The sequence below is a fragment of the Symphalangus syndactylus genome, chromosome 21 (assembly GCF_028878055.3).
Source record: "Symphalangus syndactylus isolate Jambi chromosome 21, NHGRI_mSymSyn1-v2.1_pri, whole genome shotgun sequence".
NCBI lineage: Eukaryota > Metazoa > Chordata > Mammalia > Primates > Hylobatidae > Symphalangus > Symphalangus syndactylus.
In genome coordinates this window covers 4168770-4240858 of record NC_072443.2, presented here as the reverse complement: position 1 = coordinate 4240858, position 72089 = coordinate 4168770, and the positions used below count along the sequence as shown (strand labels likewise).

At 36.4% G+C, this 72089-nt stretch overlaps 1 protein-coding gene across 1 annotated transcript; it reads right to left on the bottom strand.

Moving 5' to 3' along the window:
- Positions 1-39109: 39109 nt before the first annotated feature.
- Positions 39110-39893, bottom strand: LOC129471374 (ATP synthase subunit a-like). The gene is given in 1 exon segment (XM_055259888.2): positions 39110-39893. A coding segment is annotated over 1 exon segment (681 nt). The 3' UTR covers positions 39110-39212.
- Positions 39894-72089: the final 32196 nt, after the last annotated feature.

Below are 72089 nucleotides of genomic sequence, written 5' to 3'. Positions count from 1 at the left end.
AAACAGTGACTCTGCACACAGCTACTTACTCAGCTTCTGTAGGCACATTCTCTTCTGTGAGCTGTGAAGTCAGGAACAGCCCTGGAATAGGTGAGAGATCCATGAGACAAATGATGGGAAAGAGGGAAGCAGAGGCAAGAGACATGAATTGGCCATTGTTACAAATTATCATCATTGTCCTTCTCATACTCAATCAGGTGGGCTTAGAGCTGCTGCTTCTTGCTCCTGTGCCCTGTGCATTGTGCCTCCTGAATGCCTAAGGGTTGTGCAAGAAAAATCAAAGTTTATGCAATCAATATTTTAGAAACCTTATTGCACATCAGAGCCAATTGGAAAGCCTTCCTAACTAAAGATTCAAGTATATCACCCTTCTATTTGTATTTATTAGATACAGATGTCACGTAAGATTCTGAATGATTCGAGTGCCCCAGAAAAATTCATCTGTATAGGTCTGAACTAAAGCATCATTTCTCAGAAGTATGACCTCTGGACCAATTTAATTGAAATGATCTTTTTTACTTGTTTAAATATCTAATTTCTAAGCCTGAGCCCAGACCATTGAATCAGAGTCTCTGAATGGTGGGTCCTGGAGTCTATAATTTAACAGCTAACCCAAGGGCTTGTAACTCGTACTTAATTTTGGCAACTAAGACTAGTGGGCAAGGTCACCGCAAGGCCAAGTTCTGCACCTGCTCTCTCACCCCCTGCAACAGTCTCATTCACTTTGGATCTAATTTTATTGCATCCAAAAATAAACGTTAACCTTGCTTTAAACTAAAATTAAAGACAACTAAGTTTAAAGTGAAAATCCACTAATAAGTAAACAATGGCGTTGGCTTTTCTAAGCTTTACCTATCTCTTTCCTGATTTCCTCCATAGCCACTTCTGAGGTTGGCATTGTCCTTCCATATTTCAGGGTTCATTTCACTTGAAATAGGTTTGGGGCTCATGCAGTTTCCATAACTTAGAATGTTCCATCGACTCATTTATCTTGTTAACTCCTAGTCATTATTCCAAGTTCATCTTATTGCCATCCCTAAGGAATATTTTCTAGTCTCTGAAGTACAGGTTATTCACTGCCTTGTATATGGAATTCAGAACTCTTTCTATTACATATGTCACATACTATTATAAATGTCTATTTATTTGTCTTAGTCTCCGTAAGTCTCCTAGACCAGGTTCAGCAAACTTTTTCTGTGAGGTGCAGATAGTACTTATTCTTGGCTTGCAGATGATCGGGTTTCTTTCATAATTATTCACTCTGTCCTTGCAGCATATAAGCAGCAACAGACAATAAGCATAATAATTTTGTGATAAATTTTTATTTACAAAAATAGTCAGTGGAAGATGGGTCTTAGTTTGGCCCATGGGTCTTAGTTTGCTGACCTCTGCACTAGACTGTTAGCTAAACATGACCATTCTTATTTACTGTTGTGACCTCAAATAGTACAGTTCCTGGCCAACGAGAAGCACACAGTACAGATTCATTGCATGTAATGTGTAATTTGTATAGAATTTAGTTCAGCTGCTAATAAACAAACGAACAAAGTGGTTTAAATAAGGTAGAAGTTTGTTTCTCTATCACATGAAAGAATTTTGGAGGTACGCCAGGCAGGGTTGATAAAAAGGCTTCAGTGTTCTCAGGGTTTTCAGTCATGGGTTCCTGTTGGTGTACATACTCTACCATTTTTATCATGTGGCTTTCATTCTCAAAAGGACTTCATTCATGCAGAAAGGGGGAATGGAGGAAGTACATTTAAGATGACTTCCTGGAAGTCTGACATATGTCTATGTACATGAAATTGTCCAGGACTTAGTCCTGTGGCCATATTTAGCTTTAAGAGAGGATAGGAAAAGTGGATGTTTAGCAAGAACTACTGCGATCAGCTAAAAATTGAGGCCCAATCACAAAGGGAAAAAGAGAATATAGATGTTGGTGTTCAACATGCATGCTAATGCCTGATTTTGGTTGTTGCCTGGTACTTTGTTCCAATATTATGTCTATGTATCAGTAAACAAACCCCAAATGTCATCTACCCCAAATGGCTGAAATGTGGCAGAGGCAAAGAGCAAATCCACTTCCTAGTGTTCCTTTCCACCTTCTGATTACGCTACTTCATAAACAGAGGAGAGACTCAAGCAGTTTCCATTTCCATTTTGTTTCTGAGTGGCACCAGAAGTTCATAAGTGAGTGACCTTCCTAAAAATTGTATTTCATGATTAATGCACTCATACTTAATCTCTTGTTCTACACTTCAGGAAAACTAAAGCAACTGTTCTTGTGCATGAGAGACAGCCTGAAACATGCATAATTACAAGTGTTTACATCTGTTTCCAATCTCTAAACCAGAACACAGAATTACTTTTGTACTGGGGCTTGCACAGTGGTCCCATTTGTTTATTTACTTTTTGGCTCTTGAATTATATGTAAACATGCACAATGACAACAATGTTATAATATCTGACATCTGTCACATGGTGAGGTTAGCACACAGGAAGAGATTTTGGTTTTCTTTATGAAGAGTGGATATTTGATCTTCACCAGAATAATTTTGGGATTGTAGACTTAAAAAATAGAAACTTGTTAAACTTACTAGTTTTCTATTAACCAGTCCCTTTTTCTTCTCCCATTCACACTGTACTTGAACAAATGGAACAATATGCTTTTCTCTGTCTCTGAATTTCTGTCCTTTCTTTGACTCTATGTGTGTCTTGTCTTCCCTTTCCGTCTCTATTTACCTATCTACCTACCTACCTGTTTTTAGACACAGACATTAGTAAATAAGCGAATAATTATAAATTTGATTTGCTTCAGATATTATTTCAATACTCAAGTTTTTATTTTTACTTTTTTATTATTATACTTTAAGTTCTAGGGTACATGTGCACAACGTGCAGGTTTGTTATATATGTATACATGTGCCATGTTGGTGTGCTGCACCCATTAACTCATCATTTACATTAGGTATATCTCCTAATGCTATCCCTCCCCCCTCCCACCACCCCAGGACAGGCCCCAGTGGGTGATGCTCCCCTTCCTGTGTCCAAGTGTTCTCATTGTTCAATTCCCACCTATGAGTGAGAACATGCAGTGTTTGGTTTTCCATCCTTGCGATAGTTTGCTGAGAATGATGGTTTCCAGCTTCATCCATGTCCCTACAAAGGACATGAACTCATCATTTTTTATGGCTGCATAGTATTCCATGGTGTATATGCACCACATTTTCTTTTTTTTTCTTTTTTTTTTTTGAGATGAAGTCTCGCTCTGTCTCCCAGGCTGGAGTGCAGTGGTGCAACCTCGGCTCACCGCAAGCTCCACCTCCTGGGTTCACGCCATTCTCCTGCCTCAGCCTCCCGAGTAGCTGGGAATACAGGCGCCCACCACTACGCCCAGCTAATTTTTTGTATTTTTAGTAGAGATGGGGTTTCACCATGTTAGCCAGGATGGTCTTGATTTCCTGACCTCATGATCCGCCTGCCTCGGCCTCCCAAAGTGCTGAGATTACAGGTGTGAGCCACTGCGCCCGGCATGTGCCACATTTTCTTAATCCAGTCTATCATTGATGGACTTTTGGGTTGGTTCCAAGAATTTGCTATTGTGAATAGTGCCGCAATAAACATACATGTGCATGTGTCTTTATAGCAGCATGATTTATAGTCCTTTGGGTATATACCCAGTAATGGGATGGCTGGGTCAAATGGTATTTCTAGTTCTAGATCCTTGAGGAGTCGCCACATTGTCTTCCACAATGGTTGAACTAGTTTACAGTCCCACCAACAGTGTAAAAGCTTTCCTATTTCTCCACATCCTCTCCAGCACCTGTTGTTTCCTATTCAAGTTTTACAGGACATTAATAATTCCTTGATTTGATAATAGAAGAATTTAAGCTTTCTACTTCTTAGCTCACCAATTTTATTAATGTGGCCATGCGTAATTTGAGGGAGTGAAGACCGTAGACTATTGTTCTTATCATTAGGTTACTAGTGCTTTTTTTAAAATAATATATTCAAATGGAAGTACCCATTCTATAATCCTTATTATTGTGTTTATTTTTATTCCTCTTCCATTCCCTTACATTTAATATCTATATTAATAAATAAAGCATTGATGTTTATTATGGGAAGAGATTTCAGAACTATCAGTGGTCCTCTAACTTTAGGGTACAGAGTAATCACATGTGCAACTTGTGAAAATACAGATCCCAGGTGTTTGTTTCTAGTGATTCTGATCAAGTACATGGGAAACGTGACTAACAAATCTGTACTTTAAAATATGCAGGGGTCGCGGTTCATGACTTTATAATAATGTGGGAGGTATGTTTTAGGTATGTTTGCCTGCTTCTGTTTATATCATTTTCCTAATGTGAAGCATAATTTGGGGATATGTGTGTGAATGTGTACATGTTTCTGTTACAGTGGGTTTTGGAGGTATTTTCTTTCCTGTCTTCTAGATTAGCAACTTTCTTTTATTGGGCTACTGCTCTGAAGTGTCTCCTCCCCACCCACCTTCCTCCCCAACTCCCAGTTTACTTCATTTATACGTGGCACTATCAATGCTAAAGTTCTTTCAGCAGGGCCACTTCACGTCTGCCACCTAGAAGTACATGGTAAAATTCGGATAATGGCAGAATGTAGTGATGCTGGCTTGCTTTTCACTCGGTTACGGTTTTGTTATCTTCCATTTCATTCCACTGTATTTCTACTTCTTCCTGCATAGCATGCTTATGTGTTCTTGTCTACCTTGAAATTTAATACCTATGAAAGACTAAATGTTGTTAGATTCTAGTAGATTTTGAGCCCGGTGTTTTTTTGTTTGTTTGAGACAGGGTCTTGCTCTGTCCCCCAAGCTGGAGTGCAGTGGTGTGAGCTCAGCTCACTGCAACCTCCGCCTCCCGAGTTCAAGTGATTCTCCTGCCTCAGCCTCTCTAGTAGCTAAGATTGTATGCACCCGCCACCACACCCAGCTAAATTTTATATTTTTAGTAGAGACGGGCTTTCACCATGTTGGCCAGGCTGATCTTGAACTCCTGACCTCAGGTGATCCACCCGCCTCCACCTCCCAAAGTGCTAGGATTACAGGCTTGAGCCACGGCACCCAGCCCAGTTTTGTATAAAAATAAATCTAAAGTGTTTTCTTAATTGTAGTCTATTTTATTTTTTTCTCCTTGAAAATTACATGGATTCTTTTAAGAATTAAAGTTTGAGGAGTAAGGTTTTTGGGGGATTAGTTAGCATTACAGAATTATTGGCAGTTGGGGAATATTGAAGATTGCCTCTAACATGCAATTAAATCTGGATAAATGTTAGTAGATGGTTCTACCTAATTGTATATCTTTTTTAGCCTTGGTAGTGGCAGAGGGTTGTAAGAAATGGCACTTTTTAACTTTAAGAATCTTTTTAAGAAAATGGTACAACATACGGTAATGAGCTTTCTTGATGTGGGCTAAGAATAGTGACACAAGTTGCCATTGTCTTCTCTGTAAGTGTCAGATACAGGAGTGGGCTATGCTCCAATTTTTGCAGGAGATGAAATATCTAGAACCAATTCCACACTGGAATATTAGACCAACGACCTGGAATGAGAACAAATCAATAATTTTTTCTATTGACAAAGGCAGACAGACTCTGAAACTTCTTAACTCAATTACTGGGCCACTGTTTCTAGGACTGGACTGTAAAATAGGGTTCAACTTCAACAAAAGCAGTAAGCATATAAGATAAAAATGTTTCTGTGTTTATATGCTTGTGTGCATATAATCAATATGAGAAACGTATTGATGGCTAGCCATTAGTTTGCATGATATTTAAAATAACATTCGGTAGAGCCCCCATTTTAATAAATTATGTCTTTATTTGAAGTAAGGCAAAGGTTAATTAAAAATAGATATTTATATATTATTTTTTACCAAATGTGTGTTAATCTATATCATTTGTCATTCACACATTTCTTCCTTTATTATTATTTTTTAGTATATGCATTTGTAAAAAGAATGGAGACAAGGTAATTATTCAGTTTTCATGAGTTTGAGGAAAAAGTCCGCTTATCAAGAGTTACTAGTTATTCAAGGGAAATGGCATGCTGTATAAATTAATATCTTCATCATAAAGTAAATACAAGGGAAAATATTGTTCCAAAGGGCTAAATTTCAGCACGGAATCACCTCTTAAAGAGAGGTATACCACAATCAGCCAAATCAAAGTGTTCAAAACAATTTTGTAGTATTCTGAAGAATATTACTTCTGTAGATACGAGAAAAGCAGGCTCCATGCTTTACAGTTAAACCTAAAGGTCGCAAAACCTCTAAAACTGAATGCTGATGATGACATAAGTGCAAACCATTTTAAAACAAACTATCAGGCAAGATATGTTCTATCAAGCCTCATTCCCTCCTGTGGAAAAATAAAATTAAAAAAAGAGGCCTCCATTATTTTCCGCCAAGGAAATAATTCCACTTTTGACTCTTACCCACTCCTTCATGCCTATTTTTTCATAATTATTTACTCTTTTGTCTTGCTGCTTTTACTTTTATTTGCCATTTATCTTTCTTATTCAGGGACAAAAGTTAACCTTTACACAAATAGCTTATTTTCTGTGTAGCTTGTTTATTACTTTAAAGGTGACATAAAATAATTAGTTCTTTTCTATGTGTTAAATTTGTTGAATGAATAGTCTACACTTAGAGTTTCTATTTTTTAATATTTATTATTTGACTTGTCACCTGTGTGTAGTCTTCAACAGTTTGACAAAACTTCTTTTAAAAAGTCAGTGTCACCCGATTTCCAAATGCAGTAACTGTCTTTGAATCCTTTATACCTGGATTTTTGTGTCATCCCAGTATTGATGCAACTCCATCCTCTTTAAAGATTTATTTTCTTGGGTTTCACTGGGTAGAGTTCTCCACTAGGTCTGTCTCTATATAACTTCTCAGGTAACAAATTTCTTCCTTCATTTTTCAAATGATCTCTATCTTACCTGGCCCTCATGTCATCTGCTTTCCAAATTCATGACAACGACTAACACTTATTTTTGGTTCAACCACAAATCTGTCTATGCAGTTCCAATCAAAGTGAGTCATATTCTCATATTTTCATCTGCATGGTGTCATCCCTCAGCTTCTGTGTACGGATAGCAAATTCAATATGTCCCATATGGAACTAGCTACACGTGCTTCTTTTTTTATTTTTTATTTTTACTTTTATTTATTTATTTTTTTTTTTTTGAGACAGATTCCTGCTGTGTCACCCAGGCTGGAGTGCAATGGCGTGATCTCAGCTCACTGCAACCTCTGCCTCCCGGGTTCAAGCGATTCTCCTGCCTCAGCCTCCCTAGTAGCTGGGATTACAGGCGTCAACCACAATGCCCAACTACTTTTTTGTATTTTTAGTAGAGAATGGGTTTCACCATGTTGACCGGGCTGGTCTCAGACTCCACGTGCTTCTTATAATCACCTACATTACCATATTACAAACTCAAAAATTCCTATTAAACAAAAAACTTCAGTTTCCCAATGTATATAAATATAATGTGTATGAAATTGGATTCCCACTTTTTCTATCTACAGAATACATTTTATCAACATTAGGATTCTACTGATTCCTCTGTTGAAATTTAACTTTAAAATTTTGCCACATTTATGATACTGTCATCTATTGCTGTCACATTCCCTATATCTACATACATGTCTTTTCCCCTTTCAAAATTGAAAAATCATGAAAGACCAATCAATTTCTCTTCCTTCTAATACTCCTAGCCCAGTTCCTGACACACAAATATTTACCACTATTATGGCTTAAATTTTAAGTATTTTTCTGAAGCTGTTAGATATTTAGGTAGTAAGTAAATGGTTCTTTTAACACAAAATTTATATAATAGAACATATAGGGTATTTAAAACATAAACCACCTCCTTTTTCTCCCTGAAACTTAACACTAAAGTTTCTAATTATTTATTAGAATGAATACAATCACCCCAAAACTCCTCTTTCTATAACCACAATACTGGCCTTGAAGGAATGTATAGCTGTCTTCTTATGCCTGACTGAGTCAGTGGAGCAGCATGAAAAAGGGTGGAGGCACAGCACAGCACACCAGATAGACAGAAACAAATATTTTATTTTTATTGTGGGTTTAGATGGTTATAACCCATTGGAAAGAAAGTAAATAGGCATAGCATGCTTTAAAGCTCAGCAACAAGCATATGAAAAAACACTCAATATCACTAATCATTAGAGAAAGGCAAATCAAAACTACAGTGAGAAACCACCTCACACCAGTCAGAATGGCTGTTATTACAAGCTCAAAAAATAACAGATGCTGGCAAGGTTGCAGAGAAAAGGGAACTCCTTTTTTATTTTTTATTTTTGAGACAGAATCTCGCTCTGTCACCCAGGCTGGAGTGCAGTGGCGTGATCTTGGCTCACTGCAATCTCCACTGGGACTACAGGCACCCGCCACCACCCCTGGCTAATTTTTTGTATTTTTTTTAGTAGAGACAGGGTTTCACTGTGTTAGCCAGGATGGTCTCGATCTCCTGACCTCATGATCTGTTGGCCTCAGCCTCCCAAAGTGCTGGTATTACAGGCACTCACCACCAAGCCCAGCTAATTTTTGTATTTTTTTAGTGAAGACAGGGTTTCACCATCTTGGCCAGGCTGGTCTTGAACTCCTGACCTCAAGTGATCTGCCCACGTTGGCCTCCCAAAGTGCTGGGATTAAAGGTGTGAGCCACCGCGCCCAGCCAGAAAAGGGAACTCATATACTCACTGCTAGTGGGAGCGTAAAGTAGTTTAGCCATTGTGGAATGCAGTGTGGCAATTCCTCAAAGAACTAAAAACAGAACTACCGTTTGACACAGAAATCCCAGTGCAGGGTATATATCCAAAGGAATATAAATAATTCTGCCATAATGACTTCTGTTCTCATATGTTCACTGCAGCACTATTCACAATAGCAAAAACGTAGAATCAACCTAAATGCCCATCAACGGTAGACTGGTTAAAGAAATGTGGTAGATATACACCATGGAATACTATACGGCCATAAAATAGAACAAGATTATATCATTTGTAGCAACAAGGATGGAACTGGAGAGCATTATCCTTAGAAAATAACACAGGAACAAAAAACCAAATGTTTCATGTTCTCACTTGTATTTGGGAGCTAAATAATGAAAACACATGGACAGAAAAAGGGAAAAACGGACACTGGGGCCTACTTGAGGGTGAAGGCTGGGGGGAGGAAGAGGTTGAAGGTTAAAAAAAAAAAACTATTGGATTCTAAGCCTAGTACCTGGGTGACAAAATAATTTGTACACCAAACCACTGAGTCATAAGCTTACCTATATAGCAAAGCTGCACATGCACCTCTGAACCTAACATAAAAGTTAAAATATTTTTTTAAAGAAGCTCACCCTTGTGTGTATATAGCACTAGACACATGATTAGTCTTGAACCTCATAAGTTGCTCTCCCTAAACCATTCTAAAGGAATCATGTCAGTAACCACTACTAATTATAATGCTGAGCTCTTTCTGGATGTTATTTGAGACTAAATGACTTAATTTTGGGGAAGTGTTCACAAGACATAAATGCAAGCAAAAAAAAAAAAAACAAATGGTCAGGTTAGAAATTAGAAATGTGCCCATGAGGAGATCTCTAATGGAAGATTTAATTTTGTATATGCTTTCCTCTCCTCAGAAGGAGAAATGCAGTGTAACTGATGTGAATATTTCCCTTTAAACTTCTTTATTTTCTTTATACTCAAATCTCATTTTTATCTACATCAATTCTGATCTAAGGAGTAGCAAACAGATTATGCCCCTCAGAAATGTATTTGGTTCACATTTCTCGAACCTGAAAGCTCATCTGCTTCTAGTCATAGCTATAGTAACAACTGAGAACTAGACCAGTCATAATAGCAGACAAATGTTCTAGCTGTCTCTGCATGTTTGGATGCTGCACCAAGCTGATTTTCACTTTGAGAACATGGATTTGGTCTGATCTTTAATGGATTTGGTCTGATTTGGGCATATCTTGGCCTCAGTGGTCATTATGGTAAAACTTGAGAGGTTTTTATTAGCCAATATACACACTGTTTTTCCCTAGTAGAAACAGCTCTTCCATAAAAAGTCTCTAATTTTAAAAATATTATCTTCTTCATGGTAGGTAGAGTGCCTTCCTTTATTTTTCCCAGCCTTGCAGCCCATTTCACAGTCCTCATGCCCTTGGGATATTCTACCTGGGAACCTGGAGAGCTAAACTATCATCTCTTTCTTCTCCAGGAAGAGTTTCAGTATTTTTAGATAAAGAGGATTGAGATAGAGTTCTTAAAAACAATTTATACCTCCTTCAGCCATCATTTATTTAGATACTTCAGAAAAAGTAATATATTTAGCTCTCTGCTGACCTTGCTGTATGCTTAGGATTTTGTAGCATTCTATTGAAAACTTAAAAACTTAATATTATTTCTGTATAATGATATTTACAAGCCAGTGTTGACTGTGGAAAGTCCATGCTCATCTGCAAACGTCAGATTACTAAGAGTGTCATGGCCATTGTCTCAAAATCACTTCATTCCACCTTCAAAAGTTATAATATATTTACTATTCATATGCAGTATATGGGTCCTTAAATCATAACTTCATGAGAATACTCACTGGTTTGGAAAATTTTCAAAAATTACCAGTATAAATTGTTCCATAACATTGGCATATAAGAAATATGACTTAAAATAAGGAAAGTGTTTAAATCAAAGGAAATATTTCTAATCTTCCACTTCTTGGCTAAAAGAACATAAAATGCTAGTTATTTGGGGGATTCCTTTCCCTTACTTTGTTTAAGAGAAGTTGTGTGGATTTAAAGGTGCCCCTTCTCGTAAAGGCCACACTGCTCTTTCTCCCTTCCATGAACTAAAGGAAAAGGTGATCGCCTATTGAGAAGCTGGGTTTAGGATTTCAAAGTGATACCTGCCTAGTGGCAAAGGCAGCTATGGCCCAAGGCAGAGTTAAGAGTGAAGGGGAAGATTACTTGGTGTTGGGAGTAGATACTGTAACTTAGGGAAGCAAAAATAGAGAGAGTTTCTATGCCTATAATTGTGGAAAATACCTGGAAGAAATTGAGTCCTGGGGCTTTGCTATAGCCATTTCTGTGACAGAATCAGCAAAATATAATCTAAAACTGCTTAAACAAATAGCATAAAAAAAAACAGATTATCTTGAAGGGTATCACTCTTCACCCAAACTGCCAGCTAGAAACTTGGAAAAATCTCATCTCAATACCACCCAACAGGTTAAACTGATTTCCACATTGTCAGCACTTTATGTATGATGCTATAAAAGAGTAACAGTTTTTAAAAAAATAAATATTTACCCTCAAGTAAGCAAATATTTGAAAATGTAAGTGATATTGTTCAAGGACACAATCACTACTGAGAGATAAAAGTTTTATATTCCCTTTTGGGCTGGTATGAACTCTTTAGCTAAGACCCCTAACTCCTGTTTATTAGAATCCTATCTTGTAGAACTGCCAGGAGACGTCTGCAGTATCACCCTCAGTCTTTTGGGAACCTCATCAGTGAGGCACATACAAACAAACTTACACGGGTGTACCAGAACTCTCTGTCTCAAGTATACTTTATATTTTGGCATTATATGTTTCCAGGCATCTTATTTGAGGAGTGAAGATCCAGGCCAAAATTCCATATGTTCTTACCAGCCTGACCATAGGCAATTATAAGACTTTGCCTGCCAGGCCTCAGGGTGCAGCAAAGCTGATCTCTTTACACCAGACTTGTACATGGTCAGTACATTGCAGTTTTCTGAAGGTAACTGCAGTTAAGGTCTCATGTCCCCATTAGCCAGCCATGCTCAGATGCATATCCTGCATTCCTGCATTCCACAGGTGACTCTGTTTAGAGGCCTTTTATCAGGAGGTGTGATGGTTTATAATGAGTGTCAACTTGATTGGATTGAAGGATGCAAAGTATTGTTCCTGGGCGTGTCTGTGAAGATGTTGCCAAGGGAGATTAACATATGAGTCAGCGGACTGGGAAAGGCAGACCTACCCTCAACTGGGTGGGCACAATCTAATTAGCTGCCAATGGGGCCAGAATAAAATCTGGCAGAAGAAAGTGAAAAGACTAGACTGGTGTGGTCTTCCAACCTACATCGTTCTCCCATGCTGGATGCTTCCTGCCCTCGAAAACCGACTCCAACTTCTTTGGCTTTTGGACTCTTGGACCTTCAATCCTGGACTGAAAGCTGCACTGTTGGCTTCCCTACTTTTGAGGTTTTGGGACTCAGACTGGCTTCCTTGTTCCTCAGCTTGCAGATGGTCCATTGTGAGACTTCACCTTGTGATTGTGTCAGTCAATACTCCTTAACAAACTCCCCTTATATATACATCTATCCTATTAGTTCTGTCCCTCTAGAGAACCCTAATACAGGAGGCCTTAACTAAGACTTTTTTTCCACCTAGTACTTCTCCACTCCTAACATTTTCCCCTCTTCTTTCTCCTAACCTTTGAGTCCATAGAACAATCAAAGTCTTTTGTTCAGAGATCCTCAATATTGACAAGGTCTCCCACCTATGCTGATCCACCCAACCTTTACCTGTGCCATTCTGTAAAAACAAAATAGAGCATTAAAAAGCTTGTGCCTATTTTTGCCTCCTGCTTATACTATCTCAGTAAGTGAAAAAAGTCCTGATTATCACATTTAGTTTGATTTGTCCTACGTCATTGACCACCTAGAAAGCTGGAAGCTGGACAGTATGGTGAAGCGCACAGGTCTTCTTCCCAGATACTGCTGAGGATTAACAAAGTAGCTGGGGAAAATTAATTGGGGGGCAGGGTGTGGCAGAAGGGAATGTTCTCTCTCTTTATCCAGCTTGTGGTTAACATATCCAATCAAGTTTTAATCTATACTAAGTTTGGCCAACTGCCCACAAGATAATTATTATAGAATGTATGAATTACACTTAGAAGATAAAAGATATAAGTAGCATGTGTCTATACAAATACAAACTGCATATTCTTTTGGTGTATATTGTCTTTCTTGAGAATTATCAGGCCGCTCTCATTGAATATCTCTGTTGAAACTCAGCCAGTTCTTTGTATTGTGGTTTACAAGGTATGAGCAGCTGAGTGAGCTAGAGCAATTTTTCCTTCAGTGTTGTGGATGACACTCTTAAGCTGAAGTTGACAGATGGAACCCAGACAAAGGTATTGGGAAAGAAACAGGAGAGATAAGCACATTCTTCAGAGTTCCTGTGTATTAGATAAAAAAACAGCATATGGTTGGCTACCTAGAGGCCCTGATGCAATTCTGCAAGTCATCGTATTCGTCTGCAGAAGACCTTTTAACAACCTGGATTCTCAAAGATGACTCATATTGTCAGGAAAGGTGTGCACTTTCCAACTCCAGGGCATTATTCAAATAGACATTTCCCAAATTTAGTAAGCATACATAAACAAATCACCTGAGACCTTATTCAAATGCAGATTCTGATTAGAGTAGATAGGATACGACACTTTGTATTTCTAGGAAGCTTTCAGAAGTGACATCACTGCTGCTGGTTTGTGGACCATACTTTGAGTAAGAAGTTAATAGACTATAATGAAAAGGCACCCTGTGGACTTGTGCGCTGTACAACCTGCAAAAATATTTACAGTGGCCCAGCCATCTGTACTCGAGAAACTGGAAAGCATATGACTTCTTATATTTTTTATAAGTTTCTTTTAATCATTAAAGGAAACAAACAAAAACCTCAAAATCAAAATTTCTCTCACTCACCCAACACATTCTTCCGGCCGCTCTCCCCTTTCCAGAAAACAGCTCTTTGCTAGCCTAAATTACTAATTTTACTCAATGGAGAAATAAAGAGAGTTTTTTTTTTCCTTAATTGTATGTGATAGTGAAACCACTTTCTCTTTGCACTGGAGTTCGGTTCTACCATTTACTTAATTGATGTAGTTCATCAAAAGGATTAGTTACTCACCATCACTGAAATAGGGACAGATAACTTTGCTCTGAATAAACATTCTATTATTTTGAAGATTAGTCAGTGTTTTTCACTCTGTTCTCTATGGACAATAGGAATCAGACATATTTCCTTGAGCTGAAAAGATTCCAGGGTCCAATTCTAACTGCTTCATATGAAGTAAAGCCTCTCATCAGTATACATGTCCAGAGGATTATAGCTCGCATTCTCAATAGGAGACCAAGTAACTTGTTGTCTTGCTTAGTCTGTTTTGTGCTGCTGTAACAAAATACCATAAACTGGGTAGCTTGTAAAAAAAAATAATTTTTTTTTCTCACAGTTCTGAAGGCTGGGCAGTCCAAAATCAAGGCAGACTTTGTGTCTGGTGAAAGAATACTTTCTGACTCATAGACAGTGCCATTCTGCTGTCTTGTCACACAGTAGAAAGAGTAAGGGGTCTCTCTCAGGCCTCATTTATAAGAGCACTCATAAATCCCATTTATGAAGGTATCTACCCTCAACCCAATTTCCTCCCAAAGGCCCCACCTTTTAATACCATCATCTTGGGGGTGAGTATTTCAATATATGAATTTTGAAGGAATACAAACTTTCTGACTATAAGGATTCACTTTATGACATGGCACTACACATATAATATTAAGGCTTGCTTCAAGTCTTCTGGTGGCTACCTACACAGCTCTTCATTCTTGCCTGGCATAAAGCATAGTTTTTAGTGTTCAGCTCTAATTATCCACAACTGACAGTCATGGAAAGTGCAAGACATAAAATAGCTCCAAAGCTAGAGAGAATCTAATTTACATGAGTCATAGAGCGGAGATGCTCTCAGCTATAATGGAGTAAGAAGAAACCATATGTACTCTCTAGCATTACACAATTAAAAACATGGACTATATATGTAAAAATGATTTGCATATAGTAGACAACAGGAGGCACAGGTCAGTCATCCTGGAAGGAAGAAAAACAAGGAACATGAGCCCTGGGATTGCCCAGTAGTAGCAATAGAGCTGAGCATCTGAAGAAGCCAAACATAAAAAATTTAAAAAGTAAAGAAGAGAAGAGAAGATAGATGCACAGAGAGAACTCTGCACAGAGAGAACTCTGGAGATGTGGAACAGATTCTCCTTATATTACCAGTTGAGTACTGATCAGCCTGATATGGAGAAAAAAGGAGGCAGAATAACTACCAAGACTCATATCGTATTGGCAATAGATGACATTTCCTAGAGCAAAAGAGACAGCAAGAAGCCTCAGGTGAAGTATTCAGCAAGTTATTGCCTCTGTAGTTGGGCCAAATTAGTCTAAAGGTAACCTTAGTCCTGCCTAAAACAGCTTCTAAATGAACCTCAGAAGAATCAAACTATATTCAAGTAATTTGACTCTCTCTTACAACAAAGATGAAAAATATTTAAAGGAGTAAAAAGAAAAATCTATCACAAAAATTAATAATTTTCAAATAATTATCATTCATTTAAAGAATCAGGAGTGTTTAACTCATGACAAATTCAATCAATAGAAACGTGCTAAGAAATGATGTATATGATAAAATTACTGGACAAAGACATTAAAATGGCTACTGTAAACATAGAGCTTGTATCCAAAAAGTTAAAAGAAAGGCATGAATATATTAATGGGAGATGTGGAAGATAGAAAAAAGAGGCAAATCAAATTTGTAGAGATGGAAAATACGAAATATCAGATGACAAATACAAAGTCTCAAATGACAAATACACTGGATGGTATCAAGACCAGAAGAACTACTATTGTACAAAATGTTAATGACCTTTAAGACACAGAAATAAAATATCTTTAATAGAACACAGAGAAAAAAAGTCTGAAAAATAATGAAAAATATATCAGTGAGTTATGGGACAAATTCAGTCAGTCCAATACATTTGATTTAAAGTACACTAAGGAGGGGAAAAGAGAAAGAAATTATTGTATTGAAAAAAAGATTTAAACATTTACAAATTTTATAAAATGTTAAACTTACCTTTCCAATAATCTTATAAAACTTAAACAGAAAAAAAACATTAAAAAACGACTCTAAGACATTTAATAATCAAATCCTTTAAACCAGTGTGGAAGACAAAAATCTGAAAAGCAGCTGGAGCAAACCAATCAACAACAACAACAAAAAAAAACAAAAGCCACATTCTATACAAAAGAAAAAGAAATAGATCATTATGTTAGCAGACTTCTTATTGAAAACAATGTCAGAAATAAAAATAGAGAAACATTAAAATAAAAAAATTACTGGATGAACAATTCAAAGCTTATGGAATAAGAAAAAACTTCAAATTTTCCATACAGAAAAACTATCTTTCAAAAATAAAAGTTAAGTAAGGACCCAGTCCTGGCAGCATTCATCACCTGCTAACTGAAGGGCCCTTGGACCCAGAATAACAAGCAGTGATACCTAGGTACTACATTGAGGGCCTTTGGTGAGCCTCTGAGACTTGCTGGCTTTAGGTGAGACTCAGCACATTGTCAGTTGTGGTGGATACGGGGCAAAACTCCTTCTGCTTAAGAAAAACAGAGGGAAAAGTAAAAGGGGACTTTATCTTGCACTTAAGATACCAGCAGGGTTACATGGCAGTAGAGCACCAAATGGGCTGTTGGGGTCCCCAGTTATAGAGCTGTACTCTTAGACAGCATTTCTGAACCTGCCTGGGTGAGAAGGGAGCCCACTGCCCTGAAGGGTGAATCCCAGGTCAGACAGCCTTCACCACAGCTGACTTAAGAGCCACTGGGCCTTAAGGAAACATTGGCAGGAGTCTGGCAGTATTTCGTGTGGCCAGAAGTGGTGGCAGCTATGGGGTGAGGCTCCTTTGTCTTTTGGAAAGGGGAGGGAAGAGTGTGAAGGACTGTATCTTGTGGTTTTAGTGCCAGCTCAGCCATAGTACAATAAAACACCAGGTAGGCCTATAAGGTTTTTGACTCTAGTCCCTGACTCCCTGACAGCACCTGTGGACCCATCTGGCACGTGGGGGACCTTGCTGCCCTGAAGTGAAGGATGCAGACCTAGCTGGTTTTGCCACTTGTTGATTAGAGAGCCCAAAGGCCTTGAGATAACATAGGCAGTATCCAGGGAGTGGTTAAAGCAGGCCTCGGGTAGGATCCAGTGCTATGCTAGCTTCAGGTCTGACCCAGCACAGTTGTAATGGTTAATACTGAGTGCCACCTTGATTGGATTGAAGAATGCAAAGTATTGTTCCTTGGTGGGTCTGTGAGGATGTTGCCAGAGGAGATTAACATTAGAGGCAATGGAGTGGGAGAGGAAGCCCATCTAATCAGCAGCCAGCACAACCAGCATAAAGCAGGCAGAAGTTGGAAGGACTTGGCTCATTGAGTCTTCTAGCCTTCATCTTTTTTCTGTGCTGGATGCTTCCTGCCCTGGAACATTAAACTCCAAGTTCTTCAGCTTTTGGACTCTTGGAATTACACCAGTGATTTGCCAGGGGGTTGGGCCTTTGGCCACAGACTGTTGGCTTCCCTACTTTCAAGGTTTGGGGACTCAAACTGGCTTCTTGGCTCCTCAGCTTGCAGATAGCCTTCACCTAGTGATTGGGTGAGTCAATACTCCTTAATAAATTCCCTTCATATATACATCTATCCTACTAGTTCTGTCCCTTCAGGGAACCCTGACTAATACAACAGTCATAGTAGTTTTGGCCACAGGGGTGCTTGTGGGCACACACAACTTTAAGTGGCTCAGCACAGACAGAGACAGAGAGAGACTCTGTTTGTTTGGAAGAAACAAACAGAGAAGGGAAGGGAATAAGAGTCTCTATCTGACAGTCCAGATAATTCTTCTGGATTTTATTCAAGACAATCAAGGCAGTACCTCTATGAGTTTGCAAGAACCATAGCATTACTGGATTTGGGATGGTCACTGAAAGCAGACAGAACTTAGATCACAAGGACCAAAGTCATTTCAAATATCAGGAAAGCCTTCCTAAGAAGGATGGGTACAAATAAGCCCAGATAGTGAAGACTACAATAAATAACAATCTTTTCAATGCCCAGATGCTGAAGAACATGTACTGGTATCAGCATCATCCACAACAACATGACCTCACTAAATGAAAAGCATCAAGAACCAATTCTGGAGAAACAGGGATATATAGCCTTACCGACAAAGAGTTCAAAATAGCCGTACTGAGGAAACTCCAAGAAATTCAAAATAATACGAGAAGAAATTCAGAATTCTATCATATAAATTTAACAAAGAGATAAAAATAAAAAGAATCAAGCAGAAATTCTGGAGCTGAAAAATGCAATTGACACACTGAAGAATACATCAGAGTCCTTTAATGGCAGAATTGATCAAGCAGAAGAAAAAAATAGCTTGAGGACAGGCTATTTAAAAATACACAGAAGAGACAAAGAAAAGGAGTAAAAAACCGTGAAGCACACCTGCAGCATGTAGAAAATAGCCCTAAAAAGGCAAATCCAAGGGTTATTGGCCTTAAAGAGGTGTAGAGAAAGAAATAGGGGTAGGAAATTTATTCAAAAGGATAATATCAGTGAGCTTTCCAAACCTAAAGAAAGATATCAATATCCAAATATAAGAAGGTTATCAAACACTAGGCAGATTTAACCCAAAGAAGATTACCTCAAGGCATTTAGTAACCAAATTCCTAAAGGGCAGGGATAAAGAAAGAATCCTAAAAACAGCAAGAGAAAAGAAACAAATAACATATAATGAAGCTTCAATACATCTGGCAGCACATTTCAATGGAAATTTTACAGCCCAGGAGAGAGTGACATGACATATTTAAAGTGCTGAAGGGAAAAAAAATAAATAAACTTTACCCTAAAATAGTATATCCAGCAACAATATTTTTCAAACATGAAGGAGAAATAAAGACTCCCAGACAAACAAAAGCTGTGGGATTGCATTAACACCAGACCTGTTCTACAAGAAACACTAAAGGGAGTATTTTAATCAGAAAGAAAAGGACATTAATGAGCCATAAGTAGTTACCTGAAGGTACAAAACTCACTGGTAATAGTAAGTACACAGAGAAACACAGACTATTATAACACTGTGGCTGTGGTGTGTAAACTACTCTTATCCTAATTAGAAAGATTAAACAATAAATACATCAAAAATAATACCTGTAAGAACTTTTACAGACACAGTCAGTACAATAAGATATAAATAGAAACCACAAAACATTAAAAAGAAAGGGGATGAAGTTAAGGCATAGAGTTTGTATTAATTTTCGTTTTGCTTGTTTGTTTATGCAAATAGTGTTAAGCTGTTATCATGTTAAAATAATGGATTATATGACCGTATTTGCAAGACTCATGTCAACCACAAGCCAAAAAACATACCACGGAGACACAAAAAATAAAAAGCAAGAAACTAAATCATATCGCCATAGAAAATCATCTTTGCCAAAGGAAGACAGAAAGGAAAGGAGACCAAAAAAAAAAAAAAAAAGTCCCAGAAAAGAAATTAACAAAATGACAAGAGTAAGTCCTTACTTATCAATAATTACACTGAATGTAAATCGACTAAATAACAATCAAAAGACATAGACTGGCTGAACAGATGAAAAAATGACTTGTTTATCTGCTGCCTAAAAGAAATACACTTCACCTATAAATATACACATAGACCAAGAATAAAAGATTGAAAAAAGATATTCAATGTCAATGAGAAACAAAAAAGAATGAGTAGCTATAATTATATCAGACAATATAGATTTCAAGACTGAAATTATAAGAACAGACAACAGAAAAAGAAGGTTACTATATAATGATAAATGGGTTGGTTCTGCAAGAGGATATAGCTATTATAAATATATATGCACTCAACACTGAGCACTCAGATATATAAAGCAAATATTACTAGAGCTGAAGAGAGAGACAGGTCCCAATGCAACAATAGCTGGAAACTTCAACACTCCACTTTCAGCACGGTACAGATATTCCAGACAGAAAATCAACAAATGAACATTAGACTTAATCTGCTCTATAGACCAAATGGATCTAATAGATATTTGCAGGACATTTCATCCAAGAGCTGCAGAATACACATTCTTTTCCTTCGCATATGGTTCATTCTGAAGTATAGGCTATATGTTAGGTCACAAAACATATCTTAAAGCAATCGAAAAAATTGAAATAATATCAAGTATCTTCTCTGACCACAATGGAATAAAACTAAAAATTAATAACAGGAGGAATATTGGCAAATATGCAAATACATGGAAATTAAACAATATGCTCCTAATGACCAGTGGGTCAATGAGAAAATTAAGAAGGAAATTAAAAAATTTCTGGAAACCAATGATCATGGAAACACAGCATGGGATACATGCTGTAAAACTTATGGGATACAGTAAAGGGAGTACAAAGAGAGAGGTTTATAGTGATAAGTGCATACATCAAAAAAAAGGAAAATCTTCAAATAAACAATCTAACAATGCATCTTAAGAAACTAGAAAAGCAAGAGAAAATCAAATCCAAAATTAGTAGAAGAAAAGAAATAATAAAGATCACAGCAGAAATAAATTTCAGTGAAAAAAATACAAAAGACCAATGAAACAAAAACTTGGTTTTCTGAAAAGTTAAACAAAGTTGACAAATCTTAGTCCAGACTAAGAAAAATAAGTGAAGATACAAATAAATAAAATCAGAAATAAAAAAAGGTGACTTACAACTGATACTGCAGAAATTAAAAGGATTATTAGTAGGTACTATAAGCAACTATAGGCCAATAAATTGGAAAATCTAGAAGAAAGGGACAAATTCCCAGACACATACAACCTGCCATGATTAAACAAGGAGAAATCCAAAACCTGAGCAGAACAATAACAAGTAATGAGATTGAAACCGTAATAAAAAGTCTCCCAGTAAAGAAAAACGCAGGTCCCAATGGCTTCACTGTTGACATCTACCAAGTATTTAAAGAACTAATACCAATCCCACTCAAACTATTTTAAAAAACCAGGGAATAGGGAATACTTTCCACTTCATCCAATGAGGCCAGTATTACCTGATACCAAAACCAGACAAAGATACTAGCAAACTGAAATCAACAATACATTAGAAATATTATCCATCATGAGCAAGTGAGATTTATCCCTAGGATGCAAGGATGGTTCAACATAGGCAAATCAATGTGACACATCATATCAACAGAATGAAAGACAAAATTCAATGTTCATTTCAACTGATGCTGAAAAAGCATTTGATAAAATTCAACATTCCCACGTGATAAAGACCCTCAAAAACTGGGGATAAAATGAACAGACTTCAGATAATAAAAGCCATATACAACAGACCCACAGCTAGTATCATACTGAATGGAGAAAAACTGAAAGCCTTTCCTCTAAGATCTGGAACATGGCAAGGATGGTCATTGTCACCACTGTTATTCAACATAGCATTGGAAGTCCTAGCTAGAGCAATCAGATAAAAGAAAGATATAAAGGGCACCCAAATTGGAAAGGAAAAGGTCAAATTATCCTTGTTTGCAGATGATATGATCTTACACCTGGAAAAACCTGGAGACTCCAAAAGAAAACTATTATGATTGATAAACAAATAAAGTTTCAAGATACAAAAATCAACATACAAAAATCAGTAGCATTTCTATATGCCAACAGTGAACAATGTGAAAAAGAAATTTAAAAAGAAATCCTATTTACAATGTCCACACATAAAATTAAACACCTAGGAGTTAGCTAAAGAAGTGAAAGATCTCTGTAATGAGAACTATAAAATACTGATAAAAGAAATTGAGAAGAACACAAAAGAAGGAAAAATATTCCATGTTCATGGGAATCAGTATTGTTAAATGTTTATATTACCAAAAGCAACCTACAGATTCAATTCTATCCCTATCAAAATACCAATGACATTCCTTGCAAAAATAGAAAAAACAATTCTAAAATTTATATGGAACCACACACCCCCAACACACACACAGAATAGCCAAAGTTAACTTGAGAAAAAAGAATGAAACTGGAGGAACCACATTACCTGACTTCAAATTATGCTATAATTCTATAGTAATCAAAGCAGCATGATACTGGCATTAAAAAAAAAAAAAGATACATAGACAAATGGAACAGAATAGGGAACCCAGAAACAAATCCAAACACATACAGTGAACTCATTTTTGACAAAGAGGCCAAAGACATACACTGGGGAAAATGGCATCTCTGCAAGAAACAGTGGTGGGAAACTGGATATCCATACGCAGAAAAATGAAACTAGACCCCTATCTCTCATCATATGCAAAATCAAATCAATACGGATTAGAGACTTTAATCTAAGGCCTCAAACTATAAAATTACTACAAGAAAACATTGGGGAAAATCTCCAGGACATAGGTCTGTGCAAAAATTTCTTGAGCAATACCTGTGGGCTATTAAATAGAAAACTCGTTTTTGATTAAAAAACTCTCAGGAAACTAGTAAAAAAAAAAAAAAAGAGAGAGAGAGAGAGATAACTTCCTTAACCTGCTATAAAACAACCAGAACAAGCCTACAGCTAACTTTATACTCAATGGGAGATGCTGATACTTTTCTTTGACATAAAAATCAAGGCAAGTATATATAATTTCTGACTTCTGTTAAACATGTGCAGGTGTTCTCCAGTGCACTAAACCAGGAAAAAGAAATAAAGCACATTCAGATTGAAAAGAAGGAAAACTGTCTTTAGTGGCAGATAACATGGTAGTGTCTTGGGATGCTTAAGGTGTTGCTTTTCTAGCCAGAAACCTCTGTGGCCGTTGGCATCTTTGCCCGAGTTTTGCTCAGGCCTGCTGGGCTTGTTCCATCTACTTGGCCTGGCAGGCTGCACTTGGCTTGTGTTATGGTCCCAAATTCGACACCTGCCAAGGGCAAACCAGGAATGGAATGGTGAGGGGTGCATGTGCAAATGAGCGCAGGGTCCAGCCACTGTGCACAGCCAGGCATGCCGGCTGCTGTGGCGGGTCAGTAGCTCCAGGCACTGGCACAGGTGCCGGCTCCATGCATCCATGTGGCTGGATCTGATGCACTGCAAGCAGCTTCTGCTGTGGGCACTCATGTCTAGACAAGGGGAATGCAGTGACATCCAGAAGCTTGGAGATGCCAGAAACTGCAGAGCCCCAAAGAGGGTGTCAGAGTCCTGGCTTGGGGACCCCCTAGATCTGGGCCCCCTAAACGGCAGCAGCCCTCTTCTTCTCATTGCCTGCAATGTGGCAACCAGTCACGGAGAGGTGGGTGGGGGGGCGGTTTCAGCCCTGTTTGTGTTACAGCTCTTTCAGTCCCACCATTCAGTGGGTCCCAAGTTTTTGTTCCATGTGCAGAAAGAATGACATATGCAGACAGCTGGAGAGTAAGCAAGGGAGACAGTGAGTGATAGAATAGCCCTTGAGAGACCCAAAGTGGGTAGTTCCTTTCCACAGGCAGTTCCTTCTGATGAGCACAGCCCTTGGTGGAGAAGAGACCCAGGACGGGCATCTGCAGGCAGGTCATCCTGACCTATCTTTACGCAGGTCGTCCCAGTGAGTGTCCAGCTCTCAGCAGAGAGGAGACCCAGAGTGGGTGGAGCTCCTTTCTGCAGGCAGGTTGTCGTGAGGAGTGCAGCCCTCAGCAAACAGGAGACTCGGAGAGGCTAGAGCTCTTTCTTCTGCAAACACGTAGTCGGATGGGTAAGGAGACTCAAATTGGGTATCTCCCTCTCACAGCTGGTAGTCAGATGTCTCTGTGAGTCTGGCTGTGTGTGGGATTTTTATGGGCTCAGAAGGGAGGAAGTGCGTGCTGATTGGTCCATGGGCAGCCGTGGGCAGGACTGGGAAAAAGCACCGTAAGTTCTCACTGAGGGCCGTGGACTCTAACTGGATTTGACAGCCTGGCCCTCAGGCTTCAGGGATGACAGCCAGCTCCCATACTTCAGGGCTTGAGGTGGGGGAGTGGGCTTCACTGGGGACCCACTCCTTTATGCTCAGGAGCCTGTCTCCTGCTGCCATCAATCAGGTTGTCCAAGCCACCCAGAGTGTTGTGCTGAGGAGTGCCTGCAGGCCCACTCTGAGCTGCCCTCAGCACCTCATTGGCCTTCCTTCCATGCTTGTTAGTGCCCGAAGCCCAGAAGGGGCCGTGGCGGCGGGGTTCTCTCGTGTCAGCACTGCCCTGAGCATACAGACACCAGCTGGGTTGCAACGAATGTCCGGGCTTGGCTTCAGCTTTGCTCTGAAATTGGAGTGGGCGCTGGCAGCGGGGGGAGGGCAGGCAGCAGGAGTAGGCAATTGTGAGCCTGTCAGCGGAGGCTTCCCAGGCTCCCGAGAGCATAGGGATGCCAGGGTACCCAGCTGTGGCTGGGAGCCTGCAGCTGTGCCCAGGAACATAGGGCTCCTACCCCACCAACTTGGAAGAGGGTTCCCACCTGATCCCTGGCTCCCGCTGGCTCCATAGAACGTGCAGCCCCAGTCATGCCCTCCCTGTTGCAGCTGGCATCTTCACAGTGGCCACTCCAGATGGGTCACCACTGCCATCAATAGTTTATGTAGAAATTTCTAAGGATTTTCCTACAGATCTACCAAAAGGTAGAGGAAATAATAGGTGAGTTTAGCAAGGTTGCAGAATAAAAGTCAATACACAAAAATTGATTTTACTTCTATATGCTAACAAAAAATAATTCTAAATTCAAATAAAAATACCATTTACAATAGAATAAGGATATGAAATACTTAGTAATAAATCTGGCAAAATATGTGCAAGACGTGTACACTGCATATTGCACAATGTCTCCAAGATAAATTAAGAAACCTAAGTGAATGGTAATACCACATTCATGGTTTGGAAAATTCCATATTTTTGAGATTTCTGCTTTTCCAAAATTGATATGTTAATTGAATTCAATCACATTCAAAACTAGTCATTTATCTTTTCTTTTAGAAACTGACACGCTGATTTTAACATTCATTTGAAAAGGCAAACCAACTAGAATGGCCCAAACTTTGCAAAAGGAGAATAAAGTTGGAGAATGCATTAATTATAAACTATATTTATTTTAAAATGAAAATAAATATAACAATTCTAAAACTAGAGTTATTATCAAATAAACTTATTTTAGCTCATTGTAAAATTACAGTAGTCAAGACAACATGACTCTGATGTGAAGACAAACATATAAATTGGTGAAATAGAAGAGGAAATCTGAAAACAGTCCCACACATGTCTGTTCAATTGATTTTTAGAAAAATTGCCAAAGAACTCCAGTGGAGAAAGTTTAATGTTTTCCACAAATGCTGTAACAATAGGATATTTACAGACAATAAAATTAAGCTTAATCCTTAACTCACTATGTTAAAACATTTACTCAAAGTAGAACATTGCCCTAAATGTAAAAGCTAAAATAATACACTTTCTAGAAAAGGAAACTAAAATGAAAATCCTAGTGACCTTGGTTTGGGCAAATATTTTATAAATAGGAAACAAATACCAAAAACAATAAATAAAATATTGATAAACTGGACCTTATAAAAATGTAAGGCTTTTGCTGTTTAAAAGACACTTGAGAAAATATAAGAAAAGTCACAGGCTGGGACAAAATATTTTCAAGACTTTTATCTAGAATATATAAATAACTTTTGCAACTCAATCACAATACAAACAACCTTTCAAAAAACATGGTCAAAAGTTTTGAATAGACAATTTACTAAAAAATATATAAAAATGTCCTGCAAGCACATGCACACAGACAATTCTGTATATGAATTGTTATTAGATAAATACAAATTAAAACTGGGATGAGATACCAGTACATGGCTTTTAGAAAGTTGAAAATTAAAAATCCTGACCAAACCAAGTACTGGTAAAGATGTGGAATAATTGAACCTATTGATATTAAATCCTTGGAAAGCAAACTAATCTATAGTTATAGGTAACAGACCAGAAATTGTCTGGGATTGGCTGAAGGGTAGAGGATAGGGCAGGGAGATCAGGAAGGAGGGATTATAAAAGAGCATGAGAAACCTTTTGGGGTGGTTAATATTTTCATTAACTTGATTACAATGATACTTCTCTAGGTATATTCACATGTCAAAAGTCATCAAGTTAAATTCTGTAAATATTTGCCGTTTATTATGCCAATTATTCTTAAATAAAGGCCTTTATTTTTTTCCCCCTGAGGTAGAGTCTCATTTTGTTGCCCAGGCTGGAGTGCAGTGGCATGATCTTGGCTCACTGCAACCTCTGCCATCTGGGTTCAAGCAATTCTCCTGCCTCAGCCTCCTGTGTAGCTGGGATTACAGGCACCCACCACCACGCCCGGGCCTGGCTAATTTTTGTATATTTTAGTAGAAACAGGGTTTCACCATGTTGATCAGGCTGGTCTCGAACTCCTGACCTTGTGATCCGCCCGCCTCAGCCTCCCAAAGTGCTGGGATTACAGACGTGAGTTCTAAAAAAGAAAGAAAGAAAAGGAAAGGATCCTGTTGGTAGGAGGTATGTCTGTGCAGTTTCCAAGCCAACTTTGAGACAGTAGCGCCATTATATCTTAAGTCAGTAATAAAGTCACTTTATTATGTTTTAATTGTCCAAATCATTACGGGGGATAAACTTTATAAATTTACTTTTGAAATGTTTTAGCTTTCTAAGTTTATTTATTTCTTGTATCTTCCATCCTCCCACTGAATTTCTGAAGACTCCTTCTTACCCTTAAATGTTTTGGATGAAAAAGTGATGTGTTTTGTGATTAAAATCAAGAACATCCTTCCAACACATTATACATTTTATACACACTGGAAATTTATGTCATAATGTAATTTCTCTTGTAGCTTCAAATAATATTTTTTTCTGCAAATTATCATCAGGAAATCTTGTATAAGAAAAATTATCTGTACTTCCTAAACTGACAAAAAGTAACACTGAACTCTTAACTAGCAGCTAATATAAAATAGCAATTGCTTTTAATAAATCATCCCAAGAAGCTATTGCTGGCCTTAATGGAGAGCTCATTGAAAAGCAGTGGACATGATATAATGACAATTGAGTTGTTTCCTTTATTCGGTATATTGGCTAAGCTTTGGTTTTACTACTATTTAGCTCAGATAATATCAATGATCTTTAATCTTAAATTATAAAAATAAAATTACACTATCATTTTCTCAAATGTATATAGTATATAGATAAAACGCAAGGTTAGGTACAGTTGATGAAGTAAAGGCTTTGAAACTCTTCAGTGAATATAAGAGAAATAAACTCTCAGTTGTAAAAGAGCCACAGGTGCTTTGCATTTGTTTTACTCCCTCCTCCATATCCCATTTCTATTCCACGTCATTTCTCCCTTCTCATGGAGACATTTTATCCTCAATGTTCTGGAGTTTCCACATTTTTTTCTTTATTTTTTAATCCAAACCTTTTCTCAAAACTTGATCATGTTATAAAATCTTCACAAATTGCTTCTTCAAGAGATAACGATATTTATGTCAAAAGTCTGAATTTGTATTTATTATTTTGATAGGAAATATTTATATCAAAAAGTGAGTTATATAAATATTTTACCTTTAGTGAAAGATGAGGAGAGTCTTTTATTTACTGTTAATTTATTATGTGGCTAGAGTATCATGATGTGGGGTGAGAGAAGTTTGGATATATCAAATAGGCGGCTGGACTTTGCTACTATAAATGAAGTCACACAATATAGTTGGGCCTGCACTCTGGCTGAGTGGATGGATAAGAAATATACAGATGTTCATTCCTGAGACCTCAAAATTAGGTATCTTCTGATCCAGAAGTTGACCTAAAGTGTAATTGTTTGTAAAATGAAAGAGTTTAAGCTGACCTCCTAATTCGCATTTATTTTCTACAGGTTTTGTGAAGGGAAAAGATGATATGATTCTATTGCACTATATTAATTTTGTAGTACCTTTTATTTATTTATGTTTACTAGAAAAAAAAACCCCGGTGACTTCTGAGGTCTTCAGAATCACTGCTCTGAGTTCAACTGACAGACCTCTAGATTACATTTGTATTTTCAAATTAGCCAGCTTTCTATAATGGTTATCTAAAAATAGAAGAAAGAAAATGAAAACAAAGTTTTTTAAAACTCCCTTGTGATATCAGGTAATAATTTAAAAAGTTTTATCCTCACTCTTTCTGGAGTACATTCTAATATGGAATTTGATACCACTTAAAATTGAATTTTTTATGGGAGGGAGAAATAAGATTTCCACATTTCCTTTGATATTTGCATATTTTATTTTCTGTTAGATTTGATTATGTTTTTCCTTCCTGTTTCATGAATATTGATTTTCTGTCTCTGTATGGAACAACAAACACTGAATGTGCACAAAAGAACACTGCTCTAGGTTCTTGAGAAACATTAATAAATGAAACAAAAATATTCCTCTGCAATGTACATTCTAGACTTTTTTCTTGAGTATTTTTAGCAAGCAGATCTAACATTTATTTTTGTAGGAATGCTATTTTCAGAGAACACTGAAATAATTTAGATTTTATTTTAATTGAAAGAGCTCTTTTTATCTGCCTCACGTCTGTTAAAATATAATTTTCCGGCAGGTAAAATTGTGACTCTCATACTAATATGAAATGAACAGTTGTCAAAGATTTTATTTAACCCACTAATTAATGAGGAATAGAGTAAGATGTTAGAACTAATTCAAATGTGAATTATCAAGATTGATCTTCTGTACAAGATTCATTTGCATTGCCATGAGTGGGAATCATTTCCAGGAAATATTTGCATTATTTCAGGTTCTCCAGGTTAACTTCTGTCTATCACAGATGGATACCTCTGTAGAATTAGACAATCCCAGAGGGGCAGTTATACAATGCTCAGCATTCCATTCAAAGGACACCCAGTGATCTCTTTTTCTCATTTCAAACTCTTGCACAAATTTTCCTGACTTAGCATATTTGCCATTATACTGGTGTTGTGTTGTTACAATTTTGCTAAGCCTTATTAAAGTATCACACTTGCTAATTAGAAAAAAATATTTTATTATGACTTTTAAAAATTGGTTCATCATGAAATTGAATTTAACTGAAAGATAAAACAAGTGAATTCTAGAGACAAAGGCTTTGAGAATTACTTACTTTAGATTGCAATTCATCTGTTTAAATTATAGCATCCAAATTCTCAACCAGTTAGTGGAGTGAGACTTCATCTGAAGTAAATGTTGATGCCTGGGAGGTAAAGTTGTTAACTACTCCCCTAAATTATCATAACTTTAGCCAATTTGAAAAAATACAAGGAAAAAATTTCTTTACTAAATTTTAATCACTCTAAATTTCAAGGTATTATATCAAAAAGTAACCATAACCACTTATCTCTTATTTTGCCTCACTGATTTTTCCCTATTTATTTTCACAGGTCAATAACTAGAGCATACAAAATAATTCTTCAATTTCCTGTGTGTGCTTTTCTCATGAAAACCAAGTAGTTTAAGTACTATGAAAGTAGCTATATTTTGAATTTTATATTTACTGCTTAAAAGAGTAGATGTAAATACTTTTTAAAAACAGATTTCTTTCTAACAGCTGCTTTTGTTTTTCTTGGTAACTCTTGAATATTGTCAATCCTATGTCAACATTTAAGTTTAAAGAAAGCTCTTCTTAGATTTTAGTTTTCTGTTACAATTTTTTTATTCCTATTTTAGACATGACTATAATACGTAGTTTTGCACAATTTCACGACCTATTTTTGTTTATATTTTTCTATATTATCCGGTGAATACATCAATTTGAAGAGATAAACTTTCATCCTGTCATGAGTAATACCTACTCAAAGAACATAGTAGTATCACCTTACCCGTATCTCCCCACATCAAGTTCAGTGCAGACCCAGTAATTTCTTTTTCCCTACAACAAAATGGAGTTAATCCATCTTGTCCACTAACACAAAGTACATGAAATATTTCACAGGCAATTAAAGTGACAGAAAAATATATAACTCTTGCCGGAACCAATTTGGGATGCACCTTGTGAGCTGCTTTCTCAGGCACCTCTGCACCAACTTTGTTTCTCTGCTCTGCCACTATACAGTAGTTTCATTTCAAGTCACGGACTCTGGATACCAACCAAGCTGGCAAATGAAAAATAACACAGCCAGGGCCATTTCACCCACCAGTGATCTCTGTCTGTGAGATAATTCCTCCCTGAGGTTTCTTTCTCTCCACTACTGTGTTCTTAAAGGCCTAACACAGGGCAGCGGGCTGATGCTACTGTCTAAGGTTTCAATTAAGACATGTGGAGATATCAAAGAAGTAACAAACAGGCCTCTGCAACAATGCCTCATGGTTTGCTCTCAGTTCTGGTTCAGAGATGGCAAGATACTTGAAAAATGTAGTTCATTAATCCTCACAACAGACCCCGGAGGTTGAGAGGACAGAAACGGAGCCAGCAACAGGATCGAGTTTGAATAGTTTCTCTGTTGGTTGTGTACATTTGGAACTGACTGTGAAATCTATGTGGACATACTGAACCCTATGGTTAACCTCACGGTGCAAATGTGTTGATCAAAGGCACTCTGTCAGTATCTGATTAAGAGCCATGTAAGAACACTGAAGACATTTCCTTCTGCTTAACAACTCTGATTACAGGGGGCTCCTGGAGTGAGTTTTCCTGTAAGCAGTCAAGCAGGTCCCTGGGCTCCAGCTGTAGCTATAGGGTTTCCCAATGGCAGAGCTTCCTGTTGCTGAAGGCTTCAATTCATTCACAGCTTGTAAATCAGTAGCCTGTAAATCAACAGATTGAGCTACTACTGTTTAAAACACAGTTTCCTCAACAAGCTTCCTTCTGGTTTTGTTTTCATATATCAAGGGTATGAAAAAAAAAGAGTCCAAATTTTAACACCTGGACCGATGGGGTCTCAGCAGGAGGGTATGTGGCACTAAGCTCTGCAGTTTTGTTTTTGTTTCAGCAGAGCAAGGACTTAGTGACTAAAATCAAGTCAGCATTTCCTTAGAGAAATGACAGGGGACTATTTTAGAAAACTGAAAATTTCTTATGCTGCATGCACCGCAGCAATTTTTAATGTCCGATAAGTAGTACAACAAAAAGCTAAAACTGGAATGAGAATCACGACATAAATTGTTTTACTCTCCAGTATTAAACATGTATAGATACGACTTTGAAATTGATCTGAAGTGTTTAATCAAACTATTTTGAACATTTCATATGGTTTAAAGACTGCTAAAACTGAATCAACAGCAAAAGGATTGATTAATTGCAGAAAATCTTCTATTATTAATGATTAATTGCACAGAAAGCTATACATCAAGAAAGCTAGCTGAAAATGTGTCAAACAACTAAATTATGGCTTCATCTATTATTATAGAGTATGTTAGATGGCAATAACAGGTACCATATAGTCTATACAATATTATAATAAGCTTTTATTCATTATGGTCATGGTTATCTGAAAGAGCAGAATTATGTGAAAAGTAATTTGTAAATCATAATATTATGTTCAAAGTTAATATTAAGTGTTGATAATGAGTAGCCAAGAAAATTAATAATTGCATTTTATCCTGGCTCCTATATGAAATGCAACAAACTCACATGGAAACAATTTATTTTCGTTGTCGGAAATCTGGAACTATCAATATATTGATTCTATTCATATGATTGTCTCTAGGTTCTATGAGAATGGTAGGGAAGAGAATTTGGGAACTAATCCTTTGAATAACATTATTATTATCCTTTAAGCAGACTTGGATTTGAGGGCTGATCCAGGTTCTGGGAAATGAGTCTTTATAAGCCAGAAATCTCCCTCTGAGATAGGATAGAGATGATGTCTTGCTCCATTTTGGTGAGAAAGGCTAAGAGCGACACAAATGTACAGACACTACTAGCTCCCAGCATTGCCCCTGGGGGACTTGGTAGAACTTTTTAGACACGGAAGTATTATTTCCTAGGAAAACACTACATAGTGAAGGTCAAAATAGGTAAGTTAGGAGGCAAATATTACTTGGAGGTACAAAGGTTTTCTTTTAGCACAAAGGAGATGAAACTCAAGAGTCAGAGGAGCTTAGTGGCAACATTTGGAGGCAAGTGGCAAATAAACTATTCCCAACCTTTGGGGAAAGGAAAGCACAAGACATAAAAATATCCCTCCCTAGTGAACAAAAGTGAGAATTACAATTAACATCCAGAAATTACAATCCTAAAGAAAGGGAAGTGGAATAAAATTTCAGGAATAAGTTTAGATGGTATTGGAACTCAGGTCACCCCTCATGAAAGCTGAACACTAGCTATTATGTCTTATGGTTGATATTGCCTGACAAACAACTATATATTCCTATGTAATTCAGTTTGAAAATGAAAACAGTCCTATATTTTTCCACCTTATCGGTTTCCCATGCTAATCTTTATCAAATTGTTTCCCTCTGTCCTCAAACCCTCTCTACATTTCTACCCATCACATTAGCCACACAATTTTTTTTTTTTTCGGAACTCCCATTCTTCCCCAAGGGGACCACAAATACATACCTAAGAAGTATAGACTTAGGAAAAGAGAGAAGCATTTTGCAGATGCCTGCAGGAGAGAGGCTGGATTTGATATAGACAGCTTGAGGACCTAGAACTAGGACCAATAATTAGTAGATACAGGAAAGCAAAGTCTTCTCAGAACAAAGCTATATTTGAGTTATTAAATTTGGAAATAACTAATTTACAATTAGTTACTTCCTATCACTGGAAGCATGTTATAAAAGTGGAGTGGCTAATTACTGTCAGCATGTTGTAGAATAAAGTCCCTTCCTGAAATGAAAGTCGGCAATGCAATTTTTAAAATTCACTTTTAATAGGTAAACATTATTAGAGTAACAAATCAAATCAGTTTCAAAACATAATTTGTGTATACTCACACACTTGTAGTCATTGCTGTCAGCTACTGTCACATTAAACAATTATCCAAAAATCATGAAAATTTCTTGCTGCAACACTTAGTATTATTGTACCCTCATAAGTCCTCAATTAATTGTAAATAAATTTGTTATCAGCAGCCTTATTTGTATTTGATTTGGGCTCAGAATACTTTTCAGACAATGGAAAGGTTGTTGATAGCTTATGAGCATAGAAAAAAATCATCTTAGGAAGCATGGCTAGGTATTCAAATTACCAGTACCACGATTCCAGATCTTAATAATTTTATTGTGAATCCACTTACCTAAGCCTTCTAGTTTATGAATTTTACTTTTTAGTTTCATGACTGAAGTAGGTAACCTGACAAAATTTAAGGACATTTAGAAATACGTACTTTGCTGGGACCAGTTGTGATATATCTTCACTTGGGAAGAAGTGGCTTTTGCCAGCTGTGAAGAGCTCAAGGTTCTCCTGCCTCTGCTTCAGAGGCCCCTGGTGGTTTGAGGACTGATTCATGTTCAGTTCCCTGGAGAATATAGTTAAATCGAGAAAAAAACAATAATCATAAATCATATATCAAGACGTAACATTTTTCACAGAACTCAGAGGCTACTCCAGTCATGACACTTGAATGACATACAATAATAAGGCACAGGGACCTCCAATTATCAGATCAAGGTGGTCTCAGAAAATGGTAGTTTTTTTTTTTTAATTGCAATACGTGATTAAACACATTTTTTAATTGCAATTGTGATTAAACACTAGGTCAGGTTAGCAGAGAAACCATCTCATCTTAATCCCTATACAACTCATTAAATTGAGATTTCAGCAAAATGTAACAGAATTATAGGAAGAATCACATAAAGTGACTCAGAAATGGGAAATACTTGCTGCATCGGATCTCTGTCTTAAGGGTTTTTAAAAATCTATTATATACAACTTTATTATAGAGATAAAACATTATAGAGGACTGGGTAGTACATTCAAAAGTAATAGCTCAAATTTCCACACATTTTCTTCAGTTGTTTAGATCTCGTAAACTAAATATTTTCTTTAATTGTCAAAGATTTGTACATGTTAAAACTATACACATATATACATTACAAAAATATTCTTAGGTCTTGGTAAAATTCTCACTATTAGATTTAAGTGAAACAGTTCCTTTAAAAATTCAAAACATTCACTGTATTAAAACTAAGAGAGAGTCTATTGATAAATATTATTTTTGTGGCCATTACCTGGTAATTCATGGAGAAAACTGAACTCAAAAATCAGAGATTAAATCTCCAATGCCTCCCTTTTACCTACTCCCACCCACCATTTGTGGGTCTTCCAAAGCTTTCCTTAACCTGATTTCCAAATTTATCTCCCACTGTTCATGTATAGTATCATTTTTTGCTAATATCACCGTTATTTGTCATTATTTCCCGCACATACCTTATACTTTCTTACCTTTTACCTATTTCCAGCAATTTGTAAAACCAGAATGCTTACGAAAACCATATTCATATTTTAGGATCTCTTTAAAATATCTTCTTGTTTACGTAGTTTCACAAATCTACTCCGAACCATAGTGGATCCCTCTTTTTCTAAACTTCTTACACTTAGTATACAATTCTTCCCAAACTTTTCATTTCATGACATGTGCAGAAAACCAGTAGAACTGTATAGCACACTGAAGTAAGCTAGGACGTCTTTTTACAAGATCGGAGACAACCTAAATAGAGGATCCAAAGGCTGCAGATGCAACAAGCCCATTGGTGATGAGTACTTTAGCACGGCTGTAGCCAGGTATGCCTGCAGAAGAGAAATAAATTCTATATCAATTATTTGACAGTTTTTCAGGTGCTGTCTTATATCATTACCTCTATCATTCCTCATTATTGGACTTTTCTTGTCCTATATCCTGAACAGATCACCTACTGTTTGAAAATAGGATTGATGTCTTATAATTGTATTTATTTATTTAAAATTGTGGTAAAATATACATACCATAAAATTTGTTATTTTAACCATTTTAAGGGTCTAGTTAGTGACATTAAGTATATTCACATTGCTGTGCAACTATTACCACTGTCTACCTCCAGAACGTTTTTCATCTCTTCAAACTGAAGCTTTAACCATTATGCAGTAATTCTGCATTGGCCTCTTCCCTTAGTCAACCACGCATTCTACATTCAGTTTCAATGAATCTGACTACTCTAAGTACCTTTCATAAGTGGAATTATACATTATTTGTCCTTTTGTGACTGGCTTATTTCACTTAGCATAATGTTTTTCAAAGTTCATTTATAATTGTTTTAGACATGATTGTAATATGTTGCACACCACCACCTAGAAGTTTCTCAATATATATTATTTGTTTATTTTTCGATGCTCTTCTCTGAGCACCTTACATTTAATAGCAACAATTTAAGTATGAGATGATTTCGTTTCTGACTACATTAGAAATTGTGAATCATCTCTAAGTGCTATTGCACTTGATATCTTTGATTTTCTGTTAAACTCTTGTAATAAGAATCAATGTGGCCATTTGTTTGAAGGGAGTTATTACTGTCTTAGCTACTAATTGACTTTAATGGATTATAGTTTATCACCCAAAATTGCATTGTCTTCAATTGACCCTAATAATTCAATTATTTTAAATTAGATTATAGTGTCACAGTCATTGATAAGACTATGTATCTTGATAGTTCTTGTTCTTCAGAGGGTGTCTAATAGACTTGTTAAAATTACTCTTTCTAAAACTGATAATTTTCTTATAAATGATTGTTAGTTATTTGTTTGTCTATATAAGTAAATTTAGTACACGGCACTTCTTTGTCATTGGTTAAACTAACAACCTTATCCTCTGTGCAAGGTTATATCTGTAATCTATGTCATACTAATAAAAACTAGCCAATAAATAATTTATTAATATTAAAATAAAATAATTTTTGAAAATAATTTAGACTTGTAAAATGAATACCTACAAAATTTAACCATTTTTTTCTAGTGCCTACCTTGTTCCATGTTTTCTGATTTCTGTTGCTTTTCATTACATAATTCAATGGTTTTCTAAAAAAAATTATAAATGAGTTTACCTACACAGTCCTGCAAGCAATCTAGATAAAGCATATTGCTGCAGAATGCTTTTTTATATTGAGGTCTTTATTCTCTTCTTATAGATTTATTTTGAATCTTTCTTGGCTATTGCATCTGGGCATCATGATATTTAAAGCTGTAATCTGATTTCATACAGGCATTGACTCTAAGAGAATTAAGCTAAAATGATTAATTTACATTGTACATAAATATGTAAAATAATGATAAGACATTTGATTAAAACAGGCTTATAATAGCAAGCAACAGCAATAGTGACTAAGATAATGCAGATATTTTGCTACTTCACATCCCAACTCCCAAGGTATACTAAATTTTTCTGCATAAATTTCCTACTAATTTTAGTTCTACAATTGTCGATGAGGGTTTCACAGAACAAAATAGAATTTTATGAACAGTTATGGAACAATATTCTGGTACCAGGATTTTTTTTTTTTTTTTCAGATGGAGTTTCACTCTTGTTGCCCAAGCTGGAGTGCAATGGCACAATCTTGGCTCACTGCAACCTCCGCCTCCCAGGTTCAAATGATTCTCCCACCTCAGCCTCCTTAGTAGCTGGGATTACAGGCATGTGCCACAACGCCTGGCTGTTTTTGTATTTTTAGTAGAAATGGGGTTTCACTGTATTAGCCAGGCTGGTCTTGAACTCCTGACCTCAGGTGATCTGCCCACCTCAGCCTTCCAAAGTGCTGGGATTATCTGGTACCAGTTTTAAAATAAAAAAGAAAATATAAATTTGATATTTCTAATCCATTACATCGAATGTAAGACTTCAGATTTATCTACAGGAAAACTTCCCTATTAATAGTTAATTTAGATGAGAGCATTTCCTTATTGCTAAACTTCAGGGATTTTTGTTGCATGAGTCATAATATAAAAAAAAAAACTGCAGATAGTGCACACATTATAAATATATTCCTCAATTAAACATCATCATAAAGTATGACTAACTTGTAACTTATCATATTCTACTCATATTCTTAACCATTCAATAAATAAATGATATGGTTTATGTAAAATGGAAATCCATATTTTTTTACGCCCATTTTCCTGGTCCAGACCTTATTCACTTTATAATCCAAGACTTGATTAAAAAACAGAAGCCACTGTATGCAAAATATAAACGGTTTAATATAAATTTAGATGACTGTTGTTAAGAACTGGCAGACTATTAGCAAGAAGTCTATTAAAAATCAGGTAAGCTACCGCCAAACATTAAATAAGCATATACTGGAAAGCTCACTTTAAAGCATCAAGGTGATCGTATGTTGTTTTCAAAGATTTACTAGAAAGCTCCTGTAATTCTCAGGAATTTCTATGAAGCTTTCACCTCTTATCTTAGTTATTAGCAACAAAGAGTGCTTAGTGAAAAGTGGGAAACCACTGAGAATCTCAAATCTCCATGCATATGACTACATTTGATTTCTCCTTCTTTTCTGTCTTTCATATCTTGGACTGGGTCTCCTTCATTAGCAAATTAACCTTGAATAAAACAAGAAAGACACTTCTAGCTAATACAGTTCCTAACATGCAGAGCAGACTGGGAAAAAGATAGTGATAATGTCAAGTTGAAAACTGATAACCTGACAATTTATTTTTGCTGTACGTTGCTTTTTCATTTTGCAATTTTGAATAAGCTTCAGGTTAACGTGCTATAACTACCCACATAACTGAAGAATTTTCATTCTCTCCTTGAAAGAGGAGATGCAAAGTCTGATATGCCATTCACACATCTCAGTGTGAAGTTCATTTATCTTCTAATCAGTTACAAACTATGTATCCATATATACATATGTGGATATAGATGTATTTATAATTGAAACATTGAAATATCAGACTAAGTAATATTAATGCATTTATATTCAATATAAGGAAAAGGGTAAAATGGAAAAATTAGTTAATGTATGCAAATATATAACTATTAACTAAAAATAATTAAATCTACAATAAGAGCACATTCATGAAACTGGATACATGGCCATGGATGGTATTTGCAACTTCTTTCTTCCACTAACCATTTTATGATCATCTTGATTTTAGCCGCTATCTTAGCATGCCAGGGAGTTTTACCTGGCGTGGTGACTGTGCCTTTATGCATGAAAGACTTGCGTTATTAGTGGTCCTGCCTAGGTTGGGTTTCTGTACTTTGCATTAGCTTTTACTTTTGAATATGAAAACCACCACATTAGTCCCATTATGTATTTATAGCTCTCTGTTTTGAGTCATCCTTGCCAAGATAGTAAGCCTTTCCTTTACCTCTGGATTCAACAGCATAAAAAACTAATGTGACTAAAAGACAGCTGAACATCTCAGCTTCCTTTTCAATTGAGCTTTCGTTGTTTCCACTGGTGAAAACACTCTGATGTCAAGCAGAGTCTGAGGTGGCTGGTAAAGAGGACAGGCTGGCATACATCATATAGCTTATCTTATCTACTTGATTATTGAGAGCCTCCTATGCATCCTGTTGATGTGTGTGCAATTAATTTGTGCCTTTACAAAAGGTTCATTGGAATATTTCTACTCTAGAACATGTCACTAGTGTTGTTGCTTTTTCCTCTAAAATTCAGCCAAATCTCTAAAATTCTGCCCATGAAATTATGTAGATATGTGTCTCTGTCCATTTCTTTCAGAAAGTGAACACTCAAAATTAATGTTTAAAGTTCTGCTGACTGGGAGGATTACTTATACTATTGCCTCCTAGGGCCACTGCTGAATGAAGAAGGCAACAGCTTAGTAAATACACACACATCAGTCACAGTGATGACTATCAATAAGTAACCACAAATGCTTCTTTGGGTTAAATCATTCTCACTACTATTCCAATCATGCTATAGTAACAAAGCTTATCTTGTTTCTGAAGGTGAAGTACTGCCATTGTTCTTTCCTTCTCAAAGACTCTATTATTCCCCACTGGATTCAGAAAGCTGTTTTCAATGGTGGCATCTTACACTGTAATTTGTGGCCTAAGCATAATTGTTAAATAATGTAGGTACTCTTTTTATCTCTGTAAAGAGAAGCTTAAAATCCTCAGTCAGAGAAGGAAGGCTGCTTCTACAGGAAAAGACACAAATGAATTGGATACTCACCAACAGGATGCATAGGAAGCCCTCAATAATCTGGTAGATAAGATAACCTATACTATGTATAGGTTAAAAGAGTGAGAGAGTTAAAGTGAAATCACATGGGCAGGCCAGGTGTCATTAGGAGAGCTGAGAGAGCTCCTGTCAGTGGTCAGGGGCTGGGTTTGACTATATGGTAGGCATGTGTTTGGTGGGTCATTATGTGTTATCATATAGATAAAGGCTTACTAGCAGTGTAAAGACATAAACCTGAATAAGGGCTATGGCAAATTCGAGAATGGTCAGTAGGATTAGAATAATGAGAGTGATTGAAGCTGTGGGAAGACTAATAGTTGATAGTGCTAGTGTGGCTCCTCCGATTAAATGTATTAGTAGGTGTCCGGCTGTAATTTTGGCTGTTAATCGCACAGCTAATGCCATTTGTTGAATGAATTGGCTAATAGTTTCAATGATCACTAGTATAGGGATAAGTGGCCTAGGTGTGCCTTGTGGTAAAAAGTGAGCTAAGGAGACTTTTGTTTTAAAGCAGAAGCCTGTAATTACTCTGCCTGCTCTTAAGGGGATTGCTATACCTAGATTTACTGATAATTGGATATTTGGTGTGTATGAATGGGGTAGAAGCCTGAGGAGATTGGTTGAGGCAATGAAGAGTATTAGGGAGATCAGTATAAGGGATCAGGTTCGTCCTTTAATATTATGGGTAATTATTATTTGTTTTAGTACAAGTTGAACTAATCTTTGTTGAATGGAAATCAGTCGGTTTCTAATTAGACGAATGGAGGTTGGAAATAGTATGGTGGGAAATAAAATGATTAATACTACTGCAGGTAGACCTAGAATTGTCAGGGTAGTAAAAGAGGTGAATAGATTTTCATTCATTTTAATTCTCAGGGGGCTTTATGTTTTGTGTTTTGATTATTTTTGGTGTAGGGGGTGTATGATAATTGAAATTTGATCATTTTAACTGAATAAATGGAGAATAAAGTTATGATTGTTGACAGGATAACAATAGATCATGTAGAAGTATCTAGTTGAGGCATTCACTGAAGAGCGGTATAGATCACCTCAGTCTTCAACTTAAAAGGTTAATGCTGGGTAGCTTTGCAGTTATAGTGCAGATATGGATCAGGTTTTGACGTATTTTAAGATTAATTCAAGGACAATAGGTATAAAACTGTGATTAGACCCACAAATTTCTGAGCACTGTCCATAATAAAGGCCTAGTCATGTAGCAGTCAAGGTAGTTTGATTTAAGCGTCCAGGGATTGCATCTGTTTTGAGGCCCAGTGAAGGGATAGTTCACGAGTGCAGGACATCTTCAGATGAGATTAATATATGGATGGGGATCTCTACTGGGAGAGTTGTTTGGTTATCAACTTCGAGGAGGTGAAGTTCTCTGGCTTTAAGTCTGCTCTTGGGACTATATAAGAATCAAAGCCTAATTCTTCAGTCTGTATGTTCATAGCTTCAATATCATTTGCTTTGACGGTAAGAGAAGGGTTGTTAACCTCATCTGTTATGTACAGAATATGTAAGGATGGGAGGGCAATTAAAATGAAGATAATGGCAGGTAAGATAGTTCAGACAGCCTCGATTTCTTGGGCATCTATGGTGCTAGTATGAGTTAATTTTGTTGTGAGTACTAGGGAGATAATAGAGAGGACCAGGGAACTAATTAGGAAAATATAAGAGCGTGGTCACGGAAAGTGAGCAGTTCTTCTATAATAGGGGATGTAGCGTCTCAAAGGCCTACTTGAAATGGATGAGCCATTAAGACCTACAGGATTTAACCTATAAATTAACTTGTACAAAGTTATGTAATGATTTTACTAGTATCTTATCGAGAAAGTCATAGAGGTTATGGGATTGGCTTGAAACCAGTTTCTGGGGGTTCGATTCCTTCCTTTCTAGTTTAGGTTTTCACGTAGATTGGCTCTTCCAATGTGTGGTAAGGTGGTGGACAGCCATAAAGCCACTCTAAATTAGTAGATGAATGTTCAATTGTTAGAACTTTTTGTTTTGAAGCAAAGGTTTCTCAGATTATAACGATTATTAGCATAACTGCTCTTAGTAAGATAAATGAGCCTACAGACGAGATAATATTTCATGTGGCAGATGCATCAGGATAATCGGAGTAATGTCAGGGCATAGCAGATAGGCCAAGGAAGTGCTATGGAAAAACGGTTAAATTAACACCTATAAATACAATGGTGAAGGGGATTTTGGCATAGGTCTGATTAAGTATATAACCTGAAAATTGGGGGAATCAGTGGACAAAGCCTCCTCGATGGCGAATACCACTCCTATTGATAGGACACAGTGGAAATAGGCTACAACGTAATATGTATCATCTTAGACAGTATCAAGTGATGAATTAGCTAGTACAATGCAGGCTAGACCTCCTGCTGTGAAAAGGAAGATGAATCCCAGGGCTCAGAATGTTGCGGGAGATCATTTGATGTTACTGCCATGCAGTGTAGCTAATCAGCTAAATACCTTGACGCCAGTAGGGATAGCAATAATTATGGTAGCGGAGGTGAAGTATGCTCTGTGTCTATGTCTATTCCTATTGTAAATATATGGTAAGCCCATATGATAAATCCTAACACGCCAATTGATACAATGACTCACACTATGCCCATATACCCAAATGGTTCCTTTTTTCCAGAATAATACGTTACGATATGGGAGATCATCTCGAAGCCTGGTAGTAGAAGGATATACACTTCAGGGTGACCCAAGAATCAGAATAAATGTTGATACAAGATAAGGTCACCCCCACCAGGAGGGTAAAAAAAAGTAGTGTTGAGGTTACAGTCAATTAACGGCTAGGACTGGGAGAAAAAGGAGTAGAAGGACTGCCGTAATGAGGACTGATCAGATGAAAAGTGGTGTTTGATATGGCTGAGGGTTTTATGTTAATGACTGTGGTGATAAAGTTAATGGCCCCGAAAAGAGAAGAAACACCTGCCCAGTGGAGTGAGAAGATGGTCAGATCCACAGAGGCTCCTTCATGTGCTAGGTTTCCGCTAAAGAGGGATAAACTGTTCGTCCGGTTCCAGCACCGGCTTCTACTATTGAGGATGAAAGTAGGAGTAGAACAGATGGAGGGGGAAGTTAAAAGCTCATATTATTTATCCGAGGGAATGCCGTGTCAGGTGCACCAATTATCAGCGGGGCTAGCCAGTTGCCGAAACCCCCAATTATGATGAGTATTACCATAAAGAAGATTATGACGAATGCCTGGGCGGTAGCAATAACATTGTAGATCTGATCATCTCCTAGCAGAGTTCCTGGTTGACCTTGGTTGGTTTGAAGAATGGCATTTGTATTATTTTCTAGGGCTAAAAATGTTCCATAAACTAGGTGGTTTGCACAACAGGAATTTATTGTCTCACAGTTCTGGAACCTAAAAGTCCAAGATCACCAAGATCAAGCTATCAACAGGGTTGGTTTCTTCCGAAGGCTGTGAAAATCTGTTCCATGCCTCTCTACCAGCTTCTGGTGGTTTGCTGACAATCTTCGTGCTCCTTGGCTTGTAGATGCATCACTCTGATCTCCACCTCAGGTGCACATGGCATTCTCCATATGTGTAATCTGTCTCCATGTCCGCATTTCTTCTTTTCTTGTGGATATCAGTCAGATTAAGGCCTGCCTTATTGGCCTTATCTTCATGAATTAAATATGCAAGGATCTTATTTCCAAATAAGGTCACATTCTGGGGTACTGGGGTTAGGACTTCAATATATGAATGCGGTGGGGAACACAATTCAAACCATAAGAGAAGACAAGGTATTTAGATTTATCAACACCTGCCAAATGTTCCATTCTTAGTCTCAGGATTCTACTTGTTCCAAACCAATACTCTAACGAAAAAGAACTGATGAGACTGTGAATTGATTTCTCTGTTAAATAATACAGCTACCAAAAATGTTAGACTTTGGATTTGGTTTTCACAAATGTTAACTGATCCCTGGCCTTAAACTGGAAATTTAAGGCAGTGAATCTGTCATTTTCCTTCTTCAGGTTTTCCACTGCACTTACAAGATGCCAGCCCATTCCACAATTCTTGTACTGTTTTCCTCTCTTATCTTGTATTGCTACAATTACCTATCCTCCCATAGTTTTCTTATATAAGTACTTAACCACATGTGATGATTTAGTTAACTCTTTTACAACTACATGCTAAGGATAATCTCTGTTGTACTTTCCATTTTTCACTGACAATGAGTCCATTACTAAATTCAAATCTAATAAGATTAAAAAGCCAGTTCCATAGTATTTTTCAGAGTCTGTTAGGCCTACTATACAAAAAAATTCACCAGTCAGTGTTAAGCCAGGAAAACAGACACACTCAATGGTTTCTGAGTATAAAGGTTTAATGTCTAATTACGAGCTTTCATGATTATTGGGAAATATTCCCGGGATAAAAAATTAGGAAGCCAGTGCCTAAAGTAACGTTGATGCCACTGAAGGTGGCTCACACTTGTAATCCTAGCACTTTGGGAAGCTGAGGTGGGCGGATCACCTGAGGTCAGGGGTTCGAGACCAGCCTGATCAACATGACAAAACCCTGTCTCTACTAAAAATACAAAAATTAGCCTGGCACAGTGGCGCATGACTGTAATTCCAGCTACTTGGGAGGCTGAGGCAAGAGAATCGCTTGAACCCAGGAGGCAGAGATTGCAGTGAGCCGAGATGATGCCACTGCACTCCAGCCTGGGTGACAGGGTGAGACTCCGTCTCAAAAAAAGAAAAAAAAGTCATACACTATATCATATCAACTGCAATGAGAGAGTTTGAGATTCAAAGGAATAAATAGGTCAATTGTAAAAGTACAGAGAAATATATAATACCAGAAGGAATGACAAAAAAAGCATGAATGGCTGTGCTAATCGAACAAATTGACTTTAAAACAAAGAAAAAAGTTACAGGAGTCAAAGATGAGGACGTTATAATAACAAAAACAATTCATCAGGAAGATATGATGATTTGAGACCTATATTCAGGGAACAACAGAGCCCCCAAATTTATGGATTAATAACTGACATAATGAAGGAAGAATTTAAAAATGCAACAATAGGATTTGAAAGCTTTAGTACACCAGTTTTCAGTAATAAGTAAAACAATACAAAAATTAGCAAGTATATGTAGTATTCTTGAACAAAATTATAAACAAACTATACTCCAAGCAAGAAGAAGAAAGGAAATCATAAATATTGCAGTGGAAATCAATAAAATACAAAACAAATTGAAACGAACAAAACAATGAACCAAATGTTGGTTTTTTTTCTTTGAAACAGATCAACATAATAGTCAAAATTGGTAGATGAAGAAAGTAAGAGAGAAGATATAGTTTAATAAAATCAGGAGTAAAAGAGGCATCATCATTACTGACCTTATAATAATTTCAAGGGTTAAAATGAAATATAAACAACTTTATGGGTATTTAATAGTGTGCAGTGGAATGCAAAGCAAACTAAAAATGTTTTTAAGGAAAATATATTTGACATATAAGATTCAACACTGCAGAATATATTTTTAAAACAACAAGATTCCTTTGTGAAATATGTTTCTTCTCAATTGGCAAATACGTAGGTGAAAAATACTCTCCTTAATAAAACAAGATGCAGGCTAACAGATCAAATACTTGAGCCAAAGTAACCTAGATTGAAATCCTGCCCAATTACTTTTTAAGAAATGGATTATTGAAATTATCACCTGGCTTCCCTGATTCTCAATTACTTTATTAGTAAAATGAGGAAATAATATTAAAATAAATGAATATTAGGATTAAGAGGTAATATGTATAGAATGCTGAGCATAGTGACTGGCGCCTGAATGTTCAATAAACAATTTTGGTATTATTATATACTGTTAGAGTTTGTTTTAAGTAGAAAATTATTATGTATAAGAAAACTTGACTATTCAAGAAAGAATTTGTTAAAATAAAATCTTATTATATCATTAAAATGATCTATAAATGCAGTTTGTGTATGGGTCAAAACAGATTGATTCATTATTCACAGCATATGAGTTTAGAGGCAGAAAGCATTGCTTTAGGAAAAAGCTGTAAATTGACTCTAATTTATATAGGTAATATAGGAAGCAATATGCAAAAACATTGTTATAACTTCTTTCACTTCCATTGTGCAAGAGATAATAGTTGCTACCCAAATAAATCTTGAGAATGTGGAAGAGTTGGTACTTGATGGATGATCTCACCTATTTAAAAGATCTTCCTGCCCTCATTTAGTTCCTCCTTTGTTTTAGAATTTCCTCAAAAGAAATGCCAATATTCTGAAAGGCTGAGAGAAGGGCGAGTGCCAATTATAGTCCCAGTGGAGACACAAACAATTCCACTCATCAGTAAGCAAGAAGGTGAACCATTGGAAGAGCTTCTTATATTAATGCTGCAGTAAATGTGGCGAGTCCGTCACGGAATATTTCAATACATTGTGCATGTCATTTGGATTTACAAGCAACCTGCTGAGAATGTGGAGACCTACTTTCCTCTGCTGTGATTTCAGTGCATTTTAAGAAACCTTTCTAAATTATATCCCTTCCCTAAAACATTTGGTTCTGTAATACTTTTCTTAGTCCATAAAGAAACATTTTATCCTCGAATTTAAAGAAAGGCATGTATTTTCTAAGGATAAAAACAGGTTCAAGGTAAAATCTGCAGATTTTGCATTAAAAAAATCATAACTTTAGTCTTATTTTAAAAAGACAATGAGTAAATGAGAGAGAGAGAGAGAGGGAGAGAGGAGACAACCAAGTGTATAACTTAACATCAAGAAATGAAAGAATAAGCATTAAATAAAACACGACAATTGAGAAATTTATTGTTCTCATTGAAGCAAAGTCGGACTATGTTCTTTAGTCTATTACAGATTTATGCTATCAATATAACTGCATATTATTTCACAAATAATCTAACTTCTACAATAATAGTATATGGGGAGGAAATAGTAAATGTCACATGTTGAGTTAATGGCCTATTATAAGTCAAATTTTCTTAAAATATGTACCCATTATATGTGTTAATGATTTTTAATAATTTAAAGTTATATAACATAGCTGTGAACTGAAATGAAATTCTGATTGATTCTTTGTGGAAAATTAAAGTTGCAAAACAACCTGTTAAGGCTTTTCCTCAAGAAAGAAAATACACAAACACATCTTTTAAAACAATGGGTAATTTGTGAGGGTAGGATTCCTTTTGTGCCCTAGTTTTGGCTGAGTGTGTTATAGATGTTCAATACCATCCTATAGCAGGCTTGTTGAAAGTGCACATATTGCTTTGGTTGAGAAGGCATCCTTGCATATTGGAAGAATACAACTTATTTCAAAGCATAATAAACATATTTTTGTATAAAATAAAATGAAAGAACATCTTCGACTTGACTCACCTTGCTAATGCAAATAGTTGAGCCTGTATTTTTGCCTGCAGTACATTAACATTCACTGAAAATATTAAGTTCCCCTTATGCTTTGAGAGTTAACATAGCATAGTACAAATCATGGACACTGAGTCAAACATTGTTTAAATCCTGACAAGGTCAGTTATGAGGTATATAATTTAGGGTAATTTTCTCAGTCTCTATATGTTTCAGATTTCTCATCTATAAAATGACTCTCTACCTTAAGACTTGTTTAGAGATTAAAAACACAATCTATATAAAGTTCTTATTACTGTTTCTGGTTCCGTTATAAATGATCAAAAATAATTAGCTATTATCTTCTTTATTACTAAGAACAGAAGCTGAATATAAGTTTACTAAATATATTTTTAGTTACATTTTGGCAACTAAAAGCTATTGTTCTATTCACTCTGTTATTTTATCTGTTAGAAAGGACATAAGCTATAATCTATAAAAATAAGAATTCATATATTAAATAATGCAACAAATACTGAACATTTACAATGTTTTAAGCACTGTTAGTCCCTAACAAAATAATAGTGGCAAAATAAGATTTTTCACTGTTTACTTGCATCTCATAGTATTTTATGGGAGGATTTAGGTTAACATAGGAGGGAGTTTCTATTATAATAAGAAAATCACCACCTCATTTTTAGTTGAAAAAACACGTATATGTATAATGAGTTTCCATATGTAGAAAACATCAACTCACTGGTCTGAGTCTACCTGTAGACTAATTATTTCGTATAGAGCTACATTTGGGTCAGATAGAGAAGCTGGCAGTTTCTGTCTAGCAATTTCATACTGCCTACCTGTAAGCACTACATTTATGCTTATAGTCATTCATCTAGTGAATCAAATAGTTGTTGAGTTCTTCCCTGTGCCAGGCTCTGAGAAGCACTTTGAACCAAGGCACTGATAAGAAATTCTCATCCTTCCTCTTTGAGAGAGGTGAGGAAGTAGATATATAAACAGAACCCAAGTTTATTTATAATAAAGATATGAGCAAAGTTCTGTAGGAAAAAGAGAAATAAAAAGAAGTAACATTTTAGATCTGGAAGACAATTTGAAGAACGTAAATACACGTGTAAAACACAAAACTTATGAAACACACGAAGTCTATGTTAGAATGTTATATTTCCTAACATGAAAGTAATAGTAGAAGACACATTTGATTGAAAGCAGAATCGACACTACAAAAATAAAGGAAAAAGGGATAAGGAACAATAACTGACTCTGGCTTATGAGAAAACAATGAATTGTAATTTTCTTTTTACCGAAAATAGTGCAAGAGAAATCTAGCCTAAGGCACCAGGTTAGAAAGAATTCTCTCACGGTACTGGGATAAACTGCAGAAAGGTTATGGAATCACTGTTTTTGAGTATTTGCCGGTAAAAACTAGAGATTATTTCTTGGAGAGAAGGAAAATATCATATACATTCACATAAAATAAGCTAAATTAACCATTGGCAGAATGCTTCCAAGGCTGAGCACTAACATTCAAATTTTACTGCTATGAATGGCCACATGTAGCAGTCTATAAGCTTAAAGAAAAACATACACCAAATCTGACTGTGACATTGTTATGCACAAGATAACAATGCTACCTTCAGGTTTCTGGCATAAGGTCATCTTATTAAGCTGGGGAAAGGTCCTGATTATTAGTCAAAAGAGATAATAGGAAATTGTCTTAACAACAAATGGAAGACACATAGGTTGTTCTGATGATAGATATAAACCCGTTCTGTTTCTGATGGTATTAATTCTACTCAAAGGCCACAATGACAACATCTATCTGAGACTTTCAGCTAAGGGTTACTTATGTAATCTATTCTTTGTTAGTTATTGATTGAAGGGACATCACATATTGGACTGAATTATGGCCACTTTAAGTGTCAGGTTTCCAGTTTTATAGATGCCTAAGAAATGACCCACAGAATTATTTACTTGTAGATTCATATATCATCTAACCAGCAGAGAATGGATTCTGCAGCCTTTCTTATGATTGAAAGTAGTAGGATGCAATTTCTTGTAAGAACTTGCAAAACCGTAGACGGGGAAGTACTTGTGGAAAACATTTGTGTATATTTAGAAACTGGTAGCAATTTTTTTTGTTGAATAACATAGAAATTTTAACAATTTTTCCACCTGCTTAAAAGTAACAAGTTTTATATTTACATGAGTTGTTTAGGATTGTTACCTTTACTTTCTACAAACCCACACTGGATAAAAGTGAAATTACATTGGGAAGGAAGAAGTAAGTCAAGACTTGGGTCGCGATCTATTCTGACAAGTGTTAGGAAATAAGATCTCAATTATCTTCTAAGTGAGCCGGAATTTTACAAAGCCCATTAACATTCTGCCATCCCTTGGTTTGTTTGACCTCAAGTGGATTCCTCTCTTTTCTCCTGCTCAGATTAGTATCAAACAAACACTGACCTACTCAAGGCTGCATTTTCTAGACGTCTGAGTCAAGTGGCTTCTGGCTGAATTTGGCCACGAGGAATTTAAGCAGTATCAGCTGCCATCCCTGGCAACTGCTTCCCCAAGACTGGTCTCCTGTGAGTATTGGTTCCAGTGAATGATCCAGGCTCCTGAGCTTTGAAAACAACACTGTTTTTCTTTGTCCCTCTAGCTTAGCAATGGCAAAAGATTCCTGCTATTGCTCACCTTGGACTCTCTTTCATATTTCCCTGTTTGTTTCTTGGCTATTCCATTAACAATGTAACTGATTCCCTGAATTAAATCATGTCTTTTAAATATTCAGAGTAGCATTTGCTTTCCTGGTCTGAATTAACTAATTACATTCTTGAAACCAGGGGTAGTCCCAAGATAAAAATCCTCAAGTCAGATTTCTGAGATGAATTGCTTGCCTGTATGAGTGGGATATTGTTAATCAATGATTTGCAGGGGTGTTATGATTATATGAATTATCACCTATGGTTGCTTGGAATAAAGTGCCAATCAAAAGGAATACTTCAGAAAATCCAGGAATAGATTCACTTGATCATTCACTATGACAATCATGATGCTTACTTAAACTGCAAGGTGGAATGACCACTTCTGTTGACACTGGAGAAATTACAGAAAAGGAAGTTCAGATCATTGAACTCCACATTCAAGGCACAGGGAGCAAGCAACAAGACAATAATAATTTAAAATAATATTTTACTTATTGAAGCTGCAGGGAAAACATTGTTGTTAATTAGTCCTAAAATCTAATTGCACAGGTGGCAGAATCACCAGTCAAGATGGAAATGAAATTGCACCAAGTATATTATGTAAAATGAGGGTATTAATGGGGAAAAAGTAGAACTGCAAGGAATGGGGTGGCTATATCTATGTACTCAAGTGAGCCTGAGAACCTTTTATCCCCAAATTTTTCTGCAGCTCCTTTGGAAGCAAAAGAAGTCTCTTATTCTTCCTTCTCTGATAAAACTAGAGTTATTAGTCACAGTCTATTGAAAACAGGAGGCATACTCATGGGATTTTGACGTCAATGTAATGAATAAACTTCTAAGTGTGTGCCAGGTATTAAGGAGAAGGTAATATTGAGGTACCCAGCTACTCGGATCTTTGTAACCTTTTACCATCCACGAAAAAGCAAGGAGTAAAAAACGAAAGCCTAGTCTGATTTAGACCCACACAACAGGAACCCCGTTTGTAGACAGAAGCAGTAACTACAAGGATTGCAACCCAATTGTTTTTACCATCAACCCTCCCGTCTCACCTGTTACTGTCGACACTGGCCAAACTCCACTAAAAGCTAGAGTTTAGGGAGTCGAGGTTGAACTGTAAGGGCAAGCCTCTAAGGACATACAGCAAGTAGCAAAATGCAGCAAACAGCCTAAAGATGGAGAAGAACAAATGGAGATTATCAACCACATTCCACTTTTTTTTTTCCAGTCTTCATCTGTTCCCAATCTTTGCTCAGAGGAAAAAAAATGCTACCATCAGCCCAGGGAAGACATAATGTCATTGAGGGATAATCTCAGTTTATTTATACTTCCCCATGGAACCAAAAGTGTAACACAAACAATTATCTGTGTTTCTCAGATAATGTAACAGAGAATTAAAGGAAAAGAGAATGATTAGCTTAAGTCATGGTTGCTAAATTGTTCAACTGTGTGCCTGGTCACTAGACCTAAACAAATAATTATATCTTTATTCTTAGAACAACCATTCCATGTTCTTCTTAACCTCCGACCGCATCTCATCTGTAAAAAGCAGCACATCTTACCCTCTGACAGCATCTCTACCTAGTAGAGTAATCCAAATATGAATTTCTTTAGGATCCATATCTTCAGTGGATCTGTCTTTATTGCATTGATGCAGTTTTCCATTGATGATTATTACTGGACATGAGAATAATTAGAGGCACCCTAGTGAATCCTCTGGATTCATCTTCCTTTGCCATTGTGGTGCAGACACATACTAATTTTTTCTTTATGATTGAAAAATGGCCTCCTTTAGGCCATTTATACCTCCAAACCCACCAAGCCCAAGGCTGCAGGGATGAGCAGTAAATTGTCCCAATAGGTTGTTCAGTACATCAGTAAAAGAAGCCCATCTTCTTCTTGGTTCCTAAATTTATACTGGCTAAAGAGAGATTGGAATCATAGAGTACAGTGTAAGTGCAGGATGTAAGTGAAACTTCAGTGGGCTAATACACTCTTTTATTAACTTTTTCTCCTCTGAGTGAGAAGTTTGTTTTAAAACCAGTGAATCCCTTGCACATGAGCTCATTGTTGTATTTCTGCGACTGTAAAATAAGTTTTCTGTTTGGACTATGATGTGCAAGATAACATGGTGATAAATAAGGCATTCTGTAAATCTACTAATGAATGTTCTGGCAAAGATATTTTAGACACGGAAGGCAAGTTTATATATACTTATTTCCATGAAGACACATTACTGCCCCACACCTGCGGGAAAGGATCAAGAGTAATCTAATTGTAACATCTGTTGACACGTTGACAGGTCGTAGCCAAACTGGCCTTAAGGAGGGAAAGCTCATGTTTTTGAGACTATGCCTATCTCATATCTCTACCTGTATGTCCTCTTTATACCTGGGTCTGTTGAGAAAGCAATGGAATATCTGAAGAATGAAGTTGAATAACATCAACAGGATGGTTCATCTTGTCTACCAGATTATTGAAAGTCTCTTCTGTGATAGGTACTTCTGGAAAATATCTAGTCAATACATGAATTCTTCCTTTTTCCTCATCCTAGAATGCCCATCCATATATATCTTCCAATCCTTCTTATTGCAAATATTCTAATATTATTATTTCATTTACCAGCAAGATAAGACTTAGTCACTACCTAGATCAATAGTATACATCAACTTAAAAAATATATGTGTAAGAGAATTACTAGATGTACTGCTTGATATTCTGCTTAAGAAAAGATTTCTCTTCTCCACTGTCTTCTACTACCTCCCTGCAAGTTGGGTTGTAATGTAGCAACTATGCACTGCAAGATGGAACATGCTACTGTGCGAATACATCTGTCCACCAGGCCTATATTTTTTCCTTTTCAGTTTACTCGTATGTAAGAACTCATTATGAGCGCCTGTGTGTGGATTAAGTAAGAAGTGGTGAAACTGTAAGAGTATTTGGGAGTTTGAGCTGTCTGCTTACGTTAATTACTTGTGCATTCTAAAACTCTGGAGGCTGGTCCCACATACAGCATTTTTATTTTACAATGACATGCTGCTGCTAATATCCAACATAATGATTTTATGAATAATATAGGCCCAGTATGTACGGGAGGAAGAGGCATGGGCTTTGTACTCAGTTGTTCAATTGGGGCTTGGTAGAGACCCCATTCAGCATCGCTATCTGCCACACAGCCTTCAGTATTAACTGTGCTGTGTCATTAGGTATAATGGCAGAGCAGCTTGCATCTCTTACTTGGTCTGCTGCAGACCCTTTTTTTGCTCTGAGTTTCACTCAAAACTGACAGCTTTATGGATTTCCCAGTAAATGAGACAGAACAGAACAATTTAAATTCAATAAAACCCCAATGTATTACAGTTTGGCTTCTTTCTTCCCAAATGGCAATACAAGATATATTAAGTTGTCTTTCATTTTGGAGGAATAGCCCCACATTCCCCAAGCACTGGAGGAAGTCACTGATATGGCAGCCCCTAAACTTTCCCAGGCTTTACTTCTTGCAGTCTGGTATAAATATATCTCATTAAAGTATAAAGAGAGCTTACTACATCCCCTTCACCAGGTTAGTTAATTAAATGTTCATATGGTTAGGGATTCTGAGCAGGATGAACATGACACATTTACTCCAGCATTTCCATTTTTTAAACTTTCAGAGCCTTTTCTCTATATAGTATGACAGGGACCTTCTGCCATCTTAACCTCATTAACTGTAGGCCATTATTAAGTACAGGTTTTCATTAACCAACAAACCAAACTGTTAAGTTCCATTCTAGGGACTGGGGCTAACATTTTAATTCCTAAATTTCAAGTAACAGACCACATATTGATACATTTAGACTAAAACAACTTTATATACCATCTTCCTTTTTATTACATTATTAAGATATTTTCCTATAAAGGACAGGAGGAAATTCCCTCTAATGTTAAGTAATTAAAAGTGTTTATTTAAATTAATATTTGGTTTCCTTAGATTTGGGGGAAGGTCTGATTTTGCTGGTAAGGAAGTTTCAAGGGAAATTGAGGGTTCAATTCTCTCGGCCCTTTTCAAATTTTCATCTGACATTATTCACTTTACTCTAAGTTGGCTCGAGTCCCCACAAGGTCATTCATTCATTCAACAAATAGTTACGAACACCTTATCTCTATAAATACATCAGTGAGAAAATAAACACACACAAATTCCTATCCTCATGTTCATGTGAGTAGGAAAAGCAAATAATGTGGTAAATAAAATATAAAAGTTTGTTAGTAGTTACTTCTAAAAAGAAAATTCATACAGAAAGGGCCTCTGGATAGAACATGTCAGTGATAGTTGAATTGCAACTGAGGTAGGTGTTCAGATGGGGTTTTCACTGAGAAGGTGACATAAAAGGTGAGGGCCATAAAGCATGAAGCAGCAATCCATTTAGACTTCAGGGAACTGAGCATATCAGGTGGAGAAAACCTCAAGGGTAAAGCCCTTGAAGCCGTAGTGCAACTGACTGGCTCAGTGAACAATGAGAAAGATAGAGTATTCGGGAGTAGTGCGAGCGTGGGGGAAGAGTCGTGAAGGGGCAGATCTAAAGAGCCTTGTAAATTATTTTAAGAACTTTGCTTTAATCTCAGCCAGCTGCAAGAGATTGAGACAGAGGTGGTTGGAGGGACTCCATGAAAGCAGAAAGTTGGGAGATTATTGCGATAATGTAGAGTAACCAGGTCGACAGCTAGGTGGTTGAGGACAAAGGCATTTCACTCAGTATGGGATTAAGGTTGCAGTGGAGAATTTTTCAACTAAGGGATAACAATAGATAACCAACTCTAACATTCTCTCTAATCTCACTCCAATCAAATTTCTACCCCCAAATCCCACTTAAACAACTTTTGTTAAGTCACCAGTGACCTGCATGTTCTCTGCCCTCTGATCTCCTCTTGTTAGATTTCAACATTGGAACAACCTCGTGTGTAGAAAACAGTTATGATTGAGACATTAATCTGATGAAATTTATAAACCAGATGTTCAAAAGCTTGTCTAAAAACATGAGACCAGCCTGACCAACATGGAGAAACCCCATCACTAGTACAAACGCAAAAATTAGCCAGGCGTGGCGGCGCATGCCTGTAATCCCAGCTACTCAGGAGACTGAGGCGGGAGAATCGCTTGAAACCAGGAGGTGGAGGTTGTGGTGAGCTGAGATTGCGCCATTGCACTCCAGCCTGGACAACAAGAGCAAAACTCTGTCAAAACAAAACAAAAACAAACAAACAAAACACCAGTTACTAGCCACCAGAAGTCTTTTGGGGAGTGGTACTCAGGTGTCGGGGTGAGTAGAGCCTTTCTTAAGAAAGTTGAGTTCTGGAAAAGCCCCTTTAAGTGGGGCAGAAGAAGCACACCCACTCCCAGGCTCCTTTAATTGTTGCTCAGCCAAACCTTCTAGTATTATTCATTAGACAATTCGGATTTTGTCTTCTGAACCAACAAGAAGTAACAGTAGCTTGAACCAGAATGGTACCAGTTGGAGATATAATGAACAATCCTCAAATTCTGATAACGTTTCAAAAGTTGAAACAGCAGGACTTTCTGGAAGATATGATGTAAAAAAAGAGAGAACTCAAGGATAACTCTTCGGTTTTTGGGGAACTGAAAAATGGAGCTGCTACTAGGTGAAATAGGATCACTGAAAAGGGTCTTGGTTTGAAGAGTAATGTAAAGCTCAGACTTGGACTCTGAGTTTGAAATGCCCCTTGGCACCTGAGAGACAATATCTAGCAGTTTGGGGAGAAGTTTAAGCTCCAGATGTAAAAGAAAACATAGACATGGGAATTGCCAGCCTGGAGTTGGGACTTAAAACTCCAAAATCAGATGACACAATTAAAAAATGAATGTAGATTTAAAAGAGAAGTCCATCAAAAAGTGGAACTCTGCATATTCTGAAATTTAGAGATAAGGGAGATGAGGAAAATCATCAAATGACACTGAGAAGGAAACGTCAAATATTGCAGAAAAACAAGAGAGTGGTGTTTCATAGCCAAGAGAAGAAAATATTTGAGGAAAAGAAAGGGATCACCTGGAAAAATTTTGACTGAAAAGTCAAGATGAAGTTGAAGAGTTGACCATTATCTTTAGAACATGCAGGTAAGACAACAAGTGTAGCTTAAGTATAGTTGTGGGGATGTAAGTCTGATAAAAGTGGGTTCACTACAAACTGAGAGGAAGTACATTGGAGAATCCTTATTCTACCAGTTTTGTTGCAGAGAGAAGGACAGACAGATGGTATAAATAGAAATCTGGTGGCAAAATGGAGGAATAGTTTTTTGTTGTTGTTGTTTTAAAATGAAAGAATTAGTATCAGTTTCTGAATGCTGAAAGGAATTTAAAGAAAGGAAAATTAATAGTGCAGGAAAGAAAGGGAAGAAATGTTGGGAAAATGTCCTAAAATAAGTGATGAGAGAGAGAGAGAGAGTTACAGATAGAGAGAGACAGAGACAGAGAGAAAGAAGAGGACATATCTTCTTTTGTGTTGGGGAGCGGGGTGAACATAATACCATTCTATGAAAATACATTTATTACATGACTTAAAAGTAAAGATTTTTCTATGAAACAAAATCAGACTGGAATTTATTATTTTTCCATAAAGCAGTCCATGTGGTTTCTATGATTTTTAACCCTCCTGCTCTTATTGTGAGAGATCAATAAGAAGCAGAGGGCTTAAGCAAAGAGTTTGATTATAGGATCTATTCTTTAAGGCAAATAATACCGTAATTAATGTAACCCAGTCTTCCTACACAGGTACTCCTTTATTATAGATAAAGGAAGTTGGTAATAATTACTGTATTATTAGACAAATCCATGTTTTCTTGCTCATAACATTGAAAGCTTAATGGTGTACCAAATTTCCACTTACCTCATTATCACTGGATTTCCCATCAGTGGTCCATTTTAGATTTAATTCCTTAATGTTAAATAGTTTCCCATAGGGAAGATTCTCATATATCTTGTGGGATAGATAAAGTCTGAAGGATTTCGCATGCAGTAAAAATTATGGTTTTATGAAGCACTATGCGAATTTGCCATTAGGCACTGAAGTCAACACATCTAAGGATTTTAATCCCAGAATCTATTCCATTCTTAATTTTATCATCATCATGTATAAAATAGATATAAGCTCACGTACCTTAAATAATTACGTTTCTAAGGTATGGTAATCACATTCCTTAATTACATTCTTTAATATCTTAAAGTATTCTAGAAAAGGTAAAATCTGCAAAGCAGACAACATAGTACCACCATATGGGTAGCACTAGTAAATACTGATTTCCATTTCCTTTCTTTCTGACTATGCAAAGCTAGTTTTTTGAACTACACATCTTTGTTATAAAACCAGTCCTCTCTAGTGGTCACCTTAATAGTGTGGAGGAAGGATAATAATCAAATGATATTGTTTACGAATCCTGTAAAAACGTATTGCCACGAGTGTATCGGAAACGGACCAAGTGATTGTATGTATGGGGTGCTGACAGAATTAAGGGAGATTAAGAGACCCAGAAATGTGGACTAGAAGATGTAACACAGGTTTTGGAGCAATTATTCAAGTATAGAGAATTAGAAACTTACTGTAGAGATTCCAGCGACCCCAGATAGCCCCTGTTTCAATGGGAGCCCTGCACAGGTTTTGAGAGTTCCTCTCCCTCTCATTTCGAATACAGGTGCAGGATCAAACTAGAGGGATGTTCTCCTAGTCTTGCCTCCTCCTAAAATTGTGCTCCAGGAAAGGTAAGACATTTAAATAGAAGGATCAACATTTTTATGTATTCAAATGTTGCTAAACAAATGTTCCTTGGGGATCAGTAAAGGTTTCCTAAAGAATTTAGGGTTTAAGATAAATACTAAGGGATGAAGAGTATTAACTAGTAAAATGAGGTTGAGATTGAAGAGAAGATAAACTTCATAAGCAGAGAAAAATAACAAAATATAAATCCAGAGAAAGAGAGAAACACAGAGAAAGAAAAAGAGAGAGACTAAGAAGTTGATTCCAGGGCACAGTATGTAGTTTATTAGAACTGGCTTATGGGAAGCAAATAAACTATACTTAAGAAATAAGCATAGAAGGGCAAGAAGGGGCTCATTATGTAGGGCATTATAAAATATAAGGATATGAATTATATTTTTAATAAAATGAGGAGACACTGAGGGGTTTTAAGCATGGAAATGACTGATATGTTTAATTTTGTGCTTTAAAACAATTTGAGAATGGATTACAGGGGATCAAAACTGGAAGCTAGGAGACCTGTTAGGATACTGTTTCAGTAAACAGAATATAGATGATAATAGATTTCATTTTGGCAGTAGTAGTGTAAAAGAAAGTTAAAAAATAAAAATCCTCTGACATTAAATAGGAAATTAAAAAAACATAAGACCTGGAGATCAGCCTGATATGAGAGTGAAAAAGAGCAATATTTAGAACTACCCAAGAATTCCTGGACAGGACAACAGAGCAGGACACATAGCTGGTCTTCAAGTCAGAGAGCACGGGAAAAACGCAACGTGTGTTGTTGAATGGGATAATTACTATTCGTTCTATGCCATATTTATGCATGAGAGTGATTATGATATTTCAGTACAAAATACTTAAAACTACATCCAGTTCAATATCACTGTGAATGCCTCAAAGATAGTAACTTTCCATATCATCTTTATATTTCTAATGCTATCATAGAGCTAACACAAGAGGCATTCAGATGCCAGGCATGCTGACTCACTCCTATAATCACAGCACTTTGGGAGGCCGAGGTGGGAGGATCAGTTGAGCCCAGGAACTCAAGGCTGCAGTGAGCTATGATCGTCCCATGGCACTCCAGCCTGGGTGACAGAGGGAGACCCTGCCTCAAAAATAAATAAATAAATAAATAAATAAATAAATAAATAAATAAATAAAATAATAAAATCCCCAAACCTGGCCCCTATCTGGAACTCTTGTATCAAAATATCTTAGCCCAGAACACAGGTGATTATAAAGTGCAAGCCGAGTGACATTCAACAAATTGTATCCACCATCTGGGGTTGAGAGCTACTATTCCAGGGGGTGGGTATACTGCAAAAAACTGGAGAGCCAGAGTCCCCATTTTGTGGGACTTACAGGCAAACACTTGTGGGAGCCAGATAGAAACAAAGGCAAGAAGTCAGAAATAGTCGCTATGCAAATTCAAATGTTCTAAAATTTAGGTAAATAATAGTTAATTGCACATTGTGACATAATTATATACAAAACAACTAAATCGTGCAATTAAAAAAAAAAAAACCCACATCTTCTTTGGCAGTCATTACTCCAGGCAATATCATCTTGGAATAGTCTTAAGCCTATAAGTAAATAACTAAATCATAACATCACCGTTTCCAAATCAGAATTTTCAGCCTTCATTCCTGTATTACACCTGTGACACAGAATATATTTAATTCTGTTGAAAACAACCTCTTGGTTTCCAGATATTCCCTAGTTGTGGAGTATACACCAGAGCTTATGAGGGATAGTGATAAGTGAGTGGACACATTACTGCAAAGTGACTGCAGGACTACAAGAAGAGCTGCAAATATGAAGACAAACCAACACGGGACCATTTTGAATAAACAGTTATATTACATATTCTAGAGTTTGCCCTGCTATTGGACAAAAGAGATAGAAAAGCAAAAAATAGCTATGGCAAAATAAACAAAGGGGACATTAAGTCCGATTTTCCTCAAAGGCCCATGCACACATCCTGGTATTCAAGCATGGTGGAACACTAATGTTCCTAACTTGATATAATCATTTTTAAAAATTAAAATAAATAAATTAAAAGGCTACACATCTCAGAGTGTTTTACAAAGCCACGATGAAGAGTAAATATTTTATTTCAGGGAATTAAACCTTAATTATCTGGAAAGTTTTACTGATTCTGAACATTTAATTTCCCAGAGGGTATAGTATAAATGAAATGTTACTAGCCTATTATAATGGGTGATCCATTATTGCCTGTTACTAATTAGTAATACAGCAAATTACTATTAATTGCATTTACCATTTGCCTCCAAGTAAAATATGAGAGTCATTTGTCAACAGATAATTAAAACATGGCTGCAGTATATTCATATAGAGTTAATATGCACGAAATAACATATAGCTATTATATATACATTTGCTACTTTATGTAAGAATTATGTGCACAAATAATTTAAGTTTTATAAGTAAAAATATACATTTGTCATTACTTTAGAGTATTAGATATAGCTTCTTATACATTTCCATTAGATTTTCATTTGTGTCTCAATAAATTTAATTGATTATTTAAAGCATATCAGAATAGAAACGAGTACTGTGTATTCATATTTATCAAGTGCCAAAAAACGTGCTAGGAATTTATTTTCTCATGCAATTTTACAATAATGTCTACAAAGTCATTCCAGATAAACACAGACATTCTCTTTTGAAAATTATGTGAATTAATTAATAAAGGACTAATCTGAATATTTGAATAAATAAAATCTCTGAACATCAGAGAAGTCGGAAGACTCACTGACAGTTTCAAGCTACTAAAAGGCAAAGTCATGATTTAAAACATGATTATTCTGATTCTATAGTTTGTCACTTTCAAAGTATGGTCCCCCTGGCCAATAACCATTAGTAACCTCTAAGAATTTGTTAGAGATGCAAACTTTGTGGCTCCACCCCAGATTTACTGATCACAAACTTTAGTAGCTGGTCCTGCAATCTATATTTTATCCTTCCAGGTGATTCTGATTTAAGCTAAAGTTTGAGAATCACATAAGTGTCAATGCTTCCTTCTCTGTACCATGCAACTCCTGTAATTGAGTGAAATTTTAGCCACAAAATCTTCACGGGCTCTAGTTCTTACATGAGCATCTCCAGATCCAGCTCACCCTTCTGCATCTGACTGTATGCTTTGTGAATGACCTTTATGGAACACAGAAGAATTCCTCCACCTTGAGGACTTCTCGTTAGGTTCCCTCAATTATTAGGTGGCAATGGCAGGGGATTTAAGAAGGAAAAACAAGGATTTCAGTGTGCTCACTACTCCAGTTCTTTTCATGTCATGTTGCTTCTTTGGGCTGGCTTTATCCCTCAATTTTAACTGCTCCATTTGAGCAACAATCCTCACAGAGTTCTTTCTCTAGTATAGGGTAACTGTCTCTTGACCTGTGTCTTCCTTACCAGAGATAGAAATGATGCCACACTTACACTACCACTGGCTTCTATCCATTGTGGTTTTCGTACACCATAACTACACATTCTTGTTATACCTTTTTCAAATTTTCTAATATGAATGTGCCACCTATCACCCACAGGGGCACTGACAAACTTACTTCGACTATCATAATTTAATCAACATGCAGTGTTTCATCTTGTTACTTTTAAAATATCCTCTATTAAATGTATAATAGATAATTACTCAAACATACTTAAAGTGCATACCTAAAAAACTACATCTAAATCCAAAAAATTCATTTCCTTGTACTTATAGTTAAGTGACACTGGCTCTAAGAAACCAGATTAGTGTAAGGTATGCAGCAGTAACAAATTATAATAGCTCAGTGGTTGGTTTAACACAATAAAAGGTTTGTTTTTCCTTACACAAAAATTGATGAGAGAGAGAAGCCCTCTTCTAGACAGTGACGTCATTAATTCCGTGGCTCCACGTCAAAGACAGAGAACGATGGGAGACTTAACCTCTCCTATAAATGCTTTGGCCAAGAAGTGAAAGATTTTGATGATTGCCATTTGTCAAAAAAAAAAAGTAAAAATAAGGCATAGGCCCAACCCAATGCAAAGAAATCTCGGTAACATGGTAAAACACAGCATATCTTTAAACACTCTCCACAGAGATGGTTTTCATTCACCATGGAAAGGATAAATTATAAGGAAAGACAACATGGAAAACAACATGCCATGTACAACTTGTACAAGCCTTTTCACTAACTTTCCTATTAAATAAATGCACTTTTTTGTTTTTAATGTATAACGGTTTTATTGCAAGATAATTCACATGCCATAACATTCACCCATTTAGGTAGTAAAATTCAGTTGTTTTGGATATGTCTACAGAGCTGTGCAATCATTGCCACGTTCAATTTTAGAGTATTTTCATCATGCCGATAGCCATTAGCAATCCCTCCTCATTTGTCCCAATGTAACCTTGTAGGCAACCATTAATCCATTCTGTGTTTCTGTATATTTGCCTATTGTGGACATTTCATATAAATGGACCCAGACAATATGACTTCTTTGACTGGCTTCTTTCAATTAACATAATGTTTTTTAAGATTCAGACATATTTAGCATATATCAATGCTTTATTCCTTTTAATTGCCAAATAATATTCCATCGTGTGGATATAACACGTTTTGTTTGTTCCTTCATCAGTTGTTGGACATTTGGATTGTTTCCACTTTTTGGCCCTTCAGAATAATGCTGCTATGAACATTCTTGTACAAGTTTTGTGTAGACTTATGTTTTCATCTCTCTTATATATACCTAACTTCTGGCTTATGTAATAACTCTATGCTTAACCTTTAGAGAAACTGCCATAGTGTTTTCCAAAGTATCTGTACCATTTTACATTCCCACTAATCATTATAAAGGGGTGACAATTTCTCCATCTCCCGCCATAACTTTTTATTATAATCATCCTACTAGAAGTTAAGTAGTACTTCAGTGCAGTTTGCATTTCCTTAATAACTAAAGACTTTGGGCAACATTTCGTGTGTATATTGGTCATTCATATATCTTTGGGGAAATGTATTTTCACATCCTTTGTTCAATTTTCAATTGGGATATTTATCCTTTTAGCATTGAGTGGTAGTATTCTGTGTATATCTTGTATACAAGTCCCTTATTAGAAACATGATTTGTAAATATTTTTTCCCATTCTATCGGTTGTCATTTAACTTTCCTTATGGTATCCATTGAAGAATAGAAACCTTTCATTTTGATTCTAATTTATTTTTACTTTTGTCATTTGTTTTTTTTTCTTACATCTAAGAAGGCTATCTCTCATCCAGGGTTAGTCTTCCTACATTTCCATTGAATATTTTTAAAACTTTAGCTCTTACGTTTAGGTTTATGACCCACTTGAGATATATATATATATATATATATATCCACATATACATATGTGGATATATATATGTATGTATGTATACATACGTATATCTATATACATACACATATGTTTGTGTGTGTGTGGTGTGTGTGTATGTATGTATGTATGCAATATATATATTGCAAGGAAGGAGTCCAACTTCTTTCTATTGCATGTGAATAACCAGCTGTCGCAGCACCATTTTTTGAAAAGACTACTGTTTTCTTATTGAGTTTTCTGGACCCTTTTGTTGAAAGTCGATTGATCATAAATATAACAGTATAGTTCTAGAATCTAAATTCTATTTAATTGATCTATAATGTCCCTTTTCATGACAGTCTCACAATGTTTTCTTTCCTGTAGCTTTGTAGCAAACTTTGATATAGAAAGTGTGAGTCTTCCAAATTTGTTGTTCTTTGTCAAGATTATGTTAGTTTTTCCGGGTTCCTTGAATTTCCATGAAAATTTTAGCTTGTCAATTTCTGCAAAGAAATTTTCTGTGAAGTTTTTAAACAATACCTGGGATTTTAATAAAGTTTATTAAATATGTAGATCACTTTGAAGAGTATTCACATTATAATAATATTAAGTATGCCAATCCATTAATATGAGAGGTGTTTCCATTTATTTAAGTATTTCGGTACTTATTTTATTTTTGTGGTTTATTTTTGAACGTATTCTGTTAGATGTATTCCTAAGTATTTTATTATATTTTCTACTATTGCAAGTGAAATTATTTCCCTAAGTTTAGGGATTTTTCATTGCTAATGTATAGAAATACAATTTTTTGTATATTGATCTTATTTCCTGAGAACTTGCTAAATTAGTTCACTTACTCCCATAACATTCTAGAGAACTCTGTAAAAATTTCTAGATACAAAATATTATAATTTCAAAAAAGAGATAGCTTACATCTTTCCTCTAGTCTGGGTGCCCCTCTCTTCCTTCCTTCCTTCCTTCCTTCCTTCCTTCCTTCCTTCCTTCCTTCCTTCCTTCTTCCCTCTTTCCCTCCCTCCCTTCCTTCTTTCATTCCTTCTTCCCTTCTCTTTTTCTCCCTCCTTCCTTCCCTCTGTCTCTTTCTCTCTCTCTCTCTGCCTCTCACCATCCCCTCCTTCCTTCCTTCCCTCCTTCCTTTTCTCTTTTTCTCCCTCCTTCCTCCTCTTTCTCTTTCTCTCTCTGCCTCTCACCAACCACTCCCTCCCTCCCTCCTTCCCTCTCTCCCTCTCTCCCTCTCCCTTCCTTCCCTTCCTTCCTTCCTTCCCTCCTTCCCTCCTTTCCTTCCTTCCTTCCCTTCCTTTCCTCCCTCCCTTCCCTCCCTCCCTTCCTTCCTTCCTTCCCTTCCTTCCCTTTTTATCCCTCCTTCCTTCTCTCTCTTTCTCTCTCTGATTCTCACCATCCCCTCCCTCCGTCTGTCCCTCCTTCCCTCCTTCCCTCTCTCCCTCTCTCCCTCTCCCTTCCTTCCTTCCCTCCCTCCCTTCCTTCCTTCCCTCCTTTCCTTCCTCCCTTCCTTCCTTCCTTCCCTCCTTTCCTTCCTTCCTTCCCTCCTTCCTTCCTTTTCTCCTTCCTTCCTTCCTTCCCTCCTTTCCTTCCTTCCTTCCTTTCCTTCCTTCCTTCCCTCCTTTCCTTCCTTCCTTCCCTCCTTTCCTTCCTTCTCTTTTTATCCCTCCTTCCTTCTTTCTCTTTCTCTCTCTGATTCTCACCATCCCCTCCCTCCCTCTGTCCCTCCCTCCCTCCCTCCTTTCCTTCCTTCCTCCCTTCCTCTCTCCCTTCTTTTTTTTCTCCTTCTAATCTAACTCTACTGGATAAAATATCCAGTAAAGTTTTGAACAGAAGCGACAGGAATGGAGAATCTTGTCTTTTTCCTGATTTTAGGTGGATGACATTTAATCTTTCACCATGATGTTGGCTATGGATTTTTCTCAGCTGTCCTTTATTGGGTTGAGGAAGTTCCCTTCTATTTCTAGTCTTCATTTCATGTATCCTGAGGCTATGTTTGGTGCATGTATGTTTATTTGCTTTTTGTTTTTTGTTTATAATCATATCTTTCTGAATGGTTTGGCCCTTGGAGATTTTGGAGCTTTTTGGATATATAGATTCATGTTTTACATCAAATTTGAAAAGTTTTTAACCATTAGCTCATTAAGTAGTTTTTCTACTGCTTTCTCTCTTTCTCTTCTCCTAGTAGTCCTATTAGGCATATGATGGTGGTAAATGATGTCCTATATTCCTCTGTAGCATTATTCATTTTCTTTATTCTTTTATCTCAGTTCTTTAGATTGCATAATTTCTTGCAACCTAGTTTCATGTTTGCTGAATGTTTCATCTTTTAGTTCTAATCTACTATTTTTTTTATTTCATTTATTGTACTTTTTCAACCTATAATTCGTATGCCTGCCTTACTCCCTTAGCAAATCTCTAAGCTACTGCTCCAGAGATGGGAGTAAGGACATGGGCCTGCTTCTCTCAGAATCACATGAGTGGTTTATGAGATGGTCATTCAGCATCAGTGGTAGCCTCTGGTCTTCTTGGCTTGCTTTTTCTGGAATGCAAGGAATCTTTACATTATTAGTGAGCTCAGGTGAAAGCAACAGACCTCCCAGAATTCTCAGTCTGCCGTGCCTGAATTAAAGCCTCTGTCCTTTGAGTCGTGGCTGGGTGGAGGAAGGGAAACCCAAGCTCTTGGCTGCACTCTCCCAGAATCAGCCTCTGTAACACAGAACGGGAGAGTAGGTGAGAAATGCTGGCAGCTGCCTTTCTTGTGAAGATACTGCAGCCTTTGACTGGGAACTAAAGGAAGAAGGAATCTGAACTTCTTCGCCACACCCACTAGGAATGTGGCTTCTGTCAGGCTGAGTTAGGGAGTGAGAGGGAAGGAGCAGGTTCTTTCTGAAAGGCCACAGACTCATTCTTACCTAATTTAATAATTTTTCTTGAAAAAAGCATCTTCGTGTGCTGTTTGCTCATAGTACAATTTTAAGACTTTAACCGATTGCAGTTTTATTAATTTTCCACATTTATTGTTGCTTGCTGGGGAGTGGGTACATGGAGCTCCTCACGCAGCCATTACCATTGTTCACACTGCTTTTAATTCCAATTAATTTCTTGGAAACTCTCCTTTCTGATTAGTTGGAAGATTGAAATATCTCTAGAGCCTTAGCTGATATTTCATTAAAACCAGAGGTTTACTCAGTAAAGAGGACCGTTCTTATTCACAAAATACAAATGAAGAAACAGGCAAAGTCTGCTTAATTCCTGGTTGCTATGCATTGAATTGTGTCATCCCAAAATTCAAATGTTGAAGCTCCAACCCTCAATATGATGCCATTAGGAGATGAAGATGTGGCTTTTGGGAGATAATAGTTTCAGATAAGGTCATGAGGGTGGCTCTCTAATGATGGGATTTAGTACCCTTATAAGAAGAAACACACACACACACTCTCTCTCTCTCTCTCCCCCTCCCTCCCTCCTTGCCTTCCTCCCTTCAACCCAATCTTTCTCTCTCTGCGATGTGAGGACACAGCAAGGAGGAAGCTGACTGCAAGCCCAGAAGAGAGCCCTCAACACACCATGCTGGCACCCTAACCTCAAACTTCCAGACTCCAGAACTTTGGAAAAATAAATTCCTGCCATTACATCCACCTAGTCTATGGTATTTTGTGTGGCAGCTGATTAGACACTGGCACTTCTGCTTTTGTTCTTAGCCTATAATACTGCTATTGAACACTACTCCCACGTATTCTGAGGAATACCTGTTCATAGCAGGATTTCTATTCCTGGTGACCCAGATCACTACACCAATCCTGGCATTGGGTTTCAACGTTATAGCTCATTACATTTCACTCTCAAATGCTCAGCTCATACTCCCGCGGCAGTGAAATTGACTCTAGAAAAGACTGCCAGCTATAATGACATATTTCCTGAGACTTGACTTTCCAATTAAAATGTCCAGCTCTAGTGGTAAGCCTGAGTTAGCGATGCAGATTCCTTCTCCCTCATGTTGAGCTTTTTGGGTGTCCTCAACAAATTTCCTTCCAATCAACATCAGTTTGATCAATGACCCTCTGTGAGAAAAATTTTAGTTATATTAAATCTCAAAAGAAAAAGATCACAGGACGGATATGGTGGCTCATGCCTGTAATTCTAGCACTTTGGGAGGCTGAGGCAGAAAGATCATGAGGTAGGAGATCAAGACCATCCTGGCTAAAACGGTGAAACCCCATCTCTACTAAAAATACAAAAAATTAGCCAGGTATGGTGGCATGTGCCTGTAGTCCCAGCTACTTGGGAGGCTGAGGCAGGAAAATTGCCCGAACCCAGGAGGTGGAGGTTGCAGTGAGCCAAGATCACGCTGCTGCACTCCAGCCTGGGCAACAGAGTGAGACCCCATCTCAAAAAAAGAAAGAAGAAAGAAAGAAGAAAGAAAGAAAGAAAGAAAGAAAGAAAGAAAGAAAGAAAGAAAGAAAGAAAGAAAGAAAGAAAGAAAGAAAAGAAAAGAAAAGAAAAGAAGAAAAGAAAAGAAAAGAAAAGAAAAGAAAAGAAAAGAAAAGAAAAGAAAAGAAAAGAAAAGAAAAAAGAAATGAGGAAAGGAAAGGAAAGGAAAAAAGAAAAAAGAAATGAAAATAAAAGAAAAAAGGAAAGGGAAAGAAAAGGATTATGGTCTTAATCCTTTCCCTTTAGAAAGTTTATTTACCCCAATTCAAATATCTCTACCTCCTACCGTCTGAGCAGCTCTGCATTCCAAGGGCCTTTGGGAGAAATTCAAGGTCACAATCATCTTACTACACAATTCTCCAAACACAATTGCTTCTTATCTGTGTTTTATTTACATATGTTAAAAGGACCATTCCAGTGATTCTTCCCTGAACAAAAAAGTTATCTTCCAAGGTGACTTGCTCTGTCCACCAAGAAAGAGAGCCAATAATATCATTTTACAGAATTTTAAGGGTTTATTTTTTCTTTTGTTTTCCTAAGAAATCACCTTACACATTTAACAACACTTTACTTGAAAGATTAGCAAAACTAAAAAGTGACAAATAAATAAATTCAGTCTAAAATATAATGCGGCCACATTTCCACCACATTTTATTTATTATCTCTATAAATTCTGCAAAATGAGGAATGTATTTTGGTTCTTGGCCTCATGGGTACTCATGTATTTTATAAAGACGCTGATGAAATATTTTGTTATACAAATCACAAGATATAGTTTACACACAGAGCTCAGGTTTTTATACATTTCTCCCTAAAGAGTATTCATATTTGATAAATCACTGATTGAAATCTGAAGCAATTAAGTTGTAATGACCTTGGCATACTAGTGGATGTATTTTCTATTAAAACAATGTCAGTCCTTTTTTCTAGCCTGTGCAGAAGACAGCCAAGTTAAGGTCACATCACATCTAACTTTTTATCTCTCAAATACTAATACACAGGATGTTTTAAGTCACACTGATCAAATCTACCTGACAGCCTCTTGCTTTGTTAGACCAAGCTAAATACCTTGCTTAGAAGTTCCACTTTTTAATGTAAGTAAAAGCCATGAATGTCACAAAAGGCAAAACAAGTGTCTAATATTGTGTTCATTTTTATCTTATTTTCTCTTTTTTTGAAATCACGAATAGAAAATTCTACTATACTTTACATTGTTATAATACAACATTTAAACATCTTGGTTACAAAATCAAGTATCCATATTTACAGAGCAAAGTAAGATCGTTCACTTTCCTCTTCTATTTTCACTCTTTCTTTTATTCCCAGAGGTAACCTTTCCCATTAGCTATTATATTTTTGTACAGGACTTTCACTTTATTTCTATACACAATTTACCAGATAATAAATGAAATTTTTGTGTTTTTTTTTCCCTAGGGTAATCCCTGAAAAAAAAATATAGCACATAGTATTTAAGCCTGACAATCTTAGTTTCTTGGAAATTCTGTGACCCCTCAAATACCTTTTAATAAATTATTTTTCCTGTTTAAACTTCCAGGATACATTCTATCATTAGCAATAAGAGCCCTGAATGACACTGTTGCTTTTCTTGACTCTTTTTCCTGAGAGAATGTCGATGGGTAATAAACTCCCTAAGTCTCTGGTTATCATTAAATAAATGTGCCAAATGATAACTTAGCTGAGTACAGTACTTCTGTTTCACTGCCCTCTCAGTTCAGCATCATGCAGGTGCTGTTCTATGTTTTTTCTAAATACAGGGTTGCAGATAATGTTTTCCCTTTGTAGGTACCTTCTTCTTCCTGCTTTGAATCTTACAAGTTATGATTGTCTTGGTTCTTAGTGTTCAGAGGTTTTATCAGGAAATACCTGGTTTTGTGTGTCCATTCTGATCTCTTCATCTTTGAATTTGAGCTTTGTCAAAGGGAAGGCTTTCTTCAGGTCAGGAAAAATTTCTTCTAATTGCCCAATTTTTGCCCTTCCATCATCAGTTTATATTTCACTTTCTAGAACTTCTGTTTTTTCATATAGAATTTCTCTTGACTATGTCCTTCAAGTCTGTGTTTTTTTTCCTTCATTATCTTGTGCTTTCATTCTATGCTCTGAGATGTCTTCTGAAACCTCGAATTTGAGTTTGAATCTTTATTTTCTTTCCTTCAGTATAGCTACTGATCTTATTGTTATTGCTGCTATTGGGAAGGCATTTTTTTAGAAGTCTTGAAGTCGTTTTTGGGCTGGGCCTCAATTTCCTTAAAAACTCATATATATAAATGATATGTCTTATTATATATATCATACGTATATAATATACTACATATATAGTATATATAATTCATTCATTATATATGTAGTACATATATAATTCATTCATTATATATGTAGTACATATATAATTCATTCATTATATATGTAGTACATATATAATTCATTCATTATATATGTAGTACATATATAATTCATATACTATGTAATATATATACAATTCATTTCTTATTCAGTTTGTTACTTCTCTTTATCTCTATTTGGCTGAACATGTGCTGTGTTTGCTCTGACTGCACTTTTTCTTTTAGTTGCTGCGCCCTTCAGATAAGATGTCAATTTTCCTTATCATCTCACTCAAGCTAGTTGCTGAACTATCTCACTTGTCTTCCATTCTACAAGTGGTGGAAGTAGGCAGTGATATAGAAACAGGCAGATTGCTGTACCACTAAAGAGGATCCTTGTCCATCTTCAGGGTGTCAGAGGATTTACCTCATCCCTTCAGCTTCTGCTTGGCCACTTGGGGCCAAAAATCCAGCACACTTAACAAGGAACAGATGTCGTCCTTGCCTCCAATAATTTCTAGGTCTTTGCAGAGATGCCTGCCCCTTCCTGAGGCTCATGTTCAGGCTTGCCCAGCTCGCAAGGGAGAAAAGCCCTAGTCTCACTTGCTTCCTGCTCTGTGGGGAAGAAAACTCATTATATGTAGGAATAAAGTGAAAAGGAGCTTCCTGCAGCTCAGCAGCTTCCCAGAATTTCCCATAGATTACCTTAATAATCAATATTGTGAATTTATTTTCTTTTTGATATTTTTAATTATTTTTCTTATTTTCCTGACTATCCACAAACAAAATGTTAAATAAGCACATATGGATTCAGCAGTATGGATTCAGTTTTAACACTGATCTTCCTCCCACTCACCCCTTTTTGCCTTTATATTTTTATGCATCTGCTCCTACCACTCATACCTATAACATCTCCTCTCAACTGATAAACATGTTGAGGAATGAGTACTGTGTAAGGGGTAGATGAGTAGCATCTGAGAAACCACACCACATGTGTTCCCACATCCAAACTAGCTTTGCTTCCAGCATCTAGTCTTCGAACATTTTTGTTTCTAGATTGCCAAGCCCCACTTTCCACCATCACCATCCACTAGTTGAGACCGTATCACTTTAATATCTTATTATCATAAAACATAGTCTTAAAGTAACTTGAAAGAATATCATTTTGACTTGCTGGTCAACAGATACTGGGAGTCATTTCTATCATGTCAATGCTGAACATGGTAATAAGAAAAGAATCAGTTTGAGATGTGGGATTTTTGCCTTATTTTCCTGGTTTATACCTGATAATGCATTTTTTATAATAACAGATAATTTAAATAAAGGCTGCATCTTGTTAAGCACTCAGCTCCATCCCTGACTTTACAGGTCTCCAGAAATCAGATTCTTTAAAATACAATATTGTTAAAAATTTTACTAAATTTAATCAGAATAAATGGACTCATACTAGACAGAAAAGCTATGGACTTGCTAGACACATGGAATACAGTTTTTTAGTAGCACTTAAAAAATCCATGAATATATTAAATATTTCTCTCCAATGTATTGTTCACGTTAAAGGCTTTAATCAATCTGGAATTTATTTTTGCAGTTTTAGGACTAGTGTGAGGGAGATATCTAATTTCACCTTTTACACATAGTGAGACAATTCATCCCATATGATCTGTTTAAAATATCCTTTTTCTAATGATTCTTATAATATTTTAAAATATGGTTTTATATTTAGAACTAAGAATTGTTCATGAGAACAATTCTTATTTCCTCTAACATACTAGCTTTATAAGGTACATGTTAGACTAAAAAAAAGTTAAATCTAAATGATGATTTCCAATTATTAAAACAAGTGAGGAAAAACATCCAAATCTAAAAGAGATTATGATATTTTAGTCTAAGTTATTTTTATTAAAGTAATAGTCATTATACTCACTTTAAATCAGATGGAAATGCTCTTCAAGATGGGTTCGAGAGCTTGATGATAGTTTCATATGTTGAAAAACTGAGTTGCGTCTGTCTTACTTTCTATCATATGACAGTTAAATCTCATGCATAATAAAAATTTTCTGTACTTCTGTCATGCCATTTTGAAAAAGTGGCATTAGCCTCATGGAGTTTCTGTCTGGCAAGACTGAGTTTCATTAAGTAAAATCTTTCACAAAATATTGAAAAAATCCGAGAGCTGGCAAGAAAAGATACTGATGTCATATACACATATATTTTTAAGGTAGAAAAATTGAGGTTTATGATTTGATAATTACTATTGCATTTGGAGCAAATGATTTCATTTTACTCATATCAGAAAATCTGTCAATCACAAACCTGAACATATCACCTTGTTCAGAGGCTGTGTTTTATTTTTAATTTTAAATACTTTCATAGATTCACTTCGTAGACTGGACACATTAAGAGAGTGTAATGTCTGATACTAACTACAGAAAGATATTGGTAGAAGCAGTCACATCTAATTATATATACTGAAACTGAAAACAAATTTTTGAGGTATGTGTCTTTGTATTAATTAATGAATTGTTTTAGTTCTATATGTCCTGGTGAATAAAGAAATCTCTTAGTTTTTCTGATTGCTTAAGGAATATATTCAAGAGAGTTAGAAAGTTTAGTATAAAAATCAGGAATTTTCAAAGCTCCACTTAGAAACTTCATCTTCACAATAGTGGGGAAACAGCAATCAGACATTTTACTTAGTTTGAAATAGAAGGATGTAGTTTCATTTAGAGTAGAAATGAGAATTTCCTTGACACGTTTGCTTTGGGCAGTATATTTAATTATCTTATATGCAAGAACTATTTAATTTCGAACTTTTTATATTTTATTTCCCTTTAATTTGGGGTTCTAAAGACAAATGAAGACAGAACAGCTGCTTCGGCTTTGTTGCAGCAGGTAATATTAAATGCCTACCAGGAATTTGGCCATCTATGATTACACTGGCAAATATATATTTCTCCAAGGAACCCGTCAAATGAGACCATATTTTAGAAACATGGATTTTAATAATCTCAGGTTTAAGCTAAATTAACTAACTAGGTGAAGACAGGTCTGGCATTAACTAGAATTGTCTAGAGTTCTCATATGCCAGGT